General features: G+C 39.5%; 1 long non-coding RNA gene across 1 annotated transcript; it reads right to left on the reverse strand.

The window, feature by feature from the left end:
- Positions 1 to 19,719: 19,719 nt before the first annotated feature.
- On the reverse strand, positions 19,720 to 34,444 carry LOC117066523. Its single transcript, XR_004430377.1, has 3 exons — positions 34,048 to 34,444; positions 22,780 to 22,781; positions 19,720 to 19,729 (listed from the first exon to the last, which is right to left on the reverse strand). It is a non-coding gene; the product is annotated as an uncharacterized LOC117066523 (long non-coding RNA).
- Between the last annotated feature and the right edge of the window lie 37,645 nt (positions 34,445 to 72,089).

Genomic DNA, 72,089 nt, shown 5'->3' on the forward strand with positions numbered 1-72,089 from the left:
GAAATTTTTTCAAGAAGATGAAAGCATTAAAATGCCTAATGTGAATGAACTTACTGGAAAGAGATTCAGATAATTGCTGGAGAGTTTAGGTTAAATTGCTGATAAGTACATAGAAAACCACACAAACAAATGAACAAAAAGATAGGGATTGATTCCAGGAGATGTAAAAAGTTGTGCAGGAAAGGAAAAGTTATCAGTTTACTAGGCTCAGCACTCCATAGCATTTACATGATTATAATAATTTAAGCAATGAATATTTGGGGAAACTAAAATTACAGTATAATTACATTGAAAAATTGAACGGAAGATAAGGGAGAGTTCCTTTGGAGAGACCAAAGGGATGCAAAAAGCAAAGTTAAATCCTCATTTGACATAGCAGGAAGTCAATAAATAATATGTAAAGCTGAAAAATCAGGAAGCAGCAAGACCAATGCATTATTTGGCCACAAGCAGGGAAACACCGCAGGGATCAACTGTAAGAGTTGATAGTGGTTTTGGGGAAAAAGGGTAAATGGACTTGAAGGGGATAGATAATTTACATAACAAACGTTGTAGCTCCGACTGGCTCTCTGGAGTGTGTGCCTATGTATCTACAATAAAATAGCCAATGCTCTTTCTGCAAAAGAAAAGAGTAAAGAAGGACAGTAAAAATGGTAGAGAATTAAACTCAAACATGTACTTTTATAATTAATATGTTTATTTTTACTTAAAATATTATGATATTGATGTTTTCAAAAATTCAGATAAACCAACAGAAAATACAATTAATAAAAATCTTTAATTTTGTCTTCAAAACACATGAACATCCTTAAATGTTTTAAAATAAAAGTGAGACAGTGCTATTTCTATAGAAAAGTTAAGACACATGACAAGTGTATTCAGTAGTTCAAAAAACACGAATTAGAAGTTTCACGAGGAGAAAAGGTTATTGTTAGAAGAGGAAAAGAAGATCATAGTATTCTAAAACAAATTGCATCTGTTCAAAAAAAGATAAACTATGGTAATATAACATGATACAATTTATACTCATAGATAAACTGCTGAATCTCCAAAACAGAAAATCTAATATGTTTTGAGAGGAAGAGATTAATAACAAAGCAACAGTAATATTTTTAATCTTTGCTACTATTACTTATTTATACTCATGAACTGCTGAATCCTCAAGATAGAAAAATCTAATCTATTTTGAGAGGAAGATGTTAATAACAAAGCAACAGTAATATTCTTAATCTTTGTTACTATTACATATTCTAGGAGATCTCCTCACTAATTTTAGCTCTGTCTATTGTAGTAATCAGTCATTCTCAGTTTTTTCTCTCCAATTATTCACGATTTTAATTTCTCAAGCTTTCTTATTCATTTGATTCATTTTCAAAGAAGTATGTCCTTTTTCACATATTCAATATTCTGTCAAATACTTTTAATAATTTTAATGGAAATGTTACATTAACTTCTATTGACGTTGTTAATCTCTCAAGGACCATCTGTTCCACCTGTGCATATAGATGTTTCTAATTAATGATTTACTTTTCCTCAATGTCTGTCTATTTGTAATTATGATTGAAGGACTACAGCGGTCGCTGTTGATCATTCAACTGGCTTTCTTCAGCAATTGTAGAGGGTACCATCCCTACAGCAGAACTCTCTCCTGAAAGGCAGCATATTCCAGTCCTCTTTGCGTAGGTGGGTGGGATGCAAATGGATTTCTTTCCAGGTTGAACAAACAAGCAGCATGTAAGTAGGTTAAGGATTTCCTTCAATAAATCCAAGTAAGCCAGGGAAGACATTTCTCTGGGAGTAGGGAGTTTCAGGACATTTCATTCCTCTACAAAGCTGCTTTTCTATTATTTTTCTTTCTCCTAAAGGAAGTGCCACCACTTTATATAGAGAGTTCATCTTATCTATTATATCTTAGGAGAAAATATCACAGCCAGTTCTCTGTGTTCCAGAGCTGAGGACCAGCCCAGCTGGGCTGGCATTCCTTCAATTAATTATGTTGCTAATTGCCACACAGGCTGCTCATTCATTCAACATCATTCAACAAATATTTCTAGCCCTTGCTGATGATGATCTTGGAGTTTTTCCAGGGCTCTGTGGGGAAGGCTGGTACTTGCTTCTTCAGTGACCCATTCCAGATGTCCTTATTTGTTTGTGATTTTCTTGGCGCTATTTTCCCTGTCAAACCAATCTACTTTATAGTTTTCCAAAATTCCTTAAAATGTTTGATCTGCTGATAAAACCTCCTCTGTTTTTCAGGACTGCTAAGGATTTAGTCTCATTCTTATACTTCGTTAGTCATTTTACTGGGATCTGGAGAGAAAATGGAGAGGTATATGTGTGCTTTGTCCATCCTCATGATATGGAGATTAGGTTCCTAACTGATTAATTTCTTAATTTACTAGAGTTTCTTGGGTAAATTTCCAAGATGTATATGTTGGTTACTGTATTGTATCTATACACATGCTAGATAGGTAGGCATCCTTGCATATCCGAGAATTTTAGTACCATCTCACATAAACAACAGCTGGGTATAAAATTATTCTCACAATCTTTTCATCTCAAAATTCCTTGAGTGTTGCTCCATGGTTATCTGATATTAGGAGACACATTCTGGTGACAAACTGCTTTCAGTTCTCATTTAGGTAGTTATTTTCCTTCCACTCAGATGCTTAATGTATTTTTTCCATTAAACAGGAAATTTTAAAACCAATATTTAGAATATAACTCAATGTGGTTCTTGTCATACTTCATCATGCCTCATATCTCTGTTGTCCTTTTTCGATGCAGAGGACACAACCCTCTGCCATTCATTTATCTTCTCCATGTAGTTCTTGTACATTTTCTCAAATCTCCTCCCTTCTTCCAAGGCATATCTACTCTAACCATTGAACTCCCCTTCAGTGAAAAACTACTACTTCCTCTAATCACTTCATATTCATGGCATGTTTGAAACCTCGTTCTCCCCTTAGAAAACCCTTCCCTGCAGCTTTTTCAGATACTCAAAGGGCCAAGATTTTCCACATGCTATTCAAAGGCTCAGCCTTTCAATTACATCCTGGCAGCCTCCAAATGCGTCATCTCCAGATTATGACCCCTTTACTGTATAAGAAGAATTGCAAAGCCTTCCCCATGCCTCTAATTGCAGGTATCATCGACATCCTCTTAGTGGATTTCTCTTCTGTTCTTAGTATTATTCTCTTCCCATTCTCTGTGCTTTCTTAGGCAAAGATCTCCTCTCCCATGGAAACATTTGCCATGTACACACTAAGCTCTCACAAGGCCCTGTCTTCACCCTAGTTTCTACTTCCCCAGTTCCAACTGCCTATTCAACACATTAAATTCAACATGTTCAAAGCAGAAGTCATCATCCAATCTTTCTCCTGAGATTCCCATCTCAGAGAATGGCATTTAACGGCTCTAAACCAGATATCTGATGGTCATATTTCTCCCTAATGCCCACATCCAATTAAGGTTGATTTTACATTTTGAAAAATTTCTCATATCTACCTATTTTTATCCATTCCCATGGCTACTCTCCTAGTTTACATTGCCTTTTCCTCCCTAAATTCCTGTGATGACCTCCAATCAGTCTCTCACCATTTGTCTGGCTCTTTTGCTATTCATTGTCCACACTCACTAGAGAGCCTTTTTGAAAATATACATATGATCATTATAAAAAGTCCTGGTCCTTGTGCTGCATTGTCCAAATCTTCATCTCAGGATTATGAATAAAGTGATTTATATAGTGGATGAAATTTTTTATGAGGTAGCCTCTGCTTTTCCTTCAACCTCATTAACTCAGCTTTTCTTTGATTTTTCAACCTTACAGAAATGTTCTTAGTTGTTTAACTGTGGCATGTTCTTTTTCAGGTTTGAGACTTTACCCAGGCTTTTACTTCTGTCTGGATTACTTCCCATCTCACCGAAGACATTTTTCTTCATCTAGATAATGCCTACATATTCCTCAAGTCTGCTCAAATATCACTTCTTGTGGAAAGTGATATTTTCCTGATCCCCCAAGCCAATTAAAGTGCATCTCTGCTAAGCTTTTCACTTCTGTGATAGCACTTCCCATACTCTATGCTACTGATTGTGATTTGCTTGTCTTCTAAGGTATATTCAACTCAGTTGGAAAAGGTACATTGTTCATTTCATCTAATACATTTTTTTTGGCTTCTCTCAATGCCTGTAATATAAATATGCTCAATAATTTTCATTCAAGTGGCTCTTTAAAATAAGTTGTTCCTGGTACTTGCTAAGCCTTTTTAAATAAGATCATAATCCTTAGTCCTTTTAGCAACATTATCTTCCATTATTATTTTGGTTATTTCTTCTTCCTAATTGGCTTTCTTTTTTACTTTTGGGATTCCTAATATTCATTAAATGTCAGCTTGCTTTCTCTCTGAGCTCTAGGAGAGTTTCTTAAACTTCCTTTTACTTGACTGATTCAATGTTCTATACAGCCTATGTCCAGTTCACTTCTTTCATGACATTTTAAAATATAACCAACTTGGCAAGGCTGTAGAGAAAAGGGAATGCTTATGCACTGTTGGTGAGAATGTAAATTAGTCCAGCCACTGTGGAAAGCAGTTTGGCAATTTCTCAAAGAACTTTGACCCAGAATTACTGGGTATATATCTGAAAGAAAACAAATCATTCTAACCAAAAAGACACATGCACTCACATGTTTATCACAGCACTATTCAAAATAGCAAAGACATGGAATCAACCGAGGTGCTCATTAACAGCGAATTGGATAAAGAAAATATGCTATATACATCATGGAATACTATGCATCTGCAAAAATAATGAAATCATGTCCTCTGCAGCAACATGGAGTAGCTGGAGGCCATCCATGGAGGCTTAGGCTTATCATAAGCAAATTAACCCAAGATGAAAAAACCAAATACTGCATGTTCTTACTTATAAGTGAGAACGAAGCATTGGACATAAAGATAGCAACACGGCTGGGCGCAATGACTCACTCCTGTAATACCAGCACTTTGGGAGGCCAAGGTGGGTGGATCACGAGGTCAAGAGATAGAGACCATCCTGGCCAACGTGGTGAAACCGCGTTTCTACCACAAATACAGAAATTGACTGAGCGTGGTGGTGCGCACCTGTAGTCTCAGCTACTCGGGAGGCTGAGGCAGGAGAGTCACTTGAACCTGGGAGGCTGAGGTTGCAGTGAGCCAAGATCACGCCACTGCACTCCAGCCTGGCGACAGAGTGAGACACTGTCTCAAAAAATAAATAAATAAAATTTAAAAAGATGGCAACACTACACACTGGTGATTACTGGGTATTGGGGCAAGGATTGAAAAGTACTGGGTACTATCCTCAGTACCTAGGTGGCAGTATCATTGGTACCCCAAACCTCAGCATCATGCAATACCCTTAGGTAAAAAACCTGCACAAGTATCCACTGAGTTTAAAATAAAAGTTGATTAAAATAAAACACAATCCTGACTTCAGATCTGTACCTTTTCATAACTGTCGACTCTAGCTCCACAGAGGCTACATCCTCTCAAACTTGGTCAAAAATATCAATTAGAGATTTTCTGATACTTTATTCTATCTCATGTTAGGAATTTCACTTCACATTCTCTATTTGCTAGGTTTCTTGGGTCGTTTTCCTTCTTTGGCAGAATATTTTCTTTGGCTATGTTTATCTTTTTCTCTGTTTACTTACCCTTACAGAGTGTGTTTAAAATGGGTTCCGCCTGAATCACTCTAACTACAATACTTTTACATCTCTCAGATCCGTGAAAAAGAAGGATGAAAAATCTGGTAATGCTTCGCTGAAATTGAGATCTGCTTTTCAGTAAGCAGTAGAAAACAGCAAGTGGGGGCACCACCTTCTGCTGCAGGTTACACTCCTGGGTTTGTTGCAGAGCGAGAAGTCAGCTGGACTAGCACTTCCTGCAATACCGGTTCCATCCCTGCTAGGTGTAGGTCAAGAACGAGTGCCACACCCGGCTCCTCTGCCTGGGATACCTCTTGCACTTTGAGCTTTTGCCAAAGGTACAATCAAGGCTCATCTTTCCCTGGGGCCAATCGGTCCAAGCTCAGGAGTCATTTCCAGATAACGTGGAGTTCTTCCCGAGGACCTTCAACTTATGCCTCAGCCAGGCATTTCCTTCAAGCAGTGAAGTCCAGTAGCCAATACCTTCTCTTCACTTCGTGTCGTAAACGTGCCTTACTATTTCCACCATATTGATGGCAACCATCAATAACTTCTAAGTTTGGGCCGGGTGCAGTGGTTCAGGCCTGTAATCCCAGCACTTTGGGAGGCCAAGACGGGTGGATCATGAGATCAGGAGTTCGAGACCATCCTGGCTAACACGGTGAAACCCTGTCTCTACTAAAAATATAAAAAAATTAGCCGGGTGTGGTGACGGGCGCCTGTACTCCCAGCTATTCGGGAGGCTGAGGCAGGAGAATGGCTTGAACCAGGGAGGCGGAGCTTGCAGTGAGCCGAGATCGCGCCACTGCACTCCAGCCTGGGAGACAGAGTGAGGATCCGTCTCAAATAATAATAATAATAATAATAATAGTAATTTCTAAGTTTGGTAAAGATTTTTCTCTGTTCATTCTTGGCTACATAAACGGGAAAGTAAAGACAGCCATCTTAACCCAAATGTTCTTTAGAGAATATCATGTTCATAGCCCTTGCTTCATCCGTGGTAGGCCGGAAGTTATGTAATCCGTGTGGTGATTATTACTCATCCCTGTAGAAACAGTCTGAATGGCCTAAGATTCCTTTGCCCTATGGCACCCCCTTCTGGTTCTGCAATGAGTAGTAAGTCTGTCCTGTGTTTAAAATCTCTCCCCTAGAATACTGATGGGACTTGAGGAAAGTGGAGAAATTCCCAGTTGGAGAAAGACACTGTCTATTAACTGGTTAATTCAGATTCCTAAGGAACTTTTAGCATTTCTTAGGAAACTGCCAGCAGGAATTTGAGTACAACAGCTCCATATCAGGGGAACTCTTCAAGAACTCTTCAGCTAAGGATGGTCCTGCCTTGATCTGGACTCTTTAAAAGGTCAACAGGGAAACACAAACCCTGCGAAGCCATGCCTAGATAGCACACGGAGAAGAATATTTGCTGCCCACCTATAGCTATGCTGCGCTTGGAGGGCTGGAAAATGGCTTCCGTGAGTTTTTGAGAAGAGGAAACACTCTTTGTGATTGAAAACACACCAGCACCCACACGCAATTTCTAAGTTTTCTTAACAAGATAAAGATGGGATAATTTAATACTCAGGGAATTCTTTGTTAATGATTCCATTTGTCCTTTATTATCATCCATAATGGTTTAAAAAATTATAGTCTAATTGATGTCTTATGATTTGATCAAATTCAACATTATGAAATTTAATCAATAAGAAAGGTCTCTGTTGTCCACGACTCTAAAAAAAACTTGATGAAAAATATGAGAATAAATTTGTTTCTTCCCTGCAGTTTATGGTGCTCTCACCATACATGTGTTTTCTGTTTGGAAGTCTGACCTTTACTTTCCTTGTTACCTCAGGCTATAGTTTCAACTAGTAATAATAATAATCATGGGGGTGTGAGTATGTGTGTGCCTGTGTATATGCCTTAGTTTAATAATCATTTCTATGCATGCAGATCCATTTGAAATTACTGTCAAAATATTAAGAAAACACTTTGGGAATTATTTATTGACTAAAATAATGTTTTCCTTGTGCTAAATAGAGAAGGACTTTGCTTAATAAAATTATTTTGTTAAGGATAACATGCTCAGCGGTTTTCATTATGTGAATTGGGCATAGTTACGATTTTTCATGAAATAAGACACTCAATTTTCTTTTTGGTTCTCCTTTTATTCTACTTTAGACATATCTTGCAGCTTCACCCCTCTGTAGAACCTGTCTATGGCAGTCCATTTAAGAGAGTTCTGATACATGTCTATATAATCTGAAAATAATAATGTTTTGAAAAAAGAATGTATCGTTTTAAAAAATCTTTTAAAAAAGTAAACTCTGTTAAGAAATTTAAGCTGCAGCAAGATGACATTTGCTTCTTTTCTTAAGACTCGCAGAGGACAAGGGAAGCCCAGAAGTGGTCGCTCATATTTCCTTCTGTCTTCAAAATGCTTTGTAATAACAATCACAGGGCCAACTGGGATGTTATTATAATGGGTTCACTATTTTCTCTACATTTTTCAAGAAATGGTGCCCTAAATTTTCCTTGAGTATCCACATCCCTAATCCCAGTCCATTTGGTCCGCATTGGCTAATAAGGGCTCAAACTTCCTCTCCTGGTGACTGGGGTCTCCATGGCCGATGACTCAAGTTGAGCAATCAATAAGTCCCTCAATTTTCATGGGAGTGGGCAGAGATGACTAGAAGGCAATGTTCCCTCCTAGGTTGAACTGAACCTGTGAGGCAGCCACTTTGTCACCGCATGGAACATAGAACACAGAGCTGAGAAATGAAGTGACAATTATGTCACTTGGGGCACTGGATGGATCAATGCTTAAAGCCTTGAGTTTCTCTGTTATGTGAAACAATGCCAACCTTTTTCTTCTTTGGTAAATTTTATTGAGCTTTCTACCATTTGCCATGAAAAGGGTTCCAACTGATTAAAAAATAAATTGCTAAGTTTGAGTTTCAAAACAAAGAATCACAATACATCAGAATGAGACTTCCACACGCAAGCCCAGTGCTATGGCCAGAAGAACCAGCATGAATGAGGGCTGGACACTCAGGTGTGCCTTCATTTTCTTTGCTGCCTACCTCCAGGGGCAGAAAACAGAGACTGAGATGGAAGCTAGAGCTTCCTTGTGACTTCTGTGTAAATTGTACGTTGAAGCTCAGAGCATACTACTTGCTGATTTAGATGATTCTCTTAAAGGTTGTTTTTGTTTGGTTTTGCAGTTTGTAGAGTTGGAGTTATCAATAGATTTTTTTTTACTCCACTATTGTTCAAACGTGATCGAATGTAGAGGAATGCTCTAAAAAACTAAAAGGAGAGCAGAGCTGCTTGGATTTGAATTATGGCGTCCCCTCCCACACACATACTCAGTTTTCTCATCAACCTTCCCATTCCTCTCTGTTCCCCACTTCCCTGTGGCTGAGATTGTTTTGAGGAGCAATGGAAGACCCACAGCACCCCATGAAGAATTCTCTAGTCTCCTGCAGATTGGGAAACTGAGGTCCAAAAACCTAGAGGAAATTCCTCAAATTGCCCAACCAGGTAGGCTTAGCAATGTTATGAGGTCACTTGATTATTATTATTGCATTTTAAAAATATTTTATCAATATTTAGTGTCTACAAATAATACATAAATACGTGTTAACAGTATCATATTAAACAAATAGTCCAATAGTCTAAAAATAAAGTTCCTCTGGACTGTCCTGTCTCTGCAGGAGGAACTACATTGTTATTAGCATGGAAGATTCACTTCCTGGCTCTTTCATGTGTGTATCTGCAGAGATACAGAGTATTCCTTCATGTGATATTGATTTTAAAAAAATAGCATTATTCTGTTCATATTATTTGCATAGCAAGTTGCAGATCGCTTCTTGCAGAATGATTCCCATGTCTTTTTTTTTTTTTTTTTACCAGGTTACATTGTTCCCTCAGAGTGCTGAACTTTGAGAGCAAAGCATTACAGAAATGTAAAAAAAAACTTGAAAGCCAGGCATGGTGGCTCATGCCTGTAATCCCTGCACTTTAGGAGGCTGAGGCAGGTGGATCACTTGCGGTCAGGAGTTCGTGACCAGCTGGGCCAACATGGTGAAACCCTGTCTCTACTAAAAATACAAAAACAGCTGGATGTGGTGGTGCACACCTGTAATCCCAGCTACTCGGGAGGCTGAGGCATGAGAATCACTTGAACCTGGGAGGCAGAGTTTGCAGTGAGCCGAGATCGTGCCACTGCACTCCAGCCTGAGCAACAGAGTGACTCTGTCTCAAAAAAAAAAAAAAAACACTTGAACATATCCATGATCTTTTCCTGTTTAAAACTTCATGTTCTGTGTTTTATTACCTTCATATACTCAGTGATAAAGCTATTCACTGGTAAAGCATTTATTATAGTTAAGAATTGTTTCCGTATTTGCTCTAGGATTAGCTTGTTAAGTGGTATCTTCCAGCCTTTTAAATCTATGCCTTCTATTGGAAATCTAAAACATTGAGTTCTTCTTTAGTGTTACTTGAAATTTCTAAACAAATATTACAAATGAAAACAAATAAACAATTATAGCACTAAATACACCTTTTTAAGCTACACTCTCTCTTGTAGTGCTTCCTCCCAGTCCCAGCGTGTTCAACATAACCAGATGGTTGCCACTCCACTCAGCCACCCCCACCTCACCTAGCAGCGACATGTCCCCGAGGAGCATTCCAGTCAATAACTCAGAGGTGACTAAACATTTATACTCCATATACAGTGATAACGCAGCTGCATTTTAGAAGAGTGGAGAAAACACAATAGACCTTACAACAAAATAGGGACTGATAAACTCACTTAGAAAAGCTAGAGCAGGCTTCTTTATGAATTAATGGAAAACTCCTACAAGAGTCCTCATGATTATTCAAACATGGCAAAGGAGTCAGGATGGTTTGAATTTCTTTGCGTTCATAGTATTATTTTGAGTTTAGTCTGGTCTGTAGTGTGGGTAAGAGGAGAAAAACCAAGTCACCTCTCAACTTTGACTTTTCCTTGAACTATCTGCCCCAAAATGGTTTTTTTTCCCCCCAACTCCTTAGAGTTTGACACAAACTAAGAGTGGCAAACACTACAGATGAGGTGATGGGCAAGCTGTAAGGAGCTGAGATTGTTATCTGCAGATAAAGCAGAGAGGCCCTGAAATGGGGCTGGGATGTTTCAAGAAGAATTTCCCAGGAGGCTTCCAGGTCAGCTTATGGGATCAGGTTGGCTCCACTCTGCTCTCAGCTCCAAGAGCTCTGCAAGACCATTCCTCATCTTTGACAGAACGTGGACAAGTGGGGAAGAAAATCTATGACATGCTACTAAGAAAAGCAATGTGATCTAATGTGTTTTAGGTGGAGTTTTTGTGTATTGGGGGGAAAATGACTCATGAGCTGACCAAAGAAAGGTGAGTAGGGATTTCTCCCAGCCTCCGTTTCTACACTTGCCCATAGCTAAATACTACGTTGTTTTTTTCTCTCCAGTAGGAGCCCCCTGGGGGATTGGTTAAGATGGGCCCCTGCAAACATACACACACATTTAATTTCTTGTGTGTCTCCCGTCTACCAGACTCTGTCTGCCTGAGAGCAGTTCCAGGTCCCACCCACTCATGTCATCCACTCAGTGACAACTGTACCCCCTTGAGCTCTGTCAAGAGAGTCAAAGCCTCTCAGGGGCACCCACAAATCCATTTTCCACTGAGGTCTGGGCCTCCTTGATGATGACACATAATTGAAGTGGGATCACACTCATTAGTAATATCATCAAACGATTTTTGTTTGCATTGATTTCTTTTTTTTTTTTTTTTGATATGGAGTCTTGCTCCATTGCCCAGGCTACAGTGCAGTGGCAAGATTTGGCTCACTGCAACCTCTGCCTCCCATGTTCAAGGGATTTTCCTGCCTCAGCCTCCCAAGTAGCTGGCATTATAGGCACGTGTCACCACTCCTCGCTAATTTTTGTATTTTTAGTAGAGACAGGGTTTCACCATGTTGGTCAGGCTGGTCTCGAACTCTTGACCTTGTGATCCGCCCTCAGCCTACCAAATTGCTGGGATTACAGGCGTGAGCCACCATATCCAGCCATGAGCCACTGCACCCGGTCGCTCTGATTTCATAGTCATCTAACAAACCTATTATAGAGTGAACTTCCTTAAGGATACTGATGTAGGATAATATAAAAATTTGACAGTTAAAGAACTGGCCTTCAGGCTCACATATCAAACTCTCCTGAACTTCTTTAGTATGATCCACGGGCAGGCATTGTGCCAGGATTCTGATCACATAGAGTGTCCACATCTGAAAGCCAAGGATTCTCTCCTTCCCAGGTGTAAAGTGAGAGGTGATGTTCTGTGTAATTGGACAAGCAGATTCCCTCATGAGACCTCTCAAGTACAACTGACTCATTGAGGGAAATATTGAGTTGTTTTTGTCTGCTAAAAATTTGTATGGGGAAAAATAATGGGAAATAATAGTTGGCAAGTTAAGATCCTGAATGGCAAGCTAACATCTTTGGCTTTAACTATCTTTAGCAGAAAGTCATCAAAGGTTTTTGAATGTTTCGTGAAGATGGTGAAGGATGGAGGAGAGAAACAGACCACATGTGTCCGTTGTATTTGTCTTTCTTTCTTTCTTTCTTTCTTTCTTTCTTTCTTTTTTTCTTTCTTTCTTTCTTTTTTTATTTTTTTGATAGAGTCTCGCTTTGTCGCCAGGCTGGAGTACAGTGGCACGATCTTGGCTCGTTGCAACCTCCACCTCCCGGGTTCAAGCAATTATCCTGCCTCAGCCTCCTGAGTAGCTGGGACTACAGGTGTGTGTCACCACACCCTGCTAATTTTTGTATCTTTAGTAGAGACAGAGTTCCACCATGCTGACCAGGATGGTCTCGATCTCTTGACCTCATGATCCGCCCGACTCAGCCTCCCAAAGTGCTGGGATTACAGGCGTGAGCCACCATGCCTGGCAGTATTTTTATTTCTTATACATAATTTTACTTAATCCTCTGAACATTATGCAGCATAAATGGCTATCCACATTTTACGGATGAGTAAACCAAAGCTTACAGAGCTTTAAGTTGGTCACCTGTTGGAACTTGAAATAAAGACAGATATTTTGATTTCAAATGCAATGTTCATTCTCATATTATTTTAATAGTCCTGTATCCTTGTAAGGCCACTTCTATCCAAGTCAAGCCACTTTATGGTCATATTTGTCTGAAACCCTGAAATGATACAAACAGTACCTCCTTCCCCACTGGGAAAGGTCTATAAATAGCTTCCTGCTGTATGAAGTTGAGCATAAGCTTAGGTCTAGAAATTTAGTGAACTATTTGTCCACCCAGCACGTATGATCGTCTTCACCAATTTGCCCCTGCTAGAACTAGTCCATTGCCCTAGATTCTAACTGGTTGAGCTTAAGTAAGTTTATCATATATCTTGACCTTGTCCACTCCTTCCATCTGCCCATCTTATTAAAGGATAACACATTATATTGCTAATTTGGTCGAGGGCAGGACTCAGTATTGGAAGAAACTGGTTACTACAACCAATTGACCTAATGATCAATGTCTACATCAGTGCACGAACTTACGAAAATAGCCTAACATTTTTGGTATGTTTGATGGTCAAAATGAACATTTAAATAAAATACACTTTTGAACGCACAAAAAATTGTTTCATTGTTATCTAATAACAATTATCAAAAGTAAGAGAGTTCAGTGGATATTGGTAAAGGAAATGAGGAAGTTGCTAGGTAATTATAACAGTAAGTGAGGACTTAGGTATTTTGGTTTCAAGAACTTCATGATTCCAAGTAGAGACCCAAGATGTGTAACGAGGATAATGAATTGCATTCTTCACTCTCAATGGAAAATTCTAGAGACTGCTATCCATTAACAGAATTTGTTTTCCCCCAACACTGACGATCCAGAAAACAAGCTCATATTACCAAGTGTGAAATGACAGCAAGTCTTACAGGCTGAGAACTGGAAAAGAGCTTTCCTGTCATGGTGAATTATACAACCAGTGCTGGAGAGTAACTCTAAAATATAGCATCTTTCTACTTACCTTACAAAAGCTCAAAGAAGGAGATCTACAAGGTACATGCAAGGTAGACAGGCAGAATAACATTTTATGTTAATTTTAAACAAACGGGGTACTTCTTCAGTCTTCTTTGCAAATAGGACATGTCAGCCAGTTTTCTAAGACATTGTAAATGGTCCCACTGGATTGCCTTAAATTTAAGCTTAGGCCCAAACTATGCTATAAACTACTTGATAGATACCATTCTGTATTTTGTTGATTAATATTTCTTACAGGGGATGATGGATGAAAATGAAGAGGAAGAGTAAACTTTCTTTACTCTTACTATAACCTACTGACCTAATAATTAATGTCAATATCAGTCCACAAACTTACAAAATAGCCCATTTTTGATAACCAAAATACACACTTAAATAAAATACACTTTTGAACACAAAAATTGTTTCATTGTTATCTAATAACAGTTATCCAAAGTAAAAGAGTTCAGATATTGGTAAAGAGAAAATGAAGAAGTTGCTATGCAATTGTAACAGTGAGTAGGGACTTAGGTATTTTGGTTACTGTATATGCTAAACACTGTACAAATATTATTTCGTTTCAGCCTAGCAACAGCCATGTCGTGTTTCGCTTTTATAGATAATGAAAACAAGGCTCTAAATAAAAACAAGACATCTTTACGAAATTACACAAAGTGTATGTGTTTGAACCTGGATTTGCTTCCAACTCTGCTTGACTCTGAAAATCATGCCTTTTCCTCTGTGATATGTTCCTATGCTCTACCCCCCTTATGGGTGGAAACTCCTCGGTCAACATATGTAATCAATGAATGAAGGACTCTTCTAAAGGCAGATACCAGCGGGTTTGGTGGTAGAGCTAGTCCTGCAAATGTGCTCAATGTCTTAAGCCACCTGACAGCCAGACTCCAAAGGAAAAGATTTAACTTCTCATTAGAACACCTATAATAGTCCGGGTGCGGTGGCTCATTCCTGTAATCTCAACACTTTGGGAGGCTAAAGTGGGTGAATCACGAGACCAGGAGTTCAAGACCAGCCTGGCCAAGATGGTGAAACCCCATCTCTACTGAAAATACAAAAATTAGCTGGGCGTGGTGGTGGGTGCCTGTAATCCCGGCTAATCAGGAGGTTGAGGCAGAGAACTGCTTAAACCTGGGAGGCGGAGGTTTCAGTGAACCGAGATCATGCCACTGCACTCCAGCCTGGGTGACAGAGTGAGACTCCGCCTCAACAACAACAACAACAAAACCCTACAATACATACTTCCATCTTCAACACACGGCCCTCTTCCCCCTCCAGGCCACGAGGAACCATTCGTTGCTTTGTTCTTCTGGATCTAGCTGAATGATTTTTGACCCCAAAAGGTATCTAGGTTGGTTTCATTCCTACTCCCTGAATCTCTAGAGAAAGTTCAAGTCTGTTTGCTTTGGACTGATTTAGGCCAGAATTGGGCGCTGGCATGAGATGCACTTTGAAATGGAGACTCTTCTGCTTTAAACTTATTGAAGCCTTTGAGTGCCTGGCTGAGATGCTGAGTTCAGTTGAAGTGAATACTAGGGGGCAACAGAACTTTTCTTGCGGATGGAAACCAGTCGTCCTGAAGACCCACTTTCAAGTTTCTGGCTGTCTGTCCCACCATCATGCTGTTAGTGTCCATAATGTTCACTATCATCTTTCTAACTCCAGAAGCTCATGCAGAGCACATTAGACCTAATCAAAAAGGAAATCTGGGTTACTCCACACAGGAGACATAAATTTTAGGCTCTGAATCTAAAACAAACAAACAAACAATAACAACAACAACAACAAAACACTAGATCAGAAAATATCCCTTGCTTTTTTTTTTTTGCATCTGCCAAATAAACAGATTGTCACCAAAAGAAGCATCCCTTCATTTCCTACAAAGGACCGACAATGCAATATGCATTGATTGATTGATTATTTCTCTTGTCAAGCAAACAATTCTGGGATGTAGAGGGGAAGAAATTGGAAAATGTAATTATCAATTACTGTGTGTTGCCATCAGAAGAGGAGGAAGTCTACCCAGAGGAGAGGCATGCGCCGTGAAAGGAGGGAGGCTTTTAAGTGCTCTTAAGTTCCCCTGTTTCCTGCATTCGGAATTTGCTTGGGCTAAATGAACACAGATGACAATACAGAACCCATAGGGATATTTTTAAGTCCCTCAAACCTGCGGGATCTTTCACATCATCACCATTTTACTATTTCTGTATTTAATCATTCCGTAAGGATCGTATGCGTAGTCCTACTCTTTTTTGGGCTGCCCTGAGGCAAAAACAAAAGCTCTCTTGGGCCATGGAGACACTGCAGCCTTCTTCCCCTCTGCACTCTCCTGAAGTAATCAATGTTTATGGCTGCAGTTACAGTAAAAATAGCAAAAGTCAATATTTGTGCTCCGTATCTGTCAGATAATAAAGCTGGCTAAAGGCATGGCCACATGACATCTGCATGCAACACACGGGGGCTGGATCCACCCCCCCAACTCATCCTTCCAGACAGTTTGTCTAAAGATGGTGTCATATTTGTACAGCTGACATTCTCAAATCTCCTATGTGTGTCCTGAGGGAAGCTCAGAATTTTTGTTTGATTTTTGATCCTGTTGATTCTGGCTTTTAGACTGGAAAAATGTTTAAAAGAGAGAAAGAAAGAAAACATAAAAGTAAGAAAATGAAACAAGACAGAGTAACCACTCAGAAAATCTATCTAACAGTCTTAAGTTAAATAGAAAATTTCTTTCCCTCCCAGCCACCCACTTCAATCTAGCTAAGGTCCTTAGTGATAACTTAGAACTGACTCTGTAAATTTTCAACGATTGCTGTTTACACCTTGCTTAGATCCAAAAGGATAGTAAAAGACAAGAAAATGATGGAAAGATTATAATGAAAGCCCTTAAAACCAGGTGGGAAATTCGAGTTCCTTTGAAGGGTTGGATTTTAGTTAAAGACCTGGGATTCAGCTTCAGCTCTGTGACCTTGGGCAAGTATTTCACTGTAAATAGGCCCCAGATTTTTCATCTATACAGCTACATGTAATCGAGTCTAATATATAGCATTGTTGTGAAGATCAAATGAGATAATGTGGGAAAAAAATTTTGTGCAACATTTGATAACGAATACCACTGATTGCTATCATCAAAGCAAAGTGATTTTTGAGTGAAGCAGCTTTCTTTATTCAACTACTCAGCCTGGTTAAATGGCTAATTCAAATCTCTGAAAAAGGTAAATGTGTTAGCTGGGCCTGGTGGTACCCGCCTGTAGTCCCAACTACTCAGGAGGCTGAGGCAGGAGGATTGCTTGAGTCCAGGAGATCAAGGCTGCAGTGAGCCATTGGAATACAGTGATAGCACTACTGTATTCCAGGTTGGGCAACAGAGTGAAATCCAGTCTCAATAAAAATTTTTTAAAAATTTTTTTAAACTGGAAATTTAAAACCCAAATTTTCAAACTCACTTTGATGTTCCATTTATTTAACATTATTATTAACCTTCTGTAGCCAAATTCTTATGTATTTCCATCTTCTTTAATATTTCCAAGTTAGAATGATTATCCTGGCAGGGTGTGGTGGCTCACCCCTACAATTCCAGCACTTTGGGAGGCCTAGGCAGGCAAATCACCTGGGGTCAGAAGCTCGAGACCAACCTGGTCAACATGGTGAAACCCTAGCTCTACTAAAAACACAAAAAATTAGCTGGACATGGTGGCAGGTGCCTGTACTCCCAGCTACTCAGGATGCTGAGGCAGGAGAATTGCTTGAGTCTGGGAGGCAGAGGTTGCAGTGAGCCGAGATTGTGCCACTGCACTCCAGCTTGGGCAACAGAAGGAGATTCCATCTCAAAAAAATCAAAACAATCAAAACAAAAAACAGAATGATGGTCTTACTCTGGGGACATAATTGTCATTTATTTTTCTCAAATTTGATCCCAAATTTCCACTCAGGAACCCCACAGCATTTCACAATCTCTTTGAGCTGTCCTTCCCAAGTAATGTCATTTCGTTCTTCCTCTACTGCAACTGATTGCATTCAGCAAGCTAGCTTTTCCTCTAAAAGTGACACACTGTGTAGTAGGCAGAATGATTTTAGGTGGCATGTGGATGAAATTCTGTAATTCTAAAAATCATTTATTTTAACATGTATTAGAGAAAATATAATAGCAGACCAAATCCATGATTTCCCAGCTACTATTCTTAAGGTTGAGGATAAAGCAATAGAAAGGTAAGCATTGGGCCATTTAAAAATGATTAAATAGGCCAGGCATGTGGCTCACACCTGTAATCCCAGTACTTTGGAAGGCCGAGGCAGGCAGATCACGAGGTCAGGAGATCGAGACCATCCTGGCTAACACAGTGAAACCCCGTCTCTACTAAAAATACAGAAAAATTAGATGAGTGCGGTGGCAGGTGTCTGTAGTCCCAGCTACTTGGGAGGCTGAGGCAGGAGAATGGTGTGAACCCGGGAGGTGGAGCTTGCAGTGAGCGGAGATCGCACCACTGCACTCTAGCCTGGGTGACAGAGTGAAACTCTGTCTCAAAATAAATAAATAAATAAATAAATAAAAGATCAAATACAAGATTAATAAGGTGTTACATGCTTGCCCATATTTTCCAGTTTTTTACAGGTCCGTGGGGTCATGTTACTGTGAGGCAGGAGCATTCTGGAGCTTGCATGCAACTTTCCTATTGTCTCTGACCTTGCCACGTGACTAATAAGGCTGAATGTTCCAGATGATGCAGGTATTAGATGGTGGAGCCTCCATCAGTCTAGGTACCTGAATGACTGTGTAGAGCAAAACCCCCATCAACCCATCAATCCCTGACAGATGTGTAATATGAATGAGGTTGTGTTAATTCACTGTTTTGGGATTGTTAGTGAACTAACATGGTGGTATGAGAAGAACCATTAAACTGGTCACAGCAGTGTTTAAGATGACAGTTTTCTTTATTGCTCCGAGTAGCATGACTTCAAGTCTTTGTCATTGTCTTAACAACTCTTCTGTAAGCATGTTCTAATTTGTCAATGGCTTTCTTAAAACACGATGTTCAGGTAGGGCACGGTAGCTCGTGCCTGTAATCCCAGCACTTTGGGAGGCTGAGGCAGGCAGATCACCTGAGGTCAGGAGTTCAAGACCAGCCTGACCAACATGGTGAAACCCCGTCTCTACTAAAAAAGAAAAAATTAGCCAGGCGTGGTGGCGGGGGGGCCTCCCAGCTACTCAAGAGGCTGAGGCAGAGAATTGCTTGAACCTGGGAGTTGGAGGTTGCAGTGAGCTGAGATGGTGCCACTGCAGTTCAGTCTGGGCGACAGACCGAGACACTGTCTAAAAAAAAAAAAGCCACTAGATACCGAATAATAACTACATTTTCCTAGATACCGAGTAATAACTACGTTTTCTCTGAAAATTCATTCAAGTTTCATTCCAAGTACCGCTGTCATCTTTTCAATATACCGATGTGCTCCTTTCCAAGAACGAGCTTTTGCTCAAGCAGAAGGTGGACGTGCTTGGCTCAGGTGGAGAAAATGATGAAAAGGATCCCTGAGTGAACATCACTGACCATGAACATAAGGTCCTTCTCAAGATTTGCTTCCTTCTCAGATGAAGCATGTTGTGAGAAACAACTTACATGATGATTTTCCCAGCTGGTGGCAGTTTGGAAAGGAAAACGTTGTTCTGTATTTCTTTCTGAACCAAAAAAAATTTCAAGAGGCTCACTGTATTATTATAACAAATTTTAGCATTTTTATTATGAATGTTTGCTGTGGAAATATTTGAAAATATAAATGGAAAAATAGAAGATGGTTTAAATAAACTAGGATAGTCACTATTCAGAGGTATGGATATTTTGGTGTAGATCTTTCCACATGGAAACTTTTAAAATTACTAAAATGTATTATAGTTTCTCTTTGGCATTATACCATAATATCATATGATATTTTTCTCTTAATACATGTGAATAGTCCTCATAACATTACAGAGTTTTCTAAGATACAATTTTAATAATGGTTTAGGGTGCTGTCATATACCTTATTTTAAAATATCTTAATATTGAACACAAGTAATTATTAAATTTTTTACTATTATGAAGATAGGTCTGATGAATTTTATTATGGTGAATTTTTCACATCAACCCATGCATATTTCCTTACTATAAGTTTGTAGTAGCAGAATTATTGGGTAAATTTCTAAGCTGTATGTGTACATTTTGAAAGCTTTTGGTGCCTATTCTCAAATTATTCTCTGGAAGCTTTGTATCAATTTATATTTCTATCACCAGTGTAAGAGATTTTTCATTTAACAAAGGGCATTATTATAAAAACATTTTCTTACAAGAAAATGACATCTCATATTTCTTATATTTGAATTGTTACTTTATCTTTTTTCTAGTAGAATATTTGTCTTTTTAAACTTTTTAAAGTCTATTATATATTTATTACATTATTTCATTTTTATTCTATGTGTTAAGAAAATATTAACATTGTCATTTTACAGGTGTAAATATTTTCTCAGGGTTTTGTCATTTGAATATTAATTTTGCTTACTGTACTTTGGAGGTTGAGCTAATTAGTTTTTTCATTGTAGTAAAATACATTTACATTTTTAATCGTTGCCTTTCATGTCATGTTTAGCTTCCAGCTTTAATTCTCTTTCTCTCCAAAGTCTGACTAAAAGATTATATAAAAGGGGGATTTCTATCAGTGCTGATAACTGGAAAAGTATTGACTTTATATGTTAGAATTTTAAAATTATGTGATAGAAGTATAAATGAATTTCTATAAGATAGTCTACAAGCAGCTGGTCACGGTGGCTCATGCATATAATCCCAGCACATTGGGAGGCCGAGGCAGGTGGATCATCTGAGGTTGGGAGTTTGAGACCAGCCTGGCCAACATGGAGAAGCCCCATCTCTACTAAAAATACAAAATTAGCAGGATGTGTTGGCACATGCCTGTAATCCCAGCTACTCGGGAGGCTGAGGCAGGAGAATTGCTTGAACCTGGGAGGCACCATTGCGCTCCAGCCTGGGCAATAAGAGCGAGACTCCATCTCAAAATTTAAAAAAAAAAAAAAAAAATATGCTACATCCAAGACCAAACTGAAGGAAGAGCTGACCAGCCAATGAATTCTACACAAATAATTGTAAGAAAACACAACACATTTAGGTTCAGTTATAAGTTTTAAAAATTTTCTTTTTTGTGTCTTCTACTTTTCAAATTTTCTATGTAATATGTGTTTATATGGTGGTACCAAAAGATCTGAAAATACAGGTGAACTTCAGGGTGTGCACACTGTGGTTATTTAATGTATCTGTGTGAGCAGTGGATATATCTTTCTACAGCAGAAGATATTGAGTGTGAGCAACTCTATGTCTATGGCTTTACTCGGGACACAACAGTGATTCTTAACCAAGGATGATTCTGTTTCCTGTTCCCCACCCTGCAGGGACATTTGGCAATGTCTGGAGACATTTCTGATGGTCACAGCTAGGGAGGGTGCTCCTACTATCTAGTGGATGAGGGCCAGGGATGCTGCTAAACATCTTGCAAGGCACAGGGCAGCTCCCACAGCAAAGGATTCTCTTGTCTGAAATATTAACAGTGCCAAGATTGAGAAACACTGGTGCACAGACTTTGAGATGAATGATTTTCAAATTGCCTGAGATGTGGGCGACCCAGGAAGTACACAAGGTAATCTATTGAGGTGAAAGAAAAAAATGTTACTTTTCCATTTGTATTAACTTTTATCCCAAAATGTTGTATTAATTTTTATTCATACTTAAAGTGTAGGTTGATGCATTTCTCTTTACACGGGCTGAGTGCCCCTCCAGTCACATGTCACGCTTAGCCTGAAGTGTCCTGAGGGATGAGAGAGAAAATCACTGCATGGATGGGGACACAATGGCACCCATTTGTTTGCCTGCCTCCCAGCACATTGTGACATCCTGCAGTTTCCAAGGGCCAGGTAAAGTGCATTTATGGATGACATTATCCAATTTCAATTCAGCTACCTTTCAAAACATCACCTAACTTTAAAAGACAAATCAAGCCGGGTGCAGTGGCTCATGCCTGTAATCCCAGCACTTTGGGAGGCTGAGGTAGGTGGATCACCTGAGATCAGGAGTTTGAGACCAGCCTGGCCAAAGGCTGGTGAAACCTTTGGTGAAACCTCATCTCTACTAACGATACAAAAAATTAGCCACGCATGGTGGCGTACACCTGTAATCTCAGCTACTTGGGAGGCTGATGTAGGAGAATCACTTGAACCTGGGAGGTGGAAGCTGTAGTGAGCCGAGATCATGCCATCAAACTCCAGCCTGGGTGACAGGGCAAGACTCTGTCTCAAAAAAAAAAAAAGACAAATCAGATGGACCAAAGATAGCGTCTATAATGCAAACACAAGCAAAGGGAAGATAATGGCAGAGCTGACATCTAAGAAAGAAAAATTATATTTCAGAAGAAAAGTATAGTACACCTGTTATTACATTCTAGCCCTGACCATTGTTTTTGAGTTTTTATTAGTATCCTACAATTTGGATGAAATCTTGATACAACTCTCTACAGAAAAACTGGGTTTTAATTTTCTTCACAAGTTTTTTAGACGGCTTCCTAATGGAATAGGTTCTGGTATACAAATACTTTTTGTAATTGTAACTCATAAGTGCATTACTAATGTTATGTATCTCTCATTTTACATCTTCCAAGAAAACTAAAATCATGGAATTCCAAAGATCAGAAGGGACTCAATAAACGAAGCAGTTATGAAAATCAATAACTTGGTTGAGGTCTCACTTATGCCAGTGTAGGATGCTAACTTGGCTTTGGGGCACTCTTAAAGATTCTTCAGGACCACCTGGGAATGAATCTTCCCTGTAAAGAGGGACACCTTGACGCTCATATTTTTGTTGCCAGTGCTTTCAAAAAGAAAGACTTTTTATCAAAAGGGGAAAATGAGAAAGAAGAAAAATCAATATTTTTATCTGAGGAATGTGAGCCCCTTTGGGTCAGATAGGCATTGGAATGAAATAGCAGTCACGCCTCATTCCCTCTTGACCTAAATAATGATCTCTTGAATGCACCTACTATGTGGGCTCCAAACTAACTGATACCAAATAGCCATAAAACACATATACTGGACACTATAACTCATACCCTACAGTTCAACAAGGTACAGCCAATTACTAACCAATGTTATCCGTAAACAAACAAGGATTCCTGTTAAACAACTTTGTATTGGCCCATTCCTTGTTCCCTTTGTCTTTAAAAACCTGCCTGTAACACAGGTTGATGAAGCACTCCCCAAGGCAATTTGGAATTATGTCCCTAGCAGCTCACTTTATCCCTAGTCCTCACTTTGGCTCAAGTAAACTCTTTAAATAATACTTTTTGCTTTAGTCTCTTTCTTGTAGGGGGACACATGCATCTCCGAGCAAGCTCTTTGAGACGTATACTATGAGAGGAATTGACAATATAATTTAATCTATACTGGAGAAGGGGATGGGGACTCCGCATGGGACAGCCAGCAAAGAGTAGCTATCTCCTCTCCCAGGCCCCATTCCATAGGGGTGGGGGAGATGTAATCTGAGTAAACCCAAGGGGCCATACTTAATTTGGATAAGACCAAGGAGAAATGTATGCCCAGGATGTTGTCAAAAACAATACAGCAATCAGCTGGCTATCACTGGCAGCTAACAGCTCAAGGTTAACACCAATGGCAGCCAAAAAGCCAGAAGTTGAATGGGGAGTGCAAGGTAAGAGATGGTCAAAGACGACCCTGCTAAATTCACAGCCTTGTCTAGTGGTCTGGGGAAGACCATGACCATACCCAAGGCTATGCCATCTTAGTAGCAATGAGAAAGAGAACTTCTGAGCTACTAACCCTGAAAATGACTTCACAACATTATGGCAGTAGGAGAAATCTGACATGACTGATTCCATCTTGCTTCTGACCTTCAAGCTGCCCTTGGTCATTTGTGGGCATAAGCCAAGCTAACTTTGACAGGAATTTAGTTTATAGTTTAACCTTAAAGCAAAGATGATAATAGCCCTCCCCAAAACTAAACTGTCTTTGTAAAACTAATAAAAGTCTACAAGGCTAGGGTTACGAGAGGGGCCTGAATTCTGCTAAGATGAGGGCATTAACAATAACCAGCCATTGTTCTGGCAGTCACAAGATTTGTAAACTCCCCAGTAACTATTGTAGATAACATCACTATTGTAGAACCTAAGACTGGCCTTTTGAGGTGTCTTTTCAGACTTTTGAATTATTACAACCAGCTAGTTCCACCCAGAATGATGACTCCTGACTCAAAAAGTCCTGTGGTTCCCACACGGAGGTGGACTTAGTGCATGGGGACTGTTTTCCACACCTCCTATGGTTTTATCCCAAACCAAATCCTATGGTTTTATCCCAAAACAATCAGCATTCTCCATTATGTAGCCCCTTACCTACCAAACTATGATTGAAAAATCCTAATCCATGAGTCTTTCAGAAGACTGATTTGACTGATAACTCCATCTCTGGAGTGGCCAGCCTTGAGTGAATTAAACTCCTTTACTGAAATACCTCAATGAGGTATTTACTTTACCACAATACCTGCAGTACCTCAGTGCAATACTTCATTGGTCTCAGTGAACCGGCTTTGCCTGTGCAACAGGTTGGAAGAACTCATCAGGCAATTACAATCCCTAGCTACATGCAAAGCAAACTTATAAATTCTCTGAACCGTGGACGTAGTCTCCAAGCTACATACTGATCCAACAGCAAAAGATGAAAATCTGATTATCCTGGAAGTGTCTTAGTCAGCTCTGGCTGCCATTAAGAAAATGTCATAGACTGGGTGGCTTAAACAACAAAAAATAATTTTTTCGCTGTTCTGGAGGCTAAGAGTAATGATCAGAGCACCAGCAAAGTTGGGTTCTGGTGAGGGCTCTCTTCCTGGCTTGCAGATGGCCACCTTCTCACTCTGTTCTCACATGATCTTTTTTCAGCGTGTGTAGATGGAAAGAGGTGGGGGGGAGAGTTGGCTCCATGTGCACACACTGATGGGATAAGGCACTAATCCTATTATGAGGGTCCCATCCTTAGGATTTCATCTAACCCTGGTTATCTACCAAAGGCCCCATCTCCAAATATCATCACACTGGGAATTAGGACTTCAATGTATGAATTTGGAGGGAGACACACAAACATTCAGTCCATAAAAAGGGCCTCAAATACCACCTCTGACCAAACAGTGGTTGAACACTAAGCAATGCTGACCCAGCAGCCAGTCCTAGGAAGCCCCACTAATCTATAGACAGAGAAAATGGACTGCTGGTAGCTTGGGCTGGCAGGGTGGAGGGAATGAGGAGTGGCTATGAGTCAGGAAGTTTCTTCATGGAGTGATGAAAATCCTAAATGTTCAAAAGTTGGATTATGCTGATAGTTGCACAACTTGGTAAATATACTAAATACTCTAAAAACCATTGGATTATATACATTACATGGGTTGATTACTCAAAAAGTTGATTTTTAGAAAATCATAAGGGATAATTATAGCCCCAGAGTCCTTCCTGAATAACAATTCAATTAGTCATTAATAATATCACTGGAGAGTAAGTAAGCTTTCTGAATTTTAACCAAGGCTTAGTATGAATTGCTATAAGCTTTAATATGAACTTTAGTAATTGAATTTGGCAATGAAAAAGTTTAATGTTTTGAAAAGTAAAATATTGAAATTAAAATTATGGAGGCCTGCACTGAAATATAGGAACCTGAGTTTAAAGTTTAGGGGAGTCAAATCACAATATTGTAGAAATGTAGCTTAAAGCCCCTAATGAGAGAATCATAGAATTATGAACACAAAATTCATCAGACATATGAAAGAGAAACTGGCAGTGGCTGGAAATCATCTGCTGAAAGCAGAAAATAAATAATTTTACTAATTTACCTTGACAATTAAAACAACAAAACTAATCTCAAAACATTATGATGGAATTTAAACTACAAGAGAGAAGAGATTGACTTTGCTCACCCATCTCTAATTTCATGGATGAGGCTCCTATAATAAAAGACAGATTAACAGGAGACCACTATACAAACTTATTTAATATGGGTTTTACATGACAAGGGAGTCTTCGTGAGAAAATGAAGACCCTAGTAAATGAGGAAAGCTGTTTATATCTTGGTTTGATGAAGAGTGGACAGTTGTGGGGAAGTATAATTGGACAAAGGAAGTATGACCTAATGATACTAAACTGGGGTGAACTTAACAAAGTCAATCTGTCCAAATTCTTCTTGGCATCTCTTTGCCTTTAGCACCTTTCCTCTGCGGTAGAGAGGGCGGCTCTCAAGTGAAGATTTTATGACCTATTTCAGGGGAAGATCAGAAAATTATTTCTAGGTTTTATGACCTGCTTCAAGGGAAAAGGTGGGAGAAGGTAAGAGTGATCTTCCAAATTTCTCCTATTTTCTCAATTGCCAAAGTGCCATATTTTGGGGTAGGTAGCATGTCCTGAACACCATCAAAAGGTAGTATACGCCGGGCGCGGTGGCTCAAGCCTGTAATCCCAGCACTTTGGGAGGCCGAGACGGGCGGATCACGAGGTCAGGAGATCGAGACCATCCTGGTCTACACGGTGAAACCCCGTCTCTACTAAAAAACACAAAAAATCTAGCCGGGCGAGGTGGCGGGCGCCTGTAGTCCCAGCTGCTCCGGAGGCTGAGGCAGGAGAATGGCGGGAATCCGGGAGGCGGAGCTTGCAGTGAGCTGAGATCCGGCCACTACACTCCAGCCCCGGCGACAGAGCGAGACTCCGTCTCAAAAAAAAAAAAAAGGTAGTATACAACACTGAAGTAATCAAGGCCCTGTGTGGTATTGACATAAGGATAGACCTAGAGATTAATGGAATATAATTGAGAGTCCAGAAATTATATATAGATAAATATATGGCCAATATATAAATATACATGGACAATAAGCATGTGAGCAGATGCTTAACATTGCTATTCATTAGGGAAATGCATATCAAAACCAGGAATTGCAACTTTTACATCTTACTGATGGGAATATAAAATGGTGTAGCCCCTTTGGAAAAAGTTTGGTAATTCCTCAGCAAATTAACTATAGAGTTACCATATGACATTACAATTCCAACCCTGGGTATACACCCAAAAGAACTGAAAGCACATGTCCACACAAAAACCTATACTGTAAATTTGTTCAGAAGCATTACTCATAATAGCCAACATGTGGAGATAACCCAACTTCCCATCAACTGACCAATGGAGAAACAAAATGTGGCATATCCATATGGTGGAATATTATTCAGTCATAAAAGGAAGAAAGTACTGATATACGTTACAGCATGGATGAACCTGTAAACCAAAAATAAAAATCTGAGCCCCCCAGCCATCTTAATGGATTCCTCCTCTTGGCCAAAGGCATTCTAAAGGTTGCCTAAAAAGCTAGTTTAGGCCATGATGGGAAGGGGGAGTCAGACATGCCTCATTACCATTAACATCAACAGAGATCTTAAGACTGATAGAACAGGCTGGGTATGGTGGCTCACATCTGTAATCCCAACACTTTGGGAGGCCGAGGCGAGTGGTTCACCTGAGGTCAGAAGTTCAAGATCAGTCTGGTCAACACGGTGAAACCCCGCCTCTACTAAAAATACAAAAATTAGCCAGGAAGGTGGCAAATGCCTGTAATCTCAGTTACTTGGGAGGCTAAGGCAGGAAAATTGCTGCAACCTGAGAGGCGGAGACTGCAGTGAGCCAAGATTGTGTCACTGCACTCCAGCCTGGGTGAGAGACTGAGACTCCGCACCCCAGACACACACCAAAAAAAAAAAGACTGATAGAACAGACTCTTTAAGTATGATAAGAAACACAATCTATTCTCTCTGAAGCTTGTTATCTGGAGTCTTCATCTGCGTGATAATACCCTGGTCTCCACAACCCCTTACCTTACGGAGACATTCCTTTCTATTGGTTCCAGGTCTTTAGATAGTAACTCAACCAATTGCCAATCAGAAAATCTTTGAATCTACCTACGACCTGGAAGTCCCCACTTCCAATTGTCCCACGTTTCCAGGTGGAACCAATGTACATCTTTCATGTATTAATTGATGTCTACGTCTGCCTAAAATATATAAAACCAATTACTGTGGGCACATGTCCTCAGGGCCTCCTGAGGCTCTGTCACAGGCATGACCTTAATCTCGGCAAAATAAACTTCTAAATTGATTGAGACTTCTCTCAGATACGTTTTGGTTTACAAACCTTTTTGAAGCTTTTGACATTGTTAACTGAAAGCAACCAGCTATAAAACATATTGTAGGACCCCATTTATATAATGTTTTCATATAGGTTGTATTATTACTTAGATACAGTAATAACAACACGTCAGGTGACTGCCATTGCAAAGATGGTTTGTTAGTCACCATCTTTCCCAAGAGGAGGGAGCCTGCCACACCACAGGGGACCACATGAGAAGGCACCTGGGTTGCTCAGGCAGCAGAAGGAAGGGGAAAATGTGGGCAAGGACCTTTATTATGGTTTCTATGGGAAGAAACAGGCAAGGCAAGCAGGCTTGAGTTTATCTAATGGGAAGAATTTTATCAGGCTCTGGAGTACAAGGGCTGACACTAACTGCCTGGTACATAGTCTGGGATGCTTAGCACAAGGGATACCGTGAGAGCCCCATAAAGAAGGTGGCTGGGGGCATAGGCTGTGGGTTGGTTGATCCACATTTGAAAAACAGGCGAGCTGCTTACTATCTTTAGGAACTGGGTAACTAACACCAGAAGGAGCAGTCCCTCGAGGATTAGCAAGACCCCAGATGTTAAAGCCTCAGAATACAGAAGATAAACCATGTGGTTGATACAGGCACATATGAAATATCCAGTGTAGGCAAGTCCATGGAGACAGAAGATAACTTCATGGTTATCAGGACCTGGGGGTAAAGTAAATGGAGGCTGACTGCACACGGATGTAGGGTTTCTTTTTAGGACAATGAAAATGTCCTGGAATCAGCTAGCAATTGTGGTTGCACAACTTTGTGAATATACTTTAAAAATCTGAATTGCTCGCTTCAACAGGGTGAATTTTGTGATATGTAAATTATATCTCAAACAAAAAAAAAAAGAAAAAGGTTTTGTTAGTCATGAGAAAAACTATTCTGTGAAAAAAAAAAAAATACCCTTTAAGTCAGAAGAACTGGTTTTAGCAGAATACATTTTGGACAACATTGTTTTTAAAATTTTCCTGCAGTCAAAGAAAGGAATATTGGGCAAAGTCAGTTTTTTTAGGAAGGCAGATTTTTCTTTAACCTTCATTGAAGGTATAAGGTGTCTAAACTATTGCTTTAAGCCAAAATTCTAAAAGTATATATCATGTCATAGAGTATAATGGATATGCATTCTCCCCAATTTCTGACAAAAGACTCCACATACTGAGGTAGGGCTAACCGTACCCCTGTTTCACATGGTGACTGAGTCCCCACGGTGACTGAGTCCTGACCATTCAAAGTGTCACACTACCTTAGACACAAAGATTGGCTTGAACATTCAGACCAAATTATCACTAAATTAAACCTTACTCTGGCCCAATTTGAGACTCCTACATGAAGAAAAGGAGGGTGTTTCTTTCAAGTAGAATTGAATATGAGCCTAAAACTCCTAGAATCCAACTATAGAGAGTGAGGCCAATCTGGTACTATGATGTAGAGACAGACTGGGTCACGGTGGCTTTGCTATGCACCTGGGATAAGCCAGGCCTAAAGTCCATACCTAGATTTTTCTGTTGTGAAAGATAGTCGTTTTGTTTGTCTGTTTTGTTCTTTTGCTTAAGCTAGTTTTAATTAAGTTTCCTGCCATTTGCAATCAAATAAGTCCTCAAGGACACCCAGAAAATATTTTCAGAAAAAAAAAAATTCAAATAAAGAAACAAGCTAGTGTTTACACATTGCTTTATGGGTTTTATTTTATCTGATCTTATTTATTCAGGTGTTGTTAGTTACATTTTACATATAAAATTTGGTATCTGATCAATTTTTTTTTAGACTAAGGATGGGAAGAGTAATACAAATTACTCAACAACCATGTATCTAGTCCGCAAGCAGAAAAAAAAGGACAAAAACCCAAGTCTTCTTGCTCTAGTTATGAACTGAGTCATCTCTTTGATAAGCTAAAACAATCATCTGTCTTATTTTCAAAACCATTGAACAATTTTCACCAAAGGCATACAGACCCTGGCTTTGCTTTAAATAGAAAAAATATCTTTGCACAAACACGAATGTAATAGCTCTTGGTGTCTTGAAATTGTTTCTGAATGTCAAATATTTCTCTCTGTGTAGACTGCCAGGCATTTATCTTACTATGATCATCTGCTTTTTCTCTTTTGGAAAGATATTTGAAGGGGGAAAAGAAAGAGAAATATGTATCTTTCTAGCCATAGCAGACTAGGCCTAGGTGTTTGTTAGCAGTCCTCACTGTGGGATTGACAAACCCAGCTGTTGATAGGCCACTGAGAGACAGGAGAGAGAGAATGCAATTCATCAGATCACTAGGCAAATGGGCTTGTCTTAATGTTACCATTTTCCTTATGGCCATAATAACCCCCTGCATAGCACACCTGGAATAATTTAACTACATTTGACCGATCAGTTGAGAAATTGTTTGGGAAGTATGTGCTCTCTCTTCTTCTGCCAGGAGCTGGTGGATTCAACAGTGGGCCAGCCAAAGCATGCTCTCCAAAACTTGTGATGTGCTGACCTATTACTGAAAGGGGCTCACCTTTATCCTCATACTGGCCTTTCCTATCTCTGACTGTGCCAGCCCCACTCCCAGTTCTGCACAGCAGCAGACACAAAGGTCACAAGCTGACTGCAAAGAGGTCTGTGTTGTTTTTGTTTTCCATGGAATTAATTGCCATCATTTCAAATGTATGAGTTCACATGAAAAAGATTTTTTCTGACTTCTCTTGGAATAGCAGAATATTTAATCCTACAGGGCTTCCATTTTCACATGACAATAGTTAGTTGCAGTTGGGTGGGAAACCTCCCATTTAGGAAGGAGGCATTGCCTTTAGTTTACCGCGGCCTCCAGTACACCTGACACTCTCATTTCATTCGTTTAGGTAACCTGCTTGGACTCTGGAGCTATTTGAGTTTGCAACCTTTGCATGAGGAAGTGAAAAAGAACTGGAAAAATTTCTCTTAGACCTAAGATTACTGATCAGGCTCATATTGTGACCAACCATTTGCCTTTGTTAGGTTTTGGAACTACTAACTGCTCATCCAGATAAGATTGTTTTAACTTCAATTTCTCTATATATATTTTTGTAATTCAATTTTTCTTTTTGACTCAGTGAGAAATACTCAACTTCCAGTTTAAGAAGCTCACATCAGAAAAGGATGTTTGAAGTACTAATCAGTCATAAAGTGATTCTTTATCTCAGACTCGCAAATGGAGAATGTTTCTTGCTGTCTCCAGCCATGTGTTAATGGTTTCTCTGAGGTCACCTGTACAGATAGATCTTTTGAATTTCACTTGGAACACATGTGGTTTTAAGCTAGATGTTAATTGGAAACATTTATAGTGTCAAACATTTGATTAATGCTCTGGGTTTTAATTGAAAGGAGTAAGCATTTCTTAAATCAACTCAGCACAGTAATATGATTTTTTAAAAAGATTCCTAGACTAGGTTAAAATTTATTTGAAAACTGAATAATATTTCAAAAGCAATCCTCATCATGTAATGATGGTTTGCCATCATTCATTTTAAGCAAATATTTTGGGGACAATTACTTGCCAATTGGTAATTAGAAAAAAAAAAAAAGTTGCCAATAAATGCAATACTGCTTTTGGTTGATGGCCAGTAATAGTTCAGAAACATGTTGATTGTAATTTCACTCTACTGTAGAGTTTTTGGTATAAGACAAAACTTCTTACATGTTTAACCCTTTAAATAACATAGTATAAGAAGGAAAAACCCCTTGTCTCTAGAATAAGAGTTGCTATCTGTGGCTGGGACCCTCTAAACTAAAAGAACTAGGACATAGTGTAGGGATCAAGCATAAGGTAATATTCAAGAAGTCCAAAGTGGAACCCAGTTTTTTTTTAATGTGCAAGAAGTCCAAAGTGGGACACAGTTACATTCAGAAGAAGGAACATTTTGACTGCAATTTTTGCTCATAAAGCGCACAAATTAGGTCTCCAGATGGTGCCCTGTAGACATAATTAAGCATTGCAATAAATCACATGGCAATGACATGGCAATTATTCTTGGGCCCCCACCCCTCCCTTGTCAGGTGCTTGGGGAGGTGCACCCAGACATTCTTTCAGGTGTTCTGAAACAATGATGTACCGTCTATTAGGGGCCCAAAGGGGGATGCTGCCATTAACTTTTTACTGTCAGCCGGGACAGATAATAGGTGCAAGATGTACTCTGGTGCTAAGATATTACTTCTCACTGTTGTAGTACACTTAGTATTGTAAAAGAGAAAACAAATAGTGGGGAGAAAAGTGTTGCAAGGCCATGTCTACATGATTGTTCTGGTTTGAAATATAAAATAGTTTAATATGCCAATTAGTTCTTTGACTTCCACACCACCAAACAGCTTGCTTTACATTTGTTTCCCACCAAATTAACTACCAAATCGGGTTTTTTGGAAACATGTATTCTTTATCCCTTTGTTTCTTCAACATGTGCGTATTTCGGTGTTCCTCAAACTTTAGTAATGTGTAAGTGTCTTTAAAGCCCCAAGGATATATATCCTCAGATCCACCCCCCCCACAACCAGGATACATGGACATTTGCTGGAGAAACACTGCCTTAAGAACTGAAAATCTGATCCTTAGGAAAATGTCCTATAATGCAAAATATTCAATGTAAAATAAAAGTAAATTATATTTTTATACTGGGCAAAATACTTCCATAGAATTAAAAAACATAAAATTTTGAAATTCTCTTTAGTTTGAGAAATTAATAATATATGTATATTTTTTAATTTTTATTATTATTTTTTCTTTTTTGGTATAGATGGGATCTTGCTATGTTGCCCCAGCTGGTCTTAGACTTGTGGCCTGAAGTGATTCTCCCACCTCAGCCTCCTTAAGTGCTAGGACTACAGGCATGAGCCACCATGCCCAGCCTGATGTATTTTAAACACCTACCGTATATCAGGCACCGTAACAGGCCTTGGGCCTACAAAGCTCATTAGGGATTTCCCTCTCTGTCAAAAAGAGACAGAGTGGAGAGCAACAGATCATCTGTGTTCTCATGCAGCCTATGTATGATTCTGAATTTCTGGGTGACCTGAGTGAAATTTTGTCACTTCCCACTCTGTTGCAGGCTATTGAAACAGAACTGAAAGAACCTCCAAACATTGAAAAGGCTATGTTTTAGTTATAGGAAATAAGGATATTCTCTTTTCAGTGTTCACTAGGTCCTTGCATTTATTTCCCATGGCTGCTGTTCCAAATTACCACAAACTTGGTGACTTAAAACAACACACACTTATCTTATAGTTCAGGAGGTCGGAAGCTTGAAATCAGTTTCACTGAGCCAAAGTCAAGGTGTCAGCTGGGCTGGTTCCTTCCAGAGGTTGCCCACATTCCTTGGCTCATGACCCCTACCTCACATCACTCAACTCCTGACTCCATCGTTTTACCTCTTACCTCCCTCTGATCTCCCTCATTTCTTTTATAAGAACCCCTGTAATTCATCAGGTCCACTAGGATAATGCAAGATAATCTTCTTATTTCAAGATCCTTGAGTTAATCACATCTGCAAACTCCCTTTTGCCACATAAGGTGACATTCGCAGCTTCAGGGGATTAGGATGCAAACACCTCTGGGGCCATTATTCAACCCACTACTGTCCCTTAGGTCCCAAATCTCGTTCTGCAGTCCTGACCCCATGCCTTCAACCATATATCTCAACTTAACTTTGACATTACTTCATTGTGAACAAGTTTCAGCATGAGTCAATTCCTTCTCCCTGTAAAATCTGTTCCACAACGTTAATTTTCTTTGTCTTGTAACAGCACTGTCATTGTACCTTTTATACAATTTTAAAACCTGAGTGTTGTTTCAACAATCTGTATCCTTTCTTTATCCCCCATATGCTCTCTGCCTCGTAAGAACCAACATTCTGCCTTTGCAATGCCTTCTAATCGAACCCTTTGTGCATCTCAGCTGCTACTAAACTCTGCCTCACAACAGTCATGTGTCCTGTTGAGAACTGCATAAGATTCCTAGCTAAATGTCTATACTTTTCAACCAGATTTTTTTTTTTTTTGAGATGGAGTCTCACTCTGTTGCCCAGGCTGAAGTGCAGCAGTCCAATCTCTGCTCACTGCAACCTCCACCTCCCAGGTTCAAGTGATTCTCCTGCCTCAGCCTCCCAAGTATCTGGGACTACACGTGACTGCCACCACACGAGGCTCATTTTTGTATTTTTAGTAGAGACGGGGTTTCACCATGTTGGGCAGGCTGGTCTCAAACTCCTAATCTCAGGTGATCCTCCTGCCTGGGCCTCCCAAAGTGCTGAGATTACAGGCATGAGCCACCATGCCCACCAGTTTGCTCTTGATACAACTCAAGAGAGTGCCTGGAATAGAAAAAAATGATAAGGTCAAAAATTTTTTGACATGAAAATTGGTGGCATCTGTATGCAACAAAGCCTAAATCACATCTTTCTAACTGCTTAATTACTGGATCCACATTTTTTTCTTCAAAAATGCATTTTGTATATCAAGCAGAAGCTATAATAGACACTGTTCTCAACTTTAGAGCTTCTCTACACTGGCCAATTGCTACTGTCCACTGTGACTGGGACCCCGCCTTCTCCTGTGCTAACATCCAGTGTGTGGCTCACATGAGGGTGGGGTCTTCACACCTTCCTCACCTTTCATTCACTGACAAACACAGAGCACTCAGTTTTACCCCCAAACTCCTTTTAGCAGGTAGTTTTATCTCCATAACTGAAAGCATAGTCTAAAATAAATCTTCTCTATTGAGCTTTGCTATTTATTTATTTATTATTTATTTAATGGAGTCTCGCCCTGTCACCAGGCTGGAGTCCATTGGTGTGATCTCAGCTCACTACAATCTCCACCTCCCTGGATTCAAGCCATTCTCCTGCCTCAGTCTTCCGAGTAGCTGGGACTACAGGTGCCCACCACCATGCCCGGCTAATTTTTTGTGTTTTAGTAGTGACGGGGTTTCACCCTGTTGGTTAGGATGGTCTCCATCTCCTGACCTTGTGATCCGCCTGCCTCTGCCTCCCAGAGTATTGGGATTACAGGCATGAGCCACCGCACCTGGTTGCTTTGTTCTTAATTGATCTAAGATGCTACCTGCTTGAAACCCCTTATGACCCAATCCCATAGAACCATCAGAATTAGATACGCAAAAGTCAAAGCATGTGATTTCTTAGTTGAATGATATGTCTCTTTTCCTAAGGTCAGAAATTCTTTGAGGACAGGGATTATGATAACACATGGCAGATACTATTAAATACAAAATAAAGCTAAACAGAAGCATTTGCATTCATTCAAAGTTAAAACCTACATTTTGTAAGGAAGCTGATCTCAAAACTTGACTAAATTTTTACCAGCCATAAGCAAACCACTTCTTTGTAGGTAATGAACACTAAAACATCCATTCACGGAGATAATGGTTTTTCTGGGGTTTGTTAAAACTTAGCTTAGTTTTGATCTCCTAATCCAGCTGTAGTTTCACAGAAATAGTGTAAATCTTTGACCACAAATTTTATGTCTCTCGGTTTTAATTCAGAATCTCAGCTGTCATATCACAGGAATCGTGTATAGTGCGAATAAGGAATTTCTACCCCATGCTTACGTACAGAAAGAAAACTAGGCATCGACTTAAACATTTACTACCTAAAGATATGCTTTGAATTCTTACTTAGTCCTCAGGAACTCCTCAGAAATTTGTACTTGATTTGAATTCCCATTGAACCACCTGTAAATGTTAACTTTGAAAATGCACCTTCAAAGACATCTTATGATAGATTTCTGCTCTAAGACTCCGTAAACTACCGTGCATTTGTGTGTCAGGAAGAGGCAGCACATCTAACTTCATGCTTCATCAGTTTGGGGCATTAGGTCTTTCTAGTTGACTGAAGTGTTACAGCAATAGGATTTACAGAGGCTTAGAGTTATTTTTCCTTCCAAAGTCTCTTTTATTAACCTCCTTGATATCTTCTTACAGTTTTATTAAACTTCCATTGAGATGAAATGTAAAAAGTTCTTTATACTGAAAAATAAGAATAATATTTTTAATAACTGTACCCAGTGTGTTCCCTTTCCTTTGTCAGAAGCTTGTGTCTCTTCCTGTGTCATATCATTCCACTGAGGCAGGAAGCTAATCCATGAGGTGTAGAGTCCCTAGAAAGAAGAAAGTATGTGGTAGAGGAAGTCCAATTTGACAGCAAGTGGGAGACTGGCTGCTTCCAGCCTAGAAAAGCATGGGGAAGAAGAAGAGTGACTGAGGTAGAAGAAGAAGATCAGATATAAATCCTCTCCTCCACATGTGTGGGCCGATTCACAAAAAAAGGAGGTTGTGGAGATCATCAATGGTGCAGCATTGATGGATGGAGAGAATTAGACAAACAAGCTTGAGCTAACACTGTTGAATGTGGCTCATGTCCTAAATATGGTGTGCAAGAGAGCCAGAAATTTGTATACCACAAATGATGAAATGTTAAGGTGCCAAAAGGATCAGGGGATTCACATCCACTTGGATTTAAAATGGACACACAGACTGTTGAGAATTAGTTACCAGAGGTAAAAGAACCAAGATCATAGACTACAGCTCTGGGTACCTACAAAGTGCCCTCAGTGGGGTCAGACTCCACCCCCAGCCCAGCCCAGCCAGCTGTGAGGTCAGCACATGGCTCTGAGGTCCCTCCCATTGCCATGAGGTCACCTAAGGGCCCTCATATGAATGGACAGGCATGGGTGATTTGGGTCAATGATACTCTCATAGATTGAACATTTTGCCAAAAGGTCTAATAAGTATAAAAGGACTGTTTAAAACCCCAAACACTGAAATATTAATTGGAAAGTTTAGATAGCACTCCCTGCCGCTAGTCAACATACAGCAGGATAAGGGTGTATAAGAAAGGTTATATCAATTACAGAAAACAAAAAAGCTAGGCTATTTTTTCATACATTGGAGTAGTAGAGTTTTTAATTTTTCTACCTCTCTACCTACATGTAAACTTCTCTTTATGGAGTTATCCATACCCAACATCAAAATGGCGTACATTACATATACATATTTGGTAGATATTTGCTAAATGACTCAGTGAACTCCATCACTGATTCAGTGGTATGGAGTTATAGAAGGCAATAAAAACCAACACCTCATACCCCTCCCTTTTTTTCTCATCAGAAGCGGAAGCATTTTAATGAGGGATTAGGTAGTTGGACATGATACTGGTAACTTTCTCTATGGAATGTCACAAATACTTTGTCCTTATTATTTGTGATTGCCCCTGTAATTTGTTTGGGCCCCTATAACAAAATACCATAGACTGGGTAACTTATAAAAACAAGAAATTTATCTCTCACAGTTCTGGAGTCTGGAAGTCCAAGACAGAGGTACTGGCAGATTCAGTGTCTAGTGAGAGCCTGTTTCCTGGTTCATGAAGAGCTCTCTTCTCATTGTACCTTCTCATGGTGGACGGGGAAAGGAGTTCTCCGGGGTCTCTCTTATAGGGGCACTAATTCCATTCATAAGGGCTCCGCCCTCGTGGTCTAATCACCTCCCAAAATCTCTACCTTCAAAACACCACCATCTTGGTGATTAGGTTTTAATACATAAATTAGGGGTGGGGAAGGTGAAAACATTCAGTTGATAGCAGCTGCCTTCAAGTTCTCAGATTCAATGAAGTATGCAAGATGGACACCTATAACTCCAAAGTCAAATATGAAGGGTAAATGTGATTTACAGTAACTGTTTTACTAGGGACAGTCTCACCTGAGGACAAAAAGGTGCACATACCAGAGCGATGGGAAGAGATCTTACAGGGCATCGTAAATACCTAAGGGAGTTGCTGGGGATGACTTCCTTGTCAAGTAGGCATGCAGGAGCTGCTGCTCATAAGTGTAGAGTTCAAAGAAATGAGTCAAAACAGCATATAGAATTCTCCAGTTCAAGAAATGTGAGCTCATTCACAGGATTCAGTAAAAAGGCACTGTCTTCACTCTCTCCTCCCAACCACAACTGAAGGGGAAGAAGGAGGGCAGAAAACAGGGAGGGAAGGAGGCGCTGTGTCAGAGACGACCACCCAGACCATCCCTTCTGCTCCCGAAGCCACCATAACCACAGACCTAGCCCACCCAGGCAGAAGGGAAAGACAGAGGTTATTAGGAATTAGATGGAAGATTTTAAATAAACAGGACTGACTCTTAAGAACCCAAATGAGACACTTCAAAAAACCAAGAGACTGAAAAGTCAGAGAATTAAGCTGAGATGTCATTAAACATCCTCGCTGCCCAGAATAGAGAATGTGGTTGACAAGATAATTAGAAAAAATAAAACCGTTTCAAGTTTGTCCTACAAAGAGTTTAGATTCCTCATTAAACTGGTTATATGAGGCTCGTGACTTCTACATCTTATGGTTACTTTCAAAATTAAATGAGGTTAAAGTCATGAGACTAATGCCTAGGAGGCACTTAATAAATGCTACTAACATTCCTCCTCTCTTCTTCTAAATGGTTCCTGGTATCTTTTAACCTTTATTTACCTCCATGAAATAACATTATTTACTTATAAATTTATAGATATAAAGTCATTTATAGAAGGGTTTTAATATTAAATTAAACTGCATGTACAAGTAACTGTATATATCTGTGCATATATGCACATATGTGTGTGTGTATGCATTAGCTTTTATGTGTGCGTTTGTGTGTTTAAATGAAATGACACCCCATTGCCACCTTCATCTGTTTTCTAGAGACAAGACTAGACCTCTCTACCTTGATTCAGAAATAGCACTGGCCTACAGTTGTCTTAGAAAAGGTCAAGGGAGATGGGACATCGTAGGCCGGAAAAAAAAAAAAAGAAGAAGAAGAAGAAGTGTGAGAGTCAAAGCATAAAATGGGTAATGAATACAGTCTTTTGAGAAATTGGTAAGATACCCAGTCAGGCAAAAGCAGAAGATTCCCACTGGAGTTAATAATAGGAGGCAAAGTTGGATGAATATGGAGGATCAAGATGGGAAGATTAAGGTGAGATAATTAAGACTTGATTCTGTGGGCTACTGGTTTTCTTCCTTCCTTCCTTTCCTCCCTCCTTCCTTCCTTCTACCTTCCTTTCCTCCCTCCTTCCCTTCCTTCTATCCTTCCTTCCTTCTCTCCTTTCTTTTCTTCTTTCTTTCCTCTCCCTATTTCTTTTCTGTAAGTACCAACAGGTAAATTTCCTACAAGTGAGCTCTCACTGAGAAGTTAAACATGTAGAGCAGATAAAGGCAAAACTATTCTGGTTGAAGGAGGGAAGAGGGGCCCAGAGATTGCTCTACTCAGAACCCCCAGGGTGCCTCCTGCAGAACACCTAAAATCCCTGTAGAGAAAACACACTTACAACAAAAAAGCACCACGGCAGCCAGTGCAAAATTCTTGCTGTTTTTTTTGTTGTTGTTGTTGTTTTGTTTTTTTTAATAATGTGGTGATGAAATAATCAACTGAGTGGAAAAGTGAAACGTGATGGGGAGGGCCAGTGATCGCACTTGTGGTGGTGACCGTGCACAGTGTGCACATGACTAAGCTAGAGCTGTGGTCCCAGATCTCTCTTCCCTGCAGGGTTATGGGTTGGAGTTGGCCACAAGAGATTCTTGTGTGGGATTTGAAAGGCAGAAATGAACACAGTCATCATGTTCATGATCAGCTGTTTTCGGTGCCTGTTGCAGCTCATACATGCTGCCATGAGCCCATGGTAATTCCAGCTCCTGCCACATCTCCTTCAGTTTCTCAGATGATGACTGGGCTAGTTGTATATTTAGCTCATGAGAAGGTGCTCCAACAGACCCACCACATCCTTGAAGTCGGCTACTTAGAGGAGCAAGAAAAAGATGTGGGTTTCAGTTTTCTCTTGCTTTCTTACACATCGCAGCCATCATTTCTTCCCAACTGCTGACTCTATTGAATTCAAGCTCAAACACTAGAGGCAGGATCAAGGGGCTCATGCAAACTGCTTCACCAGCTCCCACGGTGTAGTAAAGTCTCATCTCCATAATGAACCCCTTCTTCCATACCCTACCCTGTTTTCTCCTGCTCTGACAAAAGCCTGGGTAAGGCCCTCAGTCTAAGATGTGGGTGATAATTTCCTTCCATGGTAAGTTGATCTTAAAATGATGGCGGACTTCCGGATGGAAGCGTTCGTTTGGAGCTGGGGCTCAAGGATGTTGAGATCTCTTAATACTAATTTAGAAGTGTGGGACACCACGATAAGAAATAGAGATGACAAAAAATGCCATGAGTTTTCTCAGGGGAAAACACGAAGTAATAAGCAGAAGGCTAATAATTAGACTCTATGCGACTTTCTAGGGGACAGCTAGAAGAAGGGAGAGAAAGAAATCAGCGTAGGGGCCAAAGGAGAAGTCAGAGGAGTTGACACAAGTCTGGAAGAGTATAGTGTCGTGAAATTCACAGAGGTGAGTTGAAGGAGGAAAAGCTTGGTAGTTTCTAAGACTGAAAAGAGATCAAAGAATACAATCTGTATTGAGTAGAAGGAGAACAGACTTTGCAAGAACAGCTACTCTGCAAGCGGTAGACATTCTGGCATGCAGGAACCAGTGCCCACAACGGGCCCTAACAGATCCTATCCTTTTTCAGGGCCTGGGGCTGGGGTCACTCTACTCTTCTCGCTTCAAGAGAAGAGATTTGTTTTTACCATTTAGCTTAGCGTTGTATCAAAGCAGTCTTACTTTCTTCTCTGAAAGTAAGAGAAATGCAAGAAAATGTACTATGGTAGGGAAGTGAAAATGGAAAGAGAAAAAGGAGTACATTGTGCTCGCAGGAAATAGTAACCTCCTCAGGTCACATTTTTTATGTTTTTTATTAATTTATTTATCTTTGAGATGGAGTCTCGCTCTGTTGCCCAGGCTGGAGTGCAATGGCGCGATCTCGGCTCACTGCAACTTCTGCCTCTGGGGTTCAAGCGATTCTTCTGCCTCAGCCTCCCAAGTAGCTGGGATTACAGGTACCTGCCACCACGACTGGCTAATTTTTGGATTTTTAGTAGAGATGGGGTTCCACCATATTGGCCAGGCTGGTCTCGAACTCCTGACCTCGTGATCCGCCCTCCACGGCCTCCCAAAGTGCTGGGATTGCAGGCATGAGCCACCGTGCCCAGCCACATTTTGTGTGTTATATGCCGTAGAAATTCATTTATTCCATCAAGAAATATTTAGTCCTAATTATGTAGTCTTTTTCTATTGGCTCCAGTTTAGACTGGGAAAGATTTACCTGGTAATAAATTGAACTCAGTGAAAATTTGATCGGGGATTTTGTTCTAGAGCCATGCCCAAACCCCCCAGTAAAGTACATAATATCTCAAAGAACAAGGGATAAATTACTATTAAATTGGAGAGGACAAAGAATACAACTTCCTAGGTGTAGAAATCTTAACCCACGCAAAGAAACAGCTTGTGTGCAAAGAAGGTGATCATTCATGTGATTTTCACTGAAGTCTTCTTGAACTTAACTGCCTGTTACCCCATTAATTATCCCCTACACACATGATGGATGGCATGTGTAACCCATTACCATGTGCATACACTTTGCTGTGCCGGACTCCCAAGATTTCACTGTAACTTTGTGCCTTTCTTTCAGGTTGGAGGAAGTATTTTGGAATATAGGTAACAGACAGATTTTTTTTTAATAGAAATAATCTTAAACCTACTCAAACATATGAAAAAGGCAAATTACTTGCACATATTGTCACTAAACCACTATTATTACAGAAACATCCAACAGTTGATTATCATCAGGCAATAGTGTTCCGCAACTTTCTAGCTGAGAACGGGTGGTTTCTAAAAAAGAAAACTATTTCCTTCTAAGACTTCAGAAGACCACCTATATTGTCCATGTGGAAGGCACAAGGTGTCCCATTGACTGAAGGAATCCTGTGTCTTGGATCGCTGCTAGGCTGCTTTAGTAATTAGGCTTCCAAAAACACAACCACAGGCACTCGCTGGCATCTTTATGAGACCTCCAAAGCACCTGGATATAGAGGCTGAAAATGTTGTTTGTTCTGGAAAGGCCAAATCTTGGGCGATAGAGCAAGCTTGGATAGACAAAGCTGTAGAAAAGCCTGCTTTCTCATTGGCATCTGTTCTTGTCCAATTCTCAATAAAAGTGTCCATTAAAACGCCGAATAACACCAATGCAAAGAGAACACATGTCAAGAGGAGAGGTTAGTCAGGTTCAGTTCACACCTGTGGGTCAGTTCGCTCCAGGTTCTCCCCCCACGTGCAGATGAGTCAGAATCTTAGGAGTTAAAGATCAAAAAGACCTAACAGCTCATTTTATCCAGCCCCAGGCACCAATGCAAGAATGCCCTGGGTCTCACTTTGGAGGGTCTGGTTTTGTGTGTTTGGGGTGAGGACAGCTCTCTTTGAGATCGCACTGCTTGCGCAGAAGGAAATTCTGATCTCCCAAGGAGGCAGAGGTAGGCATTGTACAAACAGAAACAGCTTTTAAATGTGCAAAGCCCTTTATTTTCAGGGGGCCGAAGGAAATTTTTCCATGTGTACTGTTAAGGGAAAAAAATGCTATTTAAACAAAACCTGACTGCAGCTGTGTCTGCTTTCTCGGCCAGTGACATAATTCATCTTTGGGGTAAATAGTTCTTTTGTTTCAGCCTATTTTTGCTCCCCCATCCCGACCCATGAGGGAAAAATGAAGACCCGTGTACACAGCATGAATGAGTTAGTATGAGACCAAAAGTATAAATGGACACACAGACATACCTAAAAGATCTGATTCATTTTAATAAAATGAGATAAATTTTTGGTTTTCTTGGGAACTCTGGGAGAGAAGCCTTCAAGCGTGTGAGAAGATAAGAGAGATATATAAGAAAGATCTGAAGCAGTGGTTCTCAAAGTTGGGTGAACACTAGAATCAACTGGGTAGGTTTGAAAATGTTGGCGATACCACCCCAAATGCTTCTGATTTCATTGGTTTGGGGTAAGGCTTGTGCACTGGGATTTTTGGAAGCTCTTTATTGATTCTAATACACAGCAAAGACTGAGAACCATGATATAGAGAGACTGAAGCAGAAGGTTCCATAAAGGGATGCAACCTAGAAGAGGGTCTCTCTCTTAGGAAGTAGCTAATACATTTATAACATTATAATGTTTGACATTAGATTGGAAATTGTTCTCTTCTCTGTGATATAATCAGTTCTCACTGCCTACCTGCTAAACATCATTAAAACTCTCATCATCAGGGGCTCTGTGGGATACAGGAAGAGAGGTTCCCATGAGTGGGACAGAGCAGAGCAGAAGTGAAATCTCAGCTTTGGGTGCTGTGATGGAAGGAGGACCACTGGGAATTCAGAGAGCCAGAAACTCACAAAGTGAATGTGAAAATGGAACGTCTACCCATCTATCTAATTCTAGAGATTTGGGGGAAAATACTGTCATATCCCAAGCCATTTCTATTTAAATGTTAATGAGAAGGAAGTCAAGAGAAAACCAAAGACTGAGAATATCCAGACAACAAATATTTGGGTTCCCAGACTATGCGGGGGGGGGGGGGGGGGGCGCGTTGCGGAGAGTGGACTTTGTGATTATCATTGTGGAGAAAAAGAAAATCAAACAAAAGGGATTGGCACTGCAGAAAGTCCCTGGCCAAGTCAAGATGAGACATTGAGTATTTGACTCTCAGGTTTGGATTCTTCTATTTTGATTCTAGAACCCCATGATCTGGTGATGATGTTCCCTTACTGCTGGGGGAGTTAAAACTGGAGCTCTGGAAATACAAATGGACTTGGCAATTCAACCAGACTTCATGTTATGGAGACAGTGCGAGGCACGAACCAGGATGTTTATGATCTAAAGCAGATTATGTATCAATGTCCACATGTAAACACAAGTTGTATGATTATTATAGACCAGCATATCACTGTAGACCAGCAAAGGTGGTGAGCGTGTGTATGTGTGTGTGTGTGTGTGTGTGTGTGTGTATTTTAAGGAAAAGAACCTTGCTTTGAGATGGGTGTGCATGGGTCAAAGGAATAAAAAGGACATAAAGAACATGGAAATTGTTCAAGTGAAATAACTGACACCTGGCAATATGTCACAAACAGCTCTTTTCAGAGTAGATTTTATTAAAACTATGTGAATTGTTAAAAATGAGTCTCTAGGGAGACCTGATTCTGGTTTCTCAGCTCACAATTATCTCTGGGTTCCTTTTTCCTTCTTCCTGTCCTTGTTTTTTGTTTGTTTGTTGAGCACTGTTCCGTGAAATTCACAGAAGCCAATTTTTTTTTTTTTTTTTTTTTTTGAGATGGAGTCTTGCTCTGTCGCCCGGGCTGGAGTGCAGTGGCCGGATCTCAGCTCGTTTTAAAATTTCAAGGCATCATATGTTCCAAATTTTCTTCTTTGCAACTACTTAAAACTTTGCTTACAAAGAGCCATGAAATCAACTGACGCATTTCTGACTACACTAGATATATTAAATGAGATAAATGTGAAGCCACCAACTCAGATATGGCACAGAACAGGTGCTCCATACACACGTATTTAATCCTAGGTCTCACTTCCATGCACCAAAGTGAGGTCCTTGTGTAGGTAGATTGCTGGGTCAGAGAACATGTCTATCTTTTGTAGATAGACATTGCTAGATTCCTTTCCACAAATGCCAAACCAGTTCACTATCCCCAACACAGCGTTTAAGAATACCATTCCCTCGTGTCCTGGCCTTTGCTATATGTCTATAAATTTTCACTTTTAAACCAGTTATTGTGATAATGCATAGAGGCACACTACACTACAAAATATTCATGTTTTTACTTTTGGATCTTTGTGAGATTGAAAACAATTTTTGAAGACATTGGCTACATCGACATGAGTCATTGAACAAACATTTAGTAAGACCTGTGTGTCTTGATTTACACGATGAAGAAACTAAACAGCATGGCTTTCATCAACAGCCCTTGAAGATGCTGATGATAATCATGACGTTCCTTATGCCACTGGGGACTCCTTAGCCAAGACCCTGCTCCTCGAGGGTGAGCAAATAAACACGTTTATAAGAAACAGATGGCTATACAAAGACTTTTCACGATAACAAATAGTGTGTCAGGATGATGACTTTCTTCTCCAAGTACTGTAAAGATCTGGGATTTCCTTTGGTGTGGATGGTAAGTGCTGCATGCATCAGCCAGACCTCCAGTCCAAGCATGCACATGATGAAGATAAGGATGAGGAATTGCCCAAATATTTTAAATTCCAACTTTCAGATTGTATCTAGATCTGATTGTATCTAAAATAAGACTTACTCATGCTTCATTTCTTTCCAATTTTGGTTGATTCCCCTTTGATAGAGGGACCGACTTTCTACCCTCAGATGTCCTTTTGATAGATACTTTACTTTTGCAAAGTTCTGAGTTAGGAGAAAGAAATTAGAGTATTTCTGGGTAGTAACAGGCCTAAACATAGGCTTGCAATATTGAGAGGAGTGAAGGAATTTTTTAAGGTCCTCTTGTCTAAGGGAAAGCAAATCATGGAGGTCAGAATTTTTTATGTGCTGTGGTAGACGATTAAAATGCAGTCCCTCATATCACTTCACCATCCTCTACCAATCTGATGCTAACTCTGGAAAAGCAACCTGACTTCTTCATTTTCCTCTCAAATACTGTGACCTAGATCTTAAGAGCAAAATCATTTTTAGCTATGGTAGGGAATCGTAGGGTTTCACTGTCATACTAATTAGAACTTTGGAATTCCATAATGATAGGGTATTGATAGGGGAAGCGTAACCCGCACACTTAGTCTTTAAATTCCGATGTGGGCCGGGCGCTATGGCTCACGCCTGTAATCTCAGCACTTTGGGAGTACGAGGTGGGTGTATCACCTGAGGTCAGGAGTTCAAGACCAGCCTGACCAACCAGGTGAAACCCCGTGTCTACTAAAAATACAAAAATTAGCTGGGCATGGTGGTGCGGGTGCCTGTAATCCCAGCTACTCAGGAGGCTGAGGCAGGAGAATCACTTGAACCCAGAAGGCAGAGGTTGCAGTGAGCCAAGATCATGCTATTGCACTCCAGCCTGGGCAACAAAGCGAGACTCTGTCTCAAAAAAAAAAAAAAAAAAAAAAAAATCCAATGTGTTCCATCTACAGAGTAAATGTATTACTTGCTTGGTTCTTAAGATAAAAAGATACTTTCCGCTGAGTTCTAAGAGGGTTTTAATCCCTGCATTTAGGTCTAATTGCTGTTTCCATAGCCTCCTGCTACCTAATATGATTATTCTCATTCCTGGATCCCACAGTCATAAACTTTGTGTTATTTGAATACACATATTTTCTGTTATAGTAAACCAAGAAAAATCATGACAACATTGAAAACTATGTCTAGCCGGCAAGGAAGTGACACGACTCTAGAGAAACTTCTGCTAAGTTTAAGATCAGTGGAGCTGTATTGAAAAAACTATGCGGATCCACTTCAAAGGCCACCAGGAGAGAGTCTTTCTAATAAATCAGAGAGGACATGAAAGAGTGGCTCAAGAGTGACATTCTCCTGCCACTCATTGTCCCAACGTCTGCTCCAACCAGTAGTCAACTTAACTAGTCTTCAACCTCATGCATGGGAGCTGCTTACTGATGCGGCCAAAGTAGAAAATGAAGGCAAATGTTAATAATACTAAGTGCTGGAAAGAGGCTTATTTTAGAAAATCAATCAAAATATAACCCACATTGAAGATGTGGTCATCCATATTTAGATGCCAAGTTACAGATACCACTATAACCATAAAACAAACACAGAGAAATTAATAAAAATACAATTTGAATGAAACTTTTAAATGCCTTTTTAGACTTTGATAGATCAATTAGACAAAAGTAAATGAGCACAGTAAAAAATATTAAGAATTTTGGCCGGGCGCGGTGGCTCAAGCCTGTAATCCCAGCACTTTGGGAGGCTGAGACGGGCGGATCACGAGGTCAGGAGATCGAGACCATCCTGGCTAACACAGTGGAACCCCGTCTCTACTAAAAATACAAAAAAAAAACTAGCCGGGCGAGGTGGCGGGCGCCTGTAGTCCCAGCTACTCGGGAGGCTGAGGCAGGAGAATGGCGTGAACCTGAGAGGCGGAGCTTGCAGTGAGCTGAGATCCAGCCACCGTACTCCAGCCTGGGCAACACAGCAAGACTCCATCTCAAAAATAAATAAATAAATAAATAAATATAAAAAATATTAAGAATTTAACTTTTTTTAATATTTTGAATTTATATATAAAGATTATATTACATTTCAAACATCTATAGAACATTGATGAAAGTTGACCATATATCATGACATTAATAAAAGGTTGTTATAAGAAGCTCTTACGAGAATTTTTCCAAACTGCAAAGAAATTCCTCAGAGTTCTGATATGTATAATGTACAATGAAATGATTACCTCCTAAGATTTATGTAAACTTAAATGTTATTTGTATTGTTAGTAGCTAGAAGTTAGCTAGTAGATATGCATTTTTTGCTGAGTTTATGCTGTGTCTGCTATCATACCAAATAAGAGAATGATCCCAAGGTATCAACTATCTGGATTTCCATTATACTAAATTGCCTTTTCTCCTGATTAAGTCAACTGAAAATAGTCTAACTCAGTTAAAATGAATATAGGGGAAAAAAAGTCCTTTTGTACAGCTGTTGCTAGAAGATAATGTATGCTAAAATTGGAATAGTCTCAGAACCATGGGATTATCACCTTGGTTCACTTTGCACCTAGAAAACTTGATGTAGATTTTGCCCATGTGCAGAACTGGTCCATTGAGAAAGCCTGGGGAAACAATATTCAGCTCCCAGGCTAACCAATCACAGCCACACATTAAATCTAAATAGAGTCAAGCTGATATTTTTCAATGAACTACTCCCTTTCCGATTTATGTCAGAGAGCAGTTGGTCTTATTATTAGGCGAATTCGTAAGTTCCAGTCTTCGGCTTTTCTTAGTCAACATCGATATGCTCTGGGCCTAATCAGGACCCACAGAAAAATTGCAGGTATGGATATTTTGAAGCAGCGGCTTTCAGGGTCTTTCAAGGCTCCAAAATACAGCTTGAAAGGAAAAAAAAAAAGGCACTCGGATGAACTTCGAAGAATGCCAAAGTGAGAGAAATGAGGGAAAAGAGAAATGAGAATGTGTGCAGAATGATAAATTGACTCTACGTCAAATCAAATAGATTTTGAAATCACTGTGAAAAGTGTAAAATGTCTGAGCATAAAGAGCCTGCCACTGACAAAAGATGAATAAATGGGGCACTTCAAAGAAGGAATTTTCCAGCTGTGGCTCACAGGAATCTTCAAAAGCTGTTCCATATGAGATAGCAGGAAAATATTTTAATAATAAATAGAAACAAATAAGTGTGTATAATGACAGAAATCTGGAGAGAGCTATTTATTCCCCATTACAATGACCAGAGATGGTGTTGGTTGCTTTTTAAGACATGTATGTTTTAAATTATTGTCATTTAAATTCAGACAATGAAAACTTGAGTGTGATTTTCTTTTTCGTATTCCCAGGAGAATGAGCATCAAGTAATTCTTCAATAATCACTGGGCAAATACCTGAGAGACCACAGAGAAGTTAGAAGAACAGATACTGAGCCCTGTGGCCTTGATTTGGGCATGAAAGAAAAATGTTTTATGTGCTCATGTGTTATTACGGATAAAACAAATCTCTCAAATGTGGACAGGGGCCCATGTCACTGAAACCGGAGATGAAGTTGAAGGGTCAGGTAGCGTCTCCTGCGCTCACTCTCTCAGCTCAAAGCAACTGCCATTCCCTTCTTCAAGGCCTCCATAGGACTTGGCTGAGCTACTCCCATCATTCACACAGCAGGGCTTCCACCCCTTTTCTTGGAATATCTGATCACCTGTTCTAGTGGAAAATCTTTCCTCTGATGCAGCTGACATGGTCTTCTCAATGTCATCTTTATCCCCTGAACTCTGCATTCAGATCCAAACCAGACTGGCCATTGACCAAAGAATAAGCCATCCAGGGCCAGGCACGGTGACTCGCGCCTATAATCCCAGCACGTTGGGAGGCCGAGGCGGGCAGATCACGAGGTCAGAAGATCGAGACCATCCTGGCTAATACGGTGAAACCCCGTCTCTACTAACAGAAAATACAAAAAATTACACAGGCGTGGTGGCGGGCACCTATAGTCTCAGCTACTCGGGAGACTGAGGCAGGAGAATGATGTGAACCTGGGAGGCGGAGACTGCAGCGAGCCGAGATCGTGCCACTGCACTCCAGCCTGGGCGACAGAGTGAGACTCCGTCTCAAAAAAAAAAAAAAAAAAAAAAAAAACGCCATCCAGTATTCTCCTGAAAAGACTTCGTGACTAAAACCAGCAGGCTGAAACTCATGCACACAGGGACCCATGCTCAGAAGGGCTGGCCTGAGGTTTAATGCTCTGCAGTAGCTGTCTTACATTCTTGATAATTGTATCGATGAATTGTTATTTTGCAAACTGTGTCCGATGGAACCAGGGAATGTCCTCTGGCAACTTACAGCTTCGACTCACATTTAGTCTCCCTTCCCACTGCCTCCCACTCTCCCCAGGATGGATGTCTGGTTGCACGATCTCTGTCTCCTGGTCCCAGGCCCTGCCGTGCCTCCCCATCCCTGACCTTCCACACATCGCTGGTTGCTGCTGTCCAGATGGCACCTGGGCCATGTCAGCTGATGGGAGAGAAACTCTGCCTTTTACTATCACCCTCTGTCCCCTGGGGTGAACCAGGCACACACATGCCCTGTCATTTCTGGGAAAGGGAATTTGGGCAGCAACTCCCAACCCAGGTGGCTCCATGGTAGCCTCTCACCCACCTTCTGTCCAGGTACAGAGTTGACAACCCCTTGAGGATCACCCAAACACAGTGAATTGGGGCTGTGGGAGACAGACATCCCTGCCTCTGGCAGGTGCCCCATAACATTATTTAGCTAGATCTAAAGAAACTCTTCTATGCTGAGTCTCTGCTTAGATACCTTTGGATAACAAGAAACTAATTACTTTGTGTTAGAAAATGCTGAATCCCTGGGGAATTTTTATTCAAAAGTTCTTTATAGGCCAGGTACAGTGGCTCACGCCTGTAATCCCAGCACTTTGGAGGCCGAGGCAGGTGGATCACCTGAGGTCAGGAGTTCGAGACCAGCCCGGCCAACTTGGTAAAACCCCATCTCTACTAAAAATACAAAGAATGAGCCAAGAGTGGTGGCAGGTGCCTGTAGTCTCAGTTACTCGTGAGGCTGAGGCAGGAGAATCGCTTGAACCTGGCAGGTGGAGGTTGCAGTGAGCCGAGATCATGCCATTGCACTCCTGCCTGGGCAACAAGAGTGAAATTCCATCTCCAAAAAAAAAAAGAGTTCTTTATGTGAAGCTGAAAATTGGTACTACATTATTGCCACTCACAGATCCTAGTTCTACCATCCAGAACAAAGCAAAAAAGCCTGTGTCTCTCTTCAATAGAATAACTTCTAATATTTGAAAACTGAATGTCATATTCTCCCAATTCTTCAAGAAAAACATTCTTATTTTGTTCAGCTTTGCTAAGTAAAGAGGTATCAAGTCTTCTTTTCAGACTGGCTAAATTCCTTTGGAATCACTCTTGTCCCTTAGAGTGATATAAGATACACCAGATTTCCTCTGATGAATACACAGTTCAATAGGAAGATTCCTGCCTCCACGTGGACAATAGGATTTACATTATCACTTGTAATAACAGCCTCACAGCAATGGCTATCATTGAGTTTGTAGTTAATTAAAAGCCCAGGGCTGACATAAACTCACATGTGTCTTGTCCCCATCCTTCACTGATACAATTGATTTTGTAAATCTATGCACTAGACTAGGCTTTTATTTCAATTAAGCTTTATCTTTCATGACTTGACCACATTCTCTAGCCAAATGAGAACTTTTAAGTCTCCATGTTTTTGTCATCAGACCTCATCCCTAGCTCTGTGTTAACAGCCAATTGTAAATGTCCTTCCATATAAATGTCACTCATTTACTTATTCAAATACATATGAAATTGATCAAAGGAGTAAGAACTGCATTTGGTGCTGGAGAGTCAATGATGAGCAAAACTGGTTCCCACATTTATGGCACCAATAGTCTACTAATGGTGCAGACATAAGTCAAATATCACACAGGTGAGTGTGATCAGAGCTGTGGTCAGCAGAGGCCATGAGGACATGAAATGGGAGGAAATTATCTAGTCTGGGAGGTTGGGGAAGACTTTTCTGAAAGAACGAAGACAGGATAGAGAGCTGAGCAGAGCTGTCCAAGAGGTCTATAATGGGAGCCACATATACTGTTTTAGATCATCTAGTAGTTACATTAAAACATATTTTTTAAAAGTGAAATTAGACTGAGGGATGCATGAGGGATTGGGAAGATACTGGTCACAGAGCACAAAATTTCAGCCAGACAGGAGGAATATGTTCAAGAAATCTATTGTACAGCATGGTACAATAGCTGTATACTTGAAAATTGCCACCAGATGTGGTAATTCATGCCTGTAATCCCAGCACTTTCAGAGTCTGAGGTTGGATGATCACTTAAACCCAGGTGTTCAAGACCAGCCTGGACAGCACAGCGAGACCCCATCTCTACAAAAGTTTTAAAAATTAGCTGGGCATTGTGGCTTATGCCTATTGTCCCAGTTACTCAGGAGGCTGATGCGAGAGGATTGCTTGAGCCCAGAATGTCAAGGCTGCAGTAAGCTGAGTTGGGGTGCCACTGCACTCAAGCCTGAGCAGCACAGTAAGACCCTGTCTGTAAAAGAAAAAAAGAAAATTGCTAAGAGGCTAGATTTTAAGTGTTGTCATTACAAAAAATGGTAAGTACGTGAGGTGATTCTTATGTTAATTGCCATTTTACAATGTATTTTACAACATAATGTTGTACACCATATATGTAAGCAATTTTTATCAATAAAAAAACAGAAAAAAAGAATAAAAAATACATTCAAAATAAAGAATGGGAGAAAGGGAACAAAACCTAGGGCAAGAATTTTGAGTGGTGAGATTTTATGACTTCTTTATTAAAGCTTTTTCTAGAGTTGTTAGAGCTGTTTTACTAAAAAAGAAAAAAGGGAAATTAATTTTCATAATATATTACACCTAATGCATTACATCCAAAATATCATTTCAGCATATAATCAATAAAAAGTTATTGAGGTATTTCATGTCTTTTTTTGCGTTGAGTCTTTGAAATCTAGAGTCTATTTTACAATTTAGACAAACCACATTTCAAATGTTCGATAGCCACATGTGGCTTGTGGCTTCAACATGGGGCAGTGCAACCGAAGTTAATGAGGTGAGAAGTAGAGGGGGGCCCTCCGGCAGAGGGGATCGTGTGTGTCCTGACTTTCTGGCAGGAAGAACAAGACCTGTGGGAGAGAAAATAAAAGCCAGTGTGGAACAAGATGAGAATGAGGACGCAGGTGGGCCTGATTAAGCAGGCCTTCAAGGATGTACTCATTAATTTTATCTTTATCTCAGGCGGGGCATGGTAGCTCACACCTGTAATCCTAGCACTTTGGGAGGCCGAGGCAGGTGGATCATCTGAGGTAAGGAGTTCGAGACCAGCCTGACCAACATGGTGAAACCTCGTCTCTACTAAAACTGCAAAAATTTGCCAAGTAAGGTGGCAGGCACCTGTAATCCCAGCTACTCAGGAGGCTGAGACAGGAGAATAGCTTGAACCTGGGAGGCAGAGGTTGCAATGAGCCGAGATTGCGCCATTGCACTCCAGCCTGGGCAACAGAGCAAAACTTCGTTAAAAAAAAAAAAAATATATATATATATATATATATATCTTTATCTGGACATAATGCTGAGCCAGTGAAGGATTTTAAGCAAGCATATGACATGGTCATATTTAAAACCTCCCTTACCTTCTATGTTTTCATATAAATTATTGATAGAAGCACTGAGTTCTTTGACCAATTACAGAAGGCCAACACTATTCATTGCTTGAATTGATTATGATTCACTAAACCGTAGACTCTAGAAAGTAAAATATGTCTTTTGCACTCACCAGAGAGGTGAGTCCTCAATATGTATTTGTTGTGTAAATAATGAATAACAATCGAGGTCCTCCCCAGTGGGCTACCTTCCAAGCACACACAGTTGCATAAAGTTAGGTAGCTCAGCTGTTTCCACGAGCAGCAAGTGGGTCCTTTCCTGACGCTTCCAAAGTCACAACTCTCATAACCCTGCATCCCCGACTCATCCCACAAAAGGTCTTCTTTCCTCTCAGAGGTAGGAGTTTCTGTCAGTTACAAAAGAAACAAACAAATCATCTAAAGCCTTTAACCCCTGTAGGCTTATCAGAGCACACTCCCCACCAAAATCTCTGCTTCTAAGATTTGAGACATTTTGTCCTGTTACACCAAAACCATTAACAACCCAGTGAGACAAAGCACCAACAATGCAGAACATAAAGCTTGATTGCCTCAGCCTCCCACAGACCCAGAAAGAAAATACCAGTTGACACCTTACAGGTCAGCCTGGGCAACATAGTGAGACCCTATCTTTACAAAAAATTAAAAAATTAGCTAGGCGTGGTGGCATATGCCTGTGGTTCTTGGGAGCTACTCAGGAGGCTGAGGCAGGAGGATTGTTTGAACCTGGGAGTTCCAGGCTGCAGTGAGCTATGATCGCACCACTGCCCTCTTCAGTCTGGGAGACAGAGCAAGATCCTGTCTCAAGAAAAAAAAAAAGAAAGAAGAAAAGAAAGAAGAAGAAAATCTTTTGCCACCTGTAACACCTGTAAGTAGCTCTTTAAGGGTTCTCACCCAGGTTACAGGGAATCTTGGTTGTGTAGAGAAGACACAGAGATGTTCCCCCAGGAATGTCTTATAGGCATTTGCATGTTATTATATATATATATATATATATATATATATAAAATATATGTAACACATATAAACGTATATTTGCATGTTTATACTGGTGGCTGAAAGAGGAGTTGTGTTTGAGCAAGAAAAACTTGGGGAAGAACAAAGGTATATTGGAGAGGCATCTATGTCTTAGGTTACCCTGAGGAATTAGATTTAAACTCTGAGGATAAAGAGGTTAAGGACAAAAGCGAGGGTAATTGTGTTTCTGGATGACGTTTGAGTCTTGGTTATAGGTTCCGTGATTGTTCAGGCCCATTCAAAGAATGAGATATTGATATGGAAGGGTCCTAACACATCCTGCCACAGGTTTCAAAGCATCTGGCCCTGAAAACCAGGAGCGTAGGCTCACACCTGCAGAGACACTGTGGTTAATGATGGGCAAGGCAGGCCTCTGAGCAGGTTCTTATGAATGGCACTAGTCACAGAGCATTTCAAGTGGCCAACTCTGCCCAAGGAAAATGAGGCTGACGGATATTCATGTGCAGCAATCCACAGAAACAAGTTGGTCAAATAAAATATAGAACAATCAGTTACATTTTCATTTCAGATGAACAATGAATGATATTGTGGTATGAGACTTAAAATCAGTATTACGTGTTGCCTTAACGTTTAAAACAAAGAGGGTCTTAAGTGGCCTAACTGCAAGCTCCCCACTTCACTGTATTCCACAGATAAATTTTGCCAGCCAATCAGCCATCCTTATCACGAAAACCAGGCACAGTGCCTGCCTCTCCCTAGATAACGGGCTTCAGTTCCTTGCCAGCCCATGGAATTGTTCAAACAAGTCAATTTCATTCTCCTGCCAGAGACAGGGCTCACCTCACCCTCTTGATACTACAAAGCCTGCCTCCCACGGCTCCTGTTATGCTTACTCGGTTCCCAAGTTTACCCTCCAGGTGGCCCTGCATGGCGTGCAGAGTTCTTCCATGCCAGGTTGTAAGTGACTAATAAGTTGCTGCCAATCACATCTCTCTAATGTCAGGTGTCGTATGTTTGACCATCCCCATAACCATAAGGTGAGACTCCTCCGTCACCAATGGAGTAGAGAGGTGACCAAGGCAGATACCTATTTGGAACATATTTGTATAAAAAAAAATGCATGCTTATCTGAAATTAAAATTTATTTGAGCATTTTGCAACTTTTGTACATGTGTGCTAAATCTGGTAGCCCTCTCTGGAAAGTACCATAAGTAAGAGGCATAGATTTCAGAAGGAGTTGAGGTCATAGAGCCCTGCAGTGAGAGGGATTCAGCCTTGAGGTTTTGGGTTTTGTTTGTTTGCTTGCTTGGTGTTAATGCTACTTGGACCGCCTTTGCACCCAGCTTTGTAACCTCTGGGAAACTCAGGTTAAACCTGTGTTATTAACTTGATTCTTCCCAAGACACTGTTTTACCTCTTAATTTTATGAGGAAATTGTTACACATGGTCACTAGTCAGGGTCTCAAAGTTGAGATTTGAATTCCAAATTTTTGACCCATAGCACCCTTTCCCTTAATGACTTCTTTCTCTGCCATTTAATTAGCACTAAAAGTTAATGGAGTTTTTTCACTGGTGCCATCTCATTGGGTTGTGCTTGCATTATATTGACTGTGTTGGAACAATAACTCAGTGGTCATTCATCTCACACATGTCTTTTTCTTTCCATTCTGTTACTATTTAATTTTTTGAAGTCTGTCCCTACCATCAGCCATTCTGAAAACCTCTGCTAGACTAATCTTCCTAAATCTCCGCTCTGATTTTCTGTCACTTCCCATCTTAAAACAGTACTTCACCCACAGAGTAAAAGTTACATTCTTTAAGCTCACATTTAAAATCTTAAATGTCACTTTCCAAGAATTTCTTCATGCAGAATATAAATCCCAATTACCGACTGCAGTCTGTACACACTTTACGTTTCGTTTCTCAGTTCTTCTGCTTGACCCTTTCCTACCTGATGTCTACCTCTGCATAGACCCCAACATTACCCATGATATCAGACCTTGTTTAAAGATCGCCTTGAGTATCTCCATGGTTGAATGAAAACTTTCTCCAGTGTAAGCTCCCAGAGTCTATGATCTGCTTCTCTTCACTGCATAGCTCACAGTATGTTTTCTTTCTTTCTTTCTTTCTTTCTTTCTTTTGAGACAGAGTCTCACTCTTTTTCCCAGGCTGGATTGCAATGGTGCAGTCTCAGCTCACTGCAACCTCCGCCTTCTGGTTTCAAGCAATTCTCCTACCTTAGCCTCCCAAGTAACTGGGATTACAGGCATGTGCCACCACGCCCAGCTAATTTTCGTATTTTTAGTAGAGACGAGGTTTCACCATGTTGGCCAGTCTGGTCTTGAACTCCCGACCTCAGGTGATCCACCCGCCTTGGCCTCCCAAAGTGCTGGGATTACAGGCATGAGCCACTGTACCTGTCCCACAGTATGTTTTCCACACATCTTTCCTCCTTGCCAGATGAAAAGGTCCATGAGTACAGGGGCCACATCTGACATCTCTTGAAAATCTTAATTCATTGAATTGGATTTATTTGGTTTTATTTTTATTTAATAGATCAACAATTCTTTCTAATAAGAACCTTGAGGCCTTTTTTCTCATTTGAAAATGAGCCCAGTTTGCGTTCTTTCAAATCTTTGGTCCTGGGGAATTACACCACTGACAGTCATCCAAGAGGACCCTCCAGACACAAGCCCTTGCTTCCTCCCTCACTCCAACAGGAAAAGTACCCAGTTTTCTGTTTCAGTATCAGGCTTTCTATACCATGTTGAAGAACAAAACAAAGCAAGAAGGAGTCTACTAAGAAAATGTTTCCAAACACCAGAATTTCTAGTTCCTTCGTACTGTAACAGTGGACGAGTCTAGACTGTTAAGGGTTCCTGGAGTAGTTCTTTCCCCGCCTTCTGGTTCCTTCATGTGAAGATCTTCCCGTGCCAGAAAGTTCTCAAGTCCTTCTCCTCCTCAAGTATTCATCAGGTTCCCAACATAATCGTTTTTGTTATTATATTCGTTGGTTTCCTTGCTTGCTTGTTGGTTTTCATGCTGTTTCCTTCTGTGCTGAAAAGCACACACCTGTCTTCCTGGATTGAGGGTGAGAGAGAAATGTAGACGATCTAGTCAAGCCATGCATTTTCCGTCACTTCAAGTCAGTACTATTTAACTGTTTGTCCAACATTTATTCAGAGAAGAGTGTGAGCCTTGTATGGGAGAAGAGGTGGCAGGACCTACCTGCTGAACAATGTGTCTCTTCTGTTGCTCACTAGATTCAGTCTGGACTGAAACCTTGCAGACTTTCTGCAGGCGGGCAAACATTCTGTTAATAAAGCACAGTTATCTCCTTATATTTGTAGAGTTTAGAAATTGTCAACCCAGGTCTTTGCTATGCCAACCAGTACTTGCTGCCTTCTATTTCAGGCATAAGCCAGGTTTGGTTTAAATATGACTCTCTACCTGCACCCACCCCTTCTCACAGCTTGTATGCACTGTGTGTTATTTGAGAAGAAACGTGCCATTGAGGTGTGGAAAGTGCATGGGTTGTGGGAAGGAGGCCATATCCATGCTGCTCTGTTCCCTAGGCTTTCCGCCCAGACACAGCTCCTGCCATGACGAGTGATTTGCGAATGATTGCATATTCCTGGGGAGACATGAGAAGAGACATAAAGCGAAAGGGAGGAAATGTGTTCCTAAGCTCTGTTCACTTTGTACTCACCCCAGAGAATTTTGTCACCTGGATTTCTTCCAGAAAGTTCTGACACCTTTAATTATTTCTGTTCGTCCATCAGGAGCAGACCAGGTGCTACTGATGGAAGACTTAAGGCTTTGCATTTGTGGCAAGCTAACGCAACACCAGTCCGCAGATTTCTTATAAGAAGAAGAGGGATTCACTCTCAGCTTTGACCGGAGTGACCTCTGCCAACATCTCCCCTCTGGAAAGGCTGATGGATCGTTCATAGCTGAGATCTCATTTCTTTTCTTCCTTCTTCTTAGATTTCAGTTGGGATTGGTGTCTTCCCCTGGGTTTATATCAACAGCAAAATAGAACTCTAAAACTGTGTTCGGCTCATTATATAGAAGCCAGTTGGCCAAGTCTTGTCATCCTAAGGTGAGTGGCAATCACAGGGGTAGTGGAGATAGTTCTGGGTGTATTATGTATCAACAGCAAATCAGAAGTTTCACTCTTTCTTTCTAGTGGAAGAATAAGAGAGTCGCTGTCTTTGCCTGTGTTAGAGAGGATTTCCAACCCTTCTACCCAGGCTTAGTTTTCAGGGTGTTTACATTTTAGTATACCACTCCATCCTCAGTGAAATAAGCCAGCTTTGTTTATTACCAACTTCCATTTTTATCTGAAATATGATTCTTCTGAGCTTTATAGCCTTATTACATGATATCCTATCACATGAAATGCTGTAAAGAAGAATGAGATCACGTAGGTGAAAGGATTAGTCTAAGGAAAAAAATTATTTGTATTAATATCAAGTTTATGTTGGACTCATTTTTTTAACATTTCAGAAAACACTCCATCTTGAGTGCTTGGCAGAAATGGATACAGGGGTATTATGTTTCTTTTTCTGAATGACTAAAAGAAAATTGAGTCCAAAATATCTCAGGACATAGTTTTTGTGAAGAAAAAGTGGAATTGAATGCTATAAAATTTTGTTCCGCTTTATGTCATAAATACCAAGGTTCAGTTAACATGTTTAATTTATTTATATGGCTTTTCTCCTCCTGAGATTTCAAATTTAGGGCCCAGTCCTTTGGCAGATTGCTGTCATATCCTATAACAGTGAACTTCGTCTTCATGTCCAGTGACACCTGTGTGGTCTTCTTTCAAATACATGTTTTTAAAGTTCTTTTGTTTCAAGAGTTTGTGAGCTTACTTTGTACATATTCCTAGAGAACCAAATGGGAAATTTCTGAAGCAAATGGACCTTTTGTTTATAAGAAGAGAAGACCAGCGTCAATAAGCAAATATCCTGCTCTTGAATGAATCTTGCTAAGGGTTGCAATGGAAACCAAGGTGGGAGACAGAATTAAGGAGCACAGTCTCATGATACAATTATGTGGGATTGCAATGTGAGCCAGGATGAAGGGCTCACTAAAGAATGTCCTAACTTACATACATCATGAAAGACTCTAACTGAGCCAACTTTTTTCTTTTCTGATTTTTGTCACCAAGTTGTTTCATCAGTTACATCTTCTTCGTCATAAGGTTTATAGCTTGTTTTTAGAGATACAGGTCTCAGACTGACAAATCGTGGATGTGGCCATGGACTACTGGGAAACTTTCAAATTGGTTTGACCCACTTTTGCATTACAAAATTGCCCACATTAGTACAACTATGATGCTAACACATACTCTCCACCATCCCCCCACTTTCTTGCCTCATCTCCTTTCATTCATTTCTTCATTTATTCAACGAATATTTATTGAGTGGCTGTGATATTCCAGGCAGCCAGGTGCCAACCAGCCAACTGCCAAATAGAATCTAAAAACTATTCATCATCTTTAAGGTAGTAATATATACAAATCCCCACCCTCTCCTGGAGTCTGTACTCTAAACATATATCCAAAGTATTTGGTTTCAGTGTTGAGTAAATTCACTCACCCCATCATTTTGCAGTCACATATCAGAGAGCCAAACCAGCACTATATAATGTTTGGGAGAACAAGTTCGCATCCTCAACCTTTCTAGTTTAAGATTCTAATGACCTAGGACTTAGATTTTTTTAAGGCATAGCCATTTTATCAGACATCATACATGTGATTGCAAGTAATAGAGAATGCTCTTAAATAATAAGAGGCATATACTTAATCATGGGAATAAAATATCTGAAGATATGTTTGGCTTCAGGCATGGCTTGATCAAGGCCCTTAGCACTATTGCTCTGCATGCCTCTCTCCTCTGCTTTTCTCTACACTTCAGCTGTGCCCTCAGGTTGGTTTCCAGTTGTGGCAGAGACAGCTGCCAGCAGCAATTCAAGACAAGCCTTATAGCTGAAATTCCAGGAGACAGAGAGACATCCTGAGCTTTAGAACCAGTTCTCTGTCCAGCAAAACGACAAGCAACAAACAACTGGCTTAGACGTGGATCCTAATTCACATCACCGAATCAATTGCAGTGGCCAGAAAGTAGGCTCAATCCACCCCACATGTGTGGCTACTGCAAAACGGGAGAAGAGCAAAAATTATATTGGAGGGTAGAATGACATTGCCTACAGATACATTGTTAAGTTAAATACGAATGTTTTCAATATTATATTATGATATTATAGTTGGAAGGTTAGATGCAATTCAGTTGAAGCCTTTCATGTTTTGAGTGAAGGTATTGAAGCTCTTCCCGTTAGTTGCCTGACTCACTGAAGCTTCGTCAGACAGTAGGTGGCAGAGCCACAACTCAAACACTCATTTTCCAATTCCTATTCTTAAGCCCTTTCAGTATCTTGGGGTTTTTGATTCAACCTGGCTGTGCCTGACTATGGTTTATCCATATTTATCCATATTTAGTATGTATCAATAATTTGGGGGGTTTTATTGCTAATATTTCATTGTATGGATATTCTACATTTTATTTATTTGCCAATTGGCTGACATATGGAAGTTTTAGTTTTTAGCTATGATGTATCGCAAGATTATGAATATTTACAGACGTACCTTTCTTGGAAGCATATATCGTCATTTCTCTTGAGTAGATACCTACTTGCAGATTGTATGTAGTTTCCTGTAGCCTTTAACTTTGCTGGACATATTTATTACTTCCAGTAGATTTTTCATGAATTTCTTGAATTTTCTACATTCAGGTCAAATAGTCTCTGAATAAGACGATTTTCTTTCTTTCTTTCTAATCCACAGTTTAACTGTTTTGGAAAACTGTCAGACTCTTTTTCAAAATGGCTGTGCCATCTCATATTCCCAACAGCAATGTTCCTGTGTCTCCACAGCCTCTCCAACACCTGTTATTGTCTTTTTTGACTTTTTTCTTACAGCCATCCTAGTGGACGTAAAGTGGTATCATATGATTTTAATTTATATTTTCCTAATGATTAATGATGCTGAGCATCTTTTCGTGTACTTATTAGCCAGTCATATATCTTCTTGGTGAAATCTCTATTCAAATCTTTTATCCATTTAAAAAATTGGGTTGTGTGTCTTCATATTAAGTTGTAAATGTTTTTTGTATGCTGGATACAAATCTCTTATTAGATATATGATCATAACTATTTGTATGGTTTCAGCATTGTATTTTTATGTTCTTAAACTTTAATGAAGCTTAATTTTTTCTTCGTCTTTATGCTTCCAGTATTATAGTTAAGAATGAGTTGTCTAAGCCAAGTTCATAAGATGTTTTTCTAGAATTTTTATAGTTCAGCTCTTTACACTTAGGTATATGATTCATTTTGAGTAAAAGTGTATTTATGGTGTAAGGTAAGAGTTTAAATTCACAGTTTTTTTTGCGACTATCCAGTTGTCCATTGGATGTCCAATTGTCCAATATTGGTTACAAAGACTATTCTTGCTCATTGAATTGCCTTGGCACCTTGTCACCTTGTCTTACAGAAATAAATTCTTATACCATAGTATATAATCTTATCTATGTAAGAATTGTAAGAATTTATTTCTGGACTATCAATTGTGTATGATTAATCTATAATGCCTCTTCTTATGCCAGGAGCACACCGTCTCAAACATTGGAAGTTTACAATATGTTTTAAATAGGATAATAAAATCCTCTAATACTGTTCTTTTTCAAAATTGTTTTGGCTATTCTTGGTCCTTTGCATTCCCATATATATTTTAGGATCTTCTTCTCAAGGTTTACACAAACTCTACTGGTATTTTGATAAGGGATTATACTGTGTTATATATATAAGATGTTCATGAGAATTGTATTAAATCTACAAGTCAATTTCAGTGAGTCGTTATCTTTACAATGTTGAGTCTTCCAATTCATGAACACAGTGTGCCTTTCCATTTATTTAAATCTTCTTTAATTTCTCTTAGCAAAGATTTATACTTTTCAGTGTAAAACTCTAATAATTCATTTGCTAACATTATTCTTCTTAGTTTTTATGTGATTGGAACTAAATTATTTTTTAACTCCATTTTCAAATTATTTATTACTAGCATTTAGAAATACAATTGATATTTATATTTTGATCTTGTATCCTATAACTTTGCTGAACACATTTATTATTTCTAGTAGATTTTTAATGAATTTCTTGAATTTTCTATGTTCATGTCAAATGGCCCATGAATAATATGATTTTATTTCTTCATTTCTAATCCACATGCCTTCAATTTCTTGTTCCTGCCTTATTGTGTTGGATAGAACCTCAAATACAATGTCTGAAGGGAAATGGTGCAAGAATCATCCTTACTTTGTCCCCAGTCTTAGGGGGAATGTATTCAGTCTTTCACCTTTAAGAGTAATATTAGCTGCAGACTTTTCATAGATATTTTTTCTCTTTCTATTCCTAGTTTGTTAAGGGCTTTTATTATAATAGGTGTCAAGTTTTGTCAAATGCTTTTTTGAGTCTATTTGGATAATTACGTCTTTTCGTCTATTATTCTATTAATAATTGGTATACGACATTAATTGATTTTTAAATCTTAAAGCAATTTTGCTTTCTGGGACAAACCCCCTTTTGGCCATAGTGTATAATCTTATCTATATATTGCTGGATTTAGGTTGCTAATATTTCTTTAAAAAATTTTGTGCGTATATTCATGAAGACTATTGGCCTGTAGCTTTCCACTCTTGTGATGTCTTTTTTGACTTTCATATCAAGTTAATATTACCCCAGGATAAATAAGTTCTTCCTCCTCTTTTGACTCATGAAAGTGTTTGAAAAAAAAAACCACTGATAATATTTATTGTTTAAATATTTAACAAAATTCATCTGCAAAACTTGCTGAGTCTGACTTTTCTTTGTGAGAGTTTAGTTACCAAGTCAGTTTTTTATTTGTAATAGGTCCACTTGGATTTTCTATTTCTTCTTTTATTCATGTTGGTAATTTGAATCTTTTTAAGAATGTTTCAATTTTGTCTAAGTTAACTTCTTTATTGCACTAAATTTGGTGATAGTATTTCTTTGCAATCCTTTTAACTTCTGTTGTGTTGTTAGTAATTTCATGGATGTATCCTCTAGTCTTGAGTATTTCCTTGTTTCTGTTTGCTTTTGGCTTAGTTTGCTGTTTCTCTTTCTAGTTTCTTGAGGTAGAAGCTCAAGTTACTGATTTGAGATCTTTTTTCTTTCCTAATATAGGCATTTAAAGCACTAAATTTTTCTCTAAACTTAGCCGCATCTCACAGATTCTGATATATTGTGATTTTATTTTCATTCAATTTAAAATATTTCCTAGTTTCCATTGTAATTTTTTTCTTTACCCTTGTTTTATTTAAGTCTTTGGAGATTTCCCAGTTTTCTTTCCATTGTTGTTTTTCTTTATTCAAATTTTGTTTATTTATTTTTTAATTTTTGTGGGGACATGGTTGGTGTACATATATATTAATATTTATGGGGTACAACAGTTGTTTTAATACAGGCATGCAATGTGAAATAAGCACATCATGGAGAATGGCATATCCATCCCCTCAAGCATCCATTGTTGTTTTTCATTGCTCTTTAATTCCATTGTAGTCAAAGAACTTTTTTTTATTATTTAAATTCTCTTAAATTTGTTAATGGTTTTATGGTCCAGCATATGATCTATCCCAGAGAACATTTCATTGGCACTTGAGACAATGTGTATTCTCTTGTCATTGTATGGACTGTTCTATAAATGTCTCTTCAGTCAAAGTAATTGATAGTGTTGTTCAAATCCCCTATATTCTTGCTGATTTTCTGTCTAGCTGTTTGATTAACTATTGAGAGTGGAATATTAAAGTTTATTATTATTGCATTATCTATTGCTCCTTTCAGTTCTGTCAACTTTTGCTTAATGCATTTTGGGGCTATGTTTTAGTTGTATATGCACTTATAATTATTACATCTTTCTGATGAATTTATCCTTTCATTCATATGCTGTAGCCCGTTGTCTCTAGTCATATTTGGATTCTTCAAGTCTATTTTGTCTGTTATTTACATAAGTATTTTATATCTCTTACTGTTGGATGTTGCTTTCAACTTCTTAAAATCGAAAATGTATCTGTTACAGAAGGCATATATTTGGATTGTTTGTTTGTTTGTTTTTAAATTGTCTGACAATCTGCCATTTGATTGAATTTACTTAATTCACCTTTTAATAGAATCATCAAAATGGGTAGATTTACATCTGTTATTATACTATTTTGTTTGCTATATGTCTCATATATTTATCCCTTTTTTTGCTGCCTTTTAAATTAAATGACTATTTTTAGTGCATTAGTTTTTTTTGTCTTTTTTAGTTATACATATTTTTATATTTTTTAGTAGTTTCTTCAGGAATAGTAATTTGCGTCTTAGTTTATCACAATGTACTTCAAATTAATACTAACTTAATTCAGCTAAAATACAGAAACTTTGCCCGAGTATAGCTCCCTTTTCTTCTTTTTTTGTGCTAATGCTGTCATATATATTGCACCTTTCTGTTATAAGTTCAACAATACAATGCGTAACTATAAATCTTTAAAGAAAAGAGAAAAGGTAGTACCATATATATCTATGCAACTTTTTTTTTTTTTGAGACTGAGTCTGTCTCTGTCACCCTGGCTAGAGTGCAGTGGCATGGTCTCAGCTCACTGCAGCCTCTGCCTACTGGGTCCAAGAAATTCTCCTGCCTCAGCCTCATGAATAACTGGGATTACAGGCACCCGCCACCACTCCCGGCTAATTTTTGTATTTTTAGTAGAGATGGGGTTTCGCCATGCTGGCCAGGCTGGTGTCGAACTCCTGACCTCAGGTGATCTGCCCACCTTTATGCAATCTTATATGTTCACTACTCCCTTACCATTTATAGTGTTCTTCTTTTCTTCATATAGATCTGAGTTACCATCTGGTACTGTTTCCTTCTCAGCTTAAAGATTTCTGTTGGTATTGCTTGTAAGGCAGATCAGCCAGCAGCAGATTCTTTCATTGTTTGTTGAGGAATAGTGCTTTTCTTCTTAAAGTTTCATGGGATGAAAGAAAACTAATATTTAGCTTTTACTTAGGAAGGAAATTGGCCTTATCTATGTATTAGTTCCACTTGTAACTATTTATATTTATGTAAAAATCTTCGAGACAGTGATTGGTGATAGAAAGTAAAGATGTAAGATGAGTTGTTTAAATGAGTATTTTGAAATGAACATGTTGTATAAAATTGTGGAGCTGATTTGGTCATTTGACCAAAGCATGTAATGCACAGCACCTTGATGGGAGACCCAGTCTCACTTTGTGACAACTTTATCAAATTTTAACCAAGAACCTCCAATGTCATTATAAATCTGGGCTTATAAATAATATGACAATATAATTCCACAGTATCTTTGTTATACAACTAGCAGGATCAACTTTTACCTCTGCGGCATTTCAGATCCTGAAAAATAGAAAACCAAAAATAAATCTGGGGGGATGGGCAGAATATAACAGAGATTATTCAATCGGAAAAATTAGAAAAGGTAGAAAAAATCAAATAAAACCATTAATAAAAATTAGAATAGGCCAGGCGCGGTGGCTCAAGCCTGTAATCCCAGCCTTTTGGAAGGCCGAGACGGGCGGATCACGAGGTCAGGAGATCGAGACCATCCTGGCTAACACGGTGAAACCCCGTCTCTACTAAAAAATACAAAAAAAAAACCAGCCGGGTGAGATGGCGGGCGCCTGTAGTCCCAGCTACTCGGGAGGCTGAGGCAGGAGAATGGCGTAAACCCGGGAGGCGGAGCTTGCAGTGAGCTGAGATCCGGCCACTGCACTCCAGCCCGGGCGACAGAGTGAGACTCCATCTCAAAAAAAAAAAAAAAAAAAAATTAGAATATTAAATTGTTGGTCTTATTTACTTGAAGAGAGGGGTGTGTGTGTGTGTGTTGTGTGTGTGTGTGTTGTAATTTCAGGAATAATCATTGTGAACTAGGTACTCCACTTTCTGGAATTGCCCATTTTACACATGTTAACTGGATTAATGGTTTATTAAAAAGTCTGTTAGTTTTACTTCCTAAAGTTCCTTTTTGCTTCTGCTGTCATATAATAGTTCATCTTCAGTAAGTATCTGTACCTTGGGACAAAGGTCTCCAGGGGCTTGGCACATAATTTATAACAGTAATGGAAATGGCATGCTTAGTATTGATAGCCATGGGACCCCTGCGTATTTGGAGAGAAGGAGAAGTTTTATCACCCATGAAAAGGCTAATGAGATAGGCAGATTTCAGGGGAAAATGATCTTTCTGTCTTGCCCTTAGACCTTGTTCTACCAGTGAGACTCATGTCTGAAGCATAATGATTCCAGCATGCTCTGAGTATAAGATTATATGACGTATGCAGGTGAGCTACTCAGAAGTCAGAGTATTCACCAATAAATGCCAACTTAATTGGATGCCTTAATTATGTCACCTTCACTCCCAGGACATAACCGCACGGACAGCTTGAAGACTGGTTTTCACTTCAAAATCTCAGTCTCTAGTTTCCAATTTTCAATACAGTGTTTCAGGCAGATAGCTGTGGTCCTCTGCAACTTGGGGAATATTTGTGTATTTGACCATTGGAAATACAGTTCTGGGGCTCAGGAGAGAATTCAAGGGAGGAGACAAATATCTCAGAGTTAGAATATGTCTAAACCAGGTTGGCCTGTTTTACAAGGCAATTCTGATCCTCTTCCTTCTCTTTACTCAGCTGCTGGGAGTCAGCCATCTTGAAGCAGGTGGTGTATGAGGATGCTGTTGGCGGTCTACCAGTCAGCGATTATTCCCCTCGGTATCCAGATGTTGCATCAGTACAAGACTGTTTCAAAACGACCAGAGAGTCTGTTACTGTTTCAAGTTTTTCTGAAACCTTAGGATCTTAAACATGAAGCAATTCTCCAAGCTAACAATGTGCTAGCTAGTGGGACACAGGAACTAATCAGAGAAAACGGGCATTTGGGATACATTAGAAATTCAATATCAGCTTTGTGAAGTTGTTAATAATTAGCCCCAGCTTTTGTCTCTATCCCAGCAGCTAGTGACATGAAAGTGATTAGGTTTCTAAAAAACAGTTTAAGCTTACTAAGTGTATTAAGTAACAAGGTTTTTAATCAACAGTTTATTGATTCCAGCAGGACAGTTGTGAGAGCAAAATGCTGTGGATGCTGGTAGAATAAATTTGTAGGCCAGTTCACTGCTACTTAAAAATGTCAAAGCAATAGATATTTTAGAGGGATTTTTTTTTTGTCTATAGTAAACTCTAAGACAAGGGGAAAAGTTACCAGAATGGCAAAAATATTATTCTGATATAAAAACGGGAGCTTTGTACCTTTCTCTTACCATTCTTCACATTTACATTTTAAATAAAAGAGGTTAATCATGTATCACTTCTATAATCTGTATTCAATAAATGTTTTGAGATTACCCATTTAAAATACTAAACCTAAGGCAGTCCATTAAAATAATCCAAAATTCAGAAATATAAAAATTTGCAACTATACTAAAAATGATAGGCAATATAAATGCCTAAAACCTGAAGGAGTCACTCCTGACTATGAGACTCATAGAACTCAATTGAGAAACACATATCTTGACTTTTTCACCTGAAACAGAGACCTCCTACAAACCTCCTACAAATGAAGAAGATTCTTCATTTCCAATTTTGTGCAAGCAACTCAGAAATCTAGGGCTACACCAGTCAGAACACCAGGCGGTCATCCCTTTCTTATGGGAGGGTTACTTTTTAGGCAGCCATATTACAGATCACTGCGTCTATTCAGTCTCACTGCCTGAATCCATTCCAGGGTAGCAACTTGCAACAACTAGGTGGAAATGAGGGAAGGGTGTAATGTGTTACCTGACGTCAGTTGAGGACTGAAGATGATTCCACAACCAGCTGAAAGGGTTCCAGAAAGAAGAAAAGATGGAAAAGAAATCATCAAAGTAGAATTTTCCAGGAGTGAACAGTTACAAGTTTAGAGAGGTACAAATTTCACATTAAATAGGGCCCCAAATTGCCAAGTAGGCTAAAAGCTAGACATTCCCATCTCTTGTGTTTTCAAAGAAAAAAGAAACTAAGAAATTTTGTTTTTAATTGAGGTTCTGCCCTGAGGGTGGAAGTGTGAAGATCTTTCATTCTTCATTGCCTATACTTCTACATTATTTGGATTTTGTTTTGACAGTTACGTTATAATCCAAACATTTAAAATATTTTTATTTAAATATAACTAAAGATGCAATCTAATCAAGAAATGAAAAAATGCAGAGGCCAAGAATGGGGCAGATATAGTCTAAAAGATATAAGGCAGATATGGTATGGCATGGCTTGAGCCCAGAAGTACAAGGTTGTGGTAAGCAATGATTGCACCACTGCACTCCAGCCTGGGTGACAGAAAAGGAAGGAGGGAAGGAGGGAAGGAGGGAAGGAGGAAGGAGGGAAGGAGGGAAGGAGGGAAGGAAGGAAGGAAGGAAGGAGGGAGGGAGGGAGGGAGGGAGGGAAAGAGAGAGAGAGAGAAGGAAGGAAGGAAGGAAGGAAGGAAGGAAAGAAAGAAAGAAAGAAAGAAAGAAAGAAAGAAAGAAAGAAAGAAAGAAAGAAAAAAAAAAGAAAAGAAAAGAAAAGAAAGAGGAAAGGTAGAAAAGAAAAAAGAGAAAATGAAAGAAAAATAAACATACACAGAGAGGATGCCTATTTGTTGTAAATGCAAAAAAATGTAAATGTAAAAAAAATTCTTAAAAAAGAAAATGTGAAATGTACTAAATAATCCCAGATGATGTAATTTTTTTAACACAGTAGATACGGAAAGCAGGAAGAGACCATATAAATTGCTTAACTTCTCATCTTTTATAAGGGAACTTAGGAATAATTATTGAATGACTCTAACAATTAGGAAAAGTGGAAATTAAACCTATATTTAAAATATATATACCACCATATGCAATATATATACTTTCCAAAACATAGAAAAAGCTCACAGCAACAACAACAAAAATCTATATAGATCAAAACGTAACTTAAAGGAAATAACAAGGATATAGCATCAAACATATTTATGGGGTAAAACAAATCTACCTGTTTCAATAATAATCGATAAAATATTTTAAACTTAGTATATTATTTTTTAGGCCTCATAGTTCTTGACCTCTCAGTAATTGGTGGTGTTATTAACCACCCTCTTCTGAAGACACTTTTCTCCTTTGATTTTCATGCCACATTCCCTTGGTACTTCCCCACCCTCCAGAACACTTCTCATCCTCCTGACTTCCTAAGCCCTAAATATCCAGACATTAAATACTGAGATCCCTCATGATTTGGTTTTAAACCTACTATCAATTCTGCAAAGTCTGTGAAATCCAAGGCACACCTACCAACAGCTTCCGCCACCATCTGTGTGACAGTGACAGCCACATTCATCATTCGAACTCAGGTCTTTCTTCTGAGCTCCAGAGCCACACATATCTCTGCCCATTTGTCTTCCCTCAGAGTGCCTCAAAGTCGCCTGAAACTCATCATGACTGAAACTGAACTGAACTCCCAAACCTGCTCTTCCGGCACCCGGGGTTGTCCTGCCGCAGCCTGCTTTCAGGTCTCTTTGCTTTCAATCAGATACCACTCTAAACAGCTCCCCACAAAGCAGCCAGAACAATCTTGCAGTGACAGAAATCAGATGAATCACCACCACTTCAAACCCTTTAGTGACTTTTCTAATTCTTTTAGGACAAAACCAAAGCAACTTAACATGGTCAATAAAACCCTCCGTGTCAGCCCCCTGCCTGCCTTTTCTATCACCCTCCTTTTCACGCCATCTACACTGGCCTTCTTCAGGGACTGAGGGCTCTGTTCCCTCCCGATACAGGGCCTTTGGATATGTTGTTTCCTCTGACTAGAATTCACTTCTCTCATCTCTTCATTCAGTTAATTATCATTCAAGTTTCAAATCAAATATCATTTCTCAGAGAAAACCCCAGACAAGAGCAAGTCCCAGATATACACCTTCACATAGCACTCTGTACTTTCCCATGGAGACATTCATCTCCATTTTAATCATATATCTGTTTGTATGTTCTTAAATAACATCCGTCTTCTACTTCTATAATCTAAGCTATATGAGTCCACAGGTTGTTTAAAAGTGTATGACATAAATTATGAATAATTTTTTTGCTAAATGAATTTTTTAATAAATATATATCATACATTCCAATAACCATTCACTTATTTAGAAAATGCAATCCTGTTCCCTGTGAGAGTGGAGAAGGAGCTTGGACTCAATGTATTTCCAAACAAATCATCATCAGATTATATTTCTAAAAGGCAATGTCTTTTTCACTCATAACTGTTTTTGCAAAAGCAACTGTGATTTTATACGAAGGGACTCTCTTTTCTCTGAAACTGGAGCAAATCAACAGCTGGAGTATCCATGGAGCCCTCTGGTCCATTTGTTTGAGGAGAGTAAACATCTGCCTCGTAGACCTTATTTCCACTTTACATTTGGGCCAGTGCCTAAATGCTTTGCTTTCCAAACACATACCACAAATCAACAGTTACGGTTGTTCAGAGAGCTACATTTCTACATTGACATTGGAGACCAATGAGAAGTTCCCTACGGCTAACTCTGCAACTCCATTTGCAAACGTGCCATTGTGACATGGGGAATGCATCCAGAGTTTGGTGTTGTTTACCAGATGCTTTCAATTCTGCATTTGGGTATCGCTGTCGTGAAAACTGAAGTTTGACCGTGCAACTGCCTACGAGGGCCATGTTTGAAGTTGTAGACCTTGCCTCTGACCAAAAACAGGGGGCAGTATAAAAACGCTTAGAAGACACTGAGACTATCACATTGTGATATTACACTAGCTTGCTTTCTAGCTTACAAAAATTCATGGTTATTTTGAGGAGCCATGAAGATAATGGGAATGATCTCTTTTGTAGAAGAACACAGAGTTTTATGAAATCCCTGAGGGAAATGAGGAATTTGTTGGGTGGGACCAAGGTAAAGTCAGGCCAGGCGCCAACTTAGAAAACCTGATTAAAATACATAGTCCACACGAGAATGGAATAATCAAACGGGAGCTAAGAAAAGCAGCTCTTTCAAAACAATAAGACATTTGCAACATACATGAGGAAAAATGTTTAAACATATAAAAGACTGACTATGCCAAGCATTGGCAGAGATGGGGAGAGACTGGAATTCCCAGATGTCACAGGGAATGTGAAATGCCACAACCACTTTGAAACAGCCAGTTGGCAGTTTCTTAAAAGTTAAACATATACTTTTCATTCCACTCTAATTATTTATCCAAGAGAAATAAAAAGCATTTGTCCATGCACGCGCTTGCACACAAATGTTCATAGCAGTTTTATTTGTGCTAGCCAAAAACTGGAACCAGCCCAAGTGTCCATCTAAAGGTAGATGGATGATGTGGTCCATCTATATAATAGAATACTACTTAGGCATAAAAATAAATGAACAAAAAATATGACACAGATAAATCTCAAAATAATCATGCTAAGTGAAATAAGCCAGAACAAAAAATGAGAGTGAGATAGACAGAGAGGTAGAGGGAATAGCCTATATGATTCAATTTGATATAAGTTCCCAGAAAATGCAAGGCTATCTAGAGTGACACACAGTGGATAAGTGGTTGCCTGCGGATAGTGTGGGCAGGTGCACAGAGGTAGAAGGGAGGATTATAAAGGGGCAAGAGAAAAGTTTGGGAGCTGATGGATATGTTCATTTTCTTGATGGTGATGGTTCTATCAGTGTATGTATACAGGAAAATTTATCAAATTTTTCACTTTAAATATGTGCAGTTTGTTGTATGTCAATTATACCTCCATAAACCTGCTTTTAAAATGAGTAAACATCTAAAAGGAAATAAGAGGGAATGTCAGCCATCAATTCTCATAAAAAGGATAAAGTTTTGGTAAAACACATTAAAAACATTTGAATATTCTTTTTTTTTTTTTTTTGAGACAGAGTCTGGCTCAGTCACCCAGGTTGGAGCGCAGTGGTGCAATCTCAGCTCACCACAACCACCGTCTCCCAGGTTCAAGCGATTCTCTTGTGTCTGCCTCTTGAGTAGTTGGGATTACAGGCACCCGCCATCAAGCCTGGCTAATTTTTGTATTTTAGTAGAGACAGGCTTT

Source organism: Trachypithecus francoisi, unplaced genomic scaffold, assembly GCF_009764315.1.
Source record: "Trachypithecus francoisi isolate TF-2019V2 unplaced genomic scaffold, Tfra_2.0 Lachesis_group20, whole genome shotgun sequence".
Lineage (NCBI taxonomy): Eukaryota > Metazoa > Chordata > Mammalia > Primates > Cercopithecidae > Trachypithecus > Trachypithecus francoisi.